The sequence below is a fragment of the Mus musculus genome, chromosome 16 (genome assembly GCF_000001635.26).
Source record: "Mus musculus strain C57BL/6J chromosome 16, GRCm38.p6 C57BL/6J".
NCBI classification, from domain to species: Eukaryota; Metazoa; Chordata; class Mammalia; order Rodentia; family Muridae; genus Mus; species Mus musculus.
In genome coordinates this window covers 76,723,023-76,795,111 of record NC_000082.6, presented here as the reverse complement: position 1 = coordinate 76,795,111, position 72,089 = coordinate 76,723,023, and the positions used below count along the sequence as shown (strand labels likewise).

The following is a 72,089-nucleotide window of genomic DNA, read 5'->3' as shown; positions in this document are numbered from 1 at the left end:
TGCAGCTAGAGTCAAGAGCTCAGGGGTACTGGTTAGTTCATAATGTTGTTCCACCTATAGGGTTGAAGATCCCTTTAGCTCCTTGGGTACTTTCTCTAGCTCCTCCATTGGGAGCCCTGTGATCCATCCATTAGCTGACTGTGAGCATCCACTTCTGTGTTTGCTAGGCCCCGGCATAGTCTCACAAGAGACAGCTACATCTGGGTCCTTTCAGTAAAATCTTGCTAGTGTATGCAATGGTGTCAGCATTTGGAAGCTGATTATGGGGTGGATCCCTGGATATGGCAGTCTCTACATGGTCCATCCTTTCATCTCAGCTCCATACTTTGTTTCTGTAACTCCTTCCATGGGTGTTTTGTTCCCACTTCTAAGGAGGGGCATAGTGTCCACACTTCAGTCTTCATTTTTCTTGAGTTTCATGTGTTTAGGAAATTGTATCTTATATCGTGGGTATCCTAGGTTTTGGGCTAGTATCCACTTATCAGTGAGTACATATTGTGTGAGTTCCTTTGTGATTGTGTTACCTCACTCAGGATGATGCTCTCCAGGTCCATCTATTTGGCTAGGAATTTCATAAATTCATTCTTTTTAATAGCTGAGTAGTACTCCATTGTGTAGATGTACCACATTTTCTGTATCCATTCCTCTGTTGAGGGGCATCTGGGTTCTTTCCAGTTTCTGGCTATTATAAATAAGGCTGCTATGAACATAGTGGAGCATGTGTCCTTCTTACCAGTTGGGGCTTCTTCTGGATATATGCCCAGGAGAGGTATTGCTGGATCCTCCGGTAGTACTATGTCCAATTTTCTGAGGAACCGCCAGACTGATTTCCAGAGTGGTTGTACAAGCCTGCAATCCCACCAACAATGGAGGAGTGTTCCTCTTTCTCCACATCCTCGCCAGCATCTGCTGTCACCTGAATTTTTGATCTTAGCCATTCTCACTGGTGTGAGGTGGAATCTCAGGGTTGTTTTGATTTGCATTTCCCTGATGATTAAGGATGTTGAACATTTTTTCAGGTGCTTCTCTGCCATTCGGTATTCCTCAGGTGAGAATTCTTTGTTCAGTTCTGAGCCCCATTTTTTAAGGGGGTTATTTGATTTTCTGAGGTCCACCTTCTTGAGTTCTTTATATATGTTGGATATTAGTCCCCTATCTGATTTAGGATAGGTAAAGATCCTTTCCCAGTCTGTTGGTGGTCTTTTTGTCTTATAGACAGTGTCTTTTGCCTTGCAGAAACTTTGGAGTTTCATTAGGTCCCATTTGTCAATTCTCGATCTTACAGCACAAGCCATTGCTGTTCTATTCAGGAATTTTTCCCCTGTGCCCATATCTTCAAGGCTTTTCCCCACTTTCTCCTCTATAAGTTTCAGTGTCTCTGGTTTTATGTGAAGTTCCTTGATCCACTTAGATTTGACCTTAGTACAAGGAGATAAGTATGGATCGATTCGCATTCTTCTACATGATAACAACCAGTTGTGCCAGCACCAATTGTTGAAAATGCTGTCTTTCTTCCACTGGATGGTTTTGGCTCCCTTGTCGAAGATCAAGTGACCATAGGTGTGTGGGTTCATTTCTGGGTCTTCAATTCTATTCCATTGGTCCACTTGTCTGTCTCTATACCAGTACCATGCAGTTTTTATCACAATTGCTCTGTAGTAAAGCTTTAGGTCAGGCATGGTGATTCCACCAGAGGTTCTTTTATCCTTGAGAAGAGTTTTTGCTATCCTCGGTTTTTTGTTATTCCAGATGAATTTGCAAATTGCTCCTTCTAATTCGTTGAAGAATTGAGTTGGAATTTTAATGGGGATTGCATTGAATCTGTAGATTGCTTTTGGCAAGATAGCCATTTTTACAATGTTGGTCCTGCCAATCCATGAGCATGGGAGATCTTTCCATCTTCTGAGATCTTCTTTAATTTCTTTCTTCAGGGACTTGAAGTTTTTATCATACAGATCTTTCACTTCCTTCGTTAGAGTCACGCCGAGATATTTTATATTATTTGTGGCTATTGAGAAGGGTGTTGTTTCCCTAATTTCTTTCTCAGCCTGTTTATTCTTTGTGTAGAGAAAGGCCATTGACTTGTTTGAGTTAATTTTATATCCAGCTACTTCACCGAAGCTGTTTATCAGGTTTAGGAGTTCTCTGTTGGAATTTTTAGGGTCACTTATATATACTATCATATCATCTGCAAAAAGTGATATTTTGACTTCCTCTTTTCCAATTTGTATCCCCTTGATCTCCTTTTGTTGTCGAATTGCTCTGGCTAATACTTCAAGTACTATGTTGAAAAGGTAGGGAGAAAGTGGGCAGCCTTGTCTAGTCCCTGATTTTAGTGGGATTGCTTCCAGCTTCTCTCCATTTACTTTGATGTTGGCTACTGGTTTGCTGTAGATTGCTTTTATCATGTTTAGGTATTGGCCTTGAATTCCTGATCTTTCCAGAACTTTTATCATGAATGGGTGTTGGATCTTGTCAAATGCTTTTTCTGCATCTAACGAGATGATCATGTGGTTTTTGTCTTTGAGTTTGTTTATATAATGGATTACATTGATGGATTTTCGTATATTAAACCATCCCTGCATCCCTGGAATAAAACCTACTTGGTCAGGATGGATGATTGCTTTAATGTGTTCTTGGATTCGGTTAGCGAGAATTTTATTAAGAATTTTTGCATCGATGTTCATAAGAGAAATTGGTCTGAAGTTCTCTATCTTTGTTGGATCTTTCTGTGGTTTAGGTATCAGAGTAATAGTGGCTTCATAAAATGAGTTGGGTAGAATACCTTCTACTTCTATCTTGTGAAAAAGTTTGTGCAGAACTGGAGTTAGATCTTCTTTGAAGGTCTGATAGAACTCTGCACTAAACCCGTCTGGTCCTGGGCTTTTTTTGGCTGGGAGACTATTAATAACTGCTTCTATTTCTTTAGGGGATATGGGACTGTTTAGAAGGTCAACTTGATCCTGATTCAACTTTGGTACCTGGTATCTGTCCAGAAATTTGTCCATTTCGTCCAGGTTTTCCAGTTTTGTTGAGTATAGCCTTTTGTAGAAGGATCTGATGGTGTTTTGGATTTCTTCAGGATCTGTTGTTATGTCTCCCTTTTCATTTCTGATTTTGTTAATTAGGATTTTGTCCCTGTGCCCTTTAGTGAGTCTAGCTAAGGGTTTATCTATCTTGTTGATTTTCTCAAAGAACCAACTCCTCGTTTGGTTAATTCTTTGAATAGTTCTTCTTGTTTCCACTTGGTTGATTTCACCCCTGAGTTTGATTATTTCCTGCCGTCTACTCCTCTTGGGTGAATTTGCTTCCTTTTTTTCTAGAGCTTTTAGATGTGTTGTCAAGCTGCTAGTATGTGCTCTCTCCCGTTTTTTCTTGAAGGCACTCATAGCTATGAGTTTCCCTCTTAGAAATGCTTTCATTGTGTCCCAAAGGTTTAGGTACGTTGTGGCTTCATTTTCATTAAACTCTAAAAAGTCTTTAATTTCTTTCTTTATTCCTTCCTTGACCAAGGTATCATTGAGAAGAGTGTTGTTCAGTTTCCATGTGAATGTTGGCTTTCTGTTATTTATTTTGTTATTGAAGATCAGCCTTAGTGCATGGTGATCTGATAGGATACATGGGACAATTTCAATATTTTTGAATCTGTTGAGGCCTGATTTGTGACCTATTATGTGGTCAATTTTGGAGAAGGTACCATGAGGTGCTGAGAAGAAGGTATATCCTTTTGTTTTAGGATAAAATGTTCTGTAGATATCTGTCAGATCCATTTGTTTCATCACTTCTGTTAGTTTCAGTGTGTCCCTGTTTAGTTTCTGTTTCCATGATCTGTCCATTGGTGAAAGTGGTGTGTTGAAGTCTCCCACTATTATTGTGTGAGGCGCAATGTGTGCTTTGAGCTTTACTAAAGTTTCTTTAGTGAATGTGGCTGCTCTTGTATTTGGAGCATAGATATTCAGAATTGAGAGTTCCTCTTGGAGGATTTTACCTTTGATGAGAATGAAGTGTCCCTCCTTGTCTTTTTTGATGACTTTGGGTTGGAAGTCAATCTTATCAGATATTAGGATGGCTACTCCTGCTTGTTTCTTCATACCATTTGCTTGGAAAATTGTTTTCCAGCCTTTCATTCTGAGGTAGTGTCTATCTTTTTCTCTGAGATGAGTTTCCTGTAAGCAGCAAAATGTTGGGTCTTGTTTGTGTAGCCAGTTTGTTAGTCTATGTCTTTTTATTGGCGAGTTGAGACCATTGATGTTAAGAGATATTAAGGAAAAGTAATTGTTGCTTCCTGTTATTTTAGTTGTTAAAGGTGGCATTCTGTTCTTGTGGCTGTCTTCTTTTAGGTTTGTTGAGGGATTACCTTCTTGTTTTTTCTAGGGCGTTGTTCCCGTTCTTGTATTGGTTTTTTTCTGTTATTATCCTTTGAAGGGCTGGATTCGTGGAGAGATAATGCGTGAATTTGGTTTTGTCGTGGAATACTTTGGTTTCTCCCTCTATGATAATTGAGAGTTTGGCTGGGTATAGTAGCCTGGGCTGCAGTTTGTGTTCTCTTAGTGTCTGTATAACATCTGTCCAGGCTCTTCTGGCTTTCATAGTCTCTGGTGAAAAATCTGGTGTAATTCTGATAGGCTTGCCTTTATATGTTACTTGACCTTTTTCCCTTACTGCTTTTAGTATTCTATCTTTATTTAGTGCATTTGATGTTCTGATTATTATGTGTCGGGAGGAATTTCTTTTCTGGTCCAGTCTATTTGGAGTTCTGTAGGCTTCTTGTATGTTCATATGCATCTCATTCTTTAGATTTGGGAAGTTTTCTTCAATAATTTTGTTGAAGATGTTTGCTGGACCTTTGAGTTGAAAATCTTCATTCTCATCCACTCCTATTATCCGTACGTTTGGTCTTCTTATTGTGTCCTGGATTTCCTGGATATTTTGAGTTAGGATCTTTTTGCATTTTCCATTTTCTTTGATTGTTGTGCCGATGTTCTCTATGGAATCTTCTGCACCTGAGATTCTCTCTTCCATCTCTTGTATTCTGTTGCTGATGCTCAAATCTATGGTTCCAGATTTCTTTCCTAGGGTTTCTATCTCTAGTGTTGCCTCGCTTTGAGTTTTCTTTATTGTGTCTACTTCCCTTTTTAGGTCTAGTATGGTTTTGTTCATTTCCATCACCTGTTTGTATGTTTTTTCCTCTTTTTCTGTAAGGACTTCTACCTGTTTGATTGTGTTTTCCTGTTTTTCTTTAAGGACTTGTAACTCTTTAGCAGTGTTCTCCTGTATTTCTTTAAGTGATTTATTAAAGTCCTTCTTAATGTCCTCTACCATCATCATGAGATATGCTTTTAAATCTAGGTCTAGGTTCTCAGGTGTGTTGGGGTTCCCTGGACTGGGCGAAGTGGGTGTGCTGGGTTCTGGTGATGGTGAGTGGTCTTGGTTCCTGTTAGTAAGATTCCTCCGTTTACCTTTCGCCATCTGGTAATCTCTGGAGTTAGTAGTTATAGTTGACTCTGTTTAGAGATTGTTCTTCTGGTGATTCTGTTACCGTCTATCAGCAGACCTGGGAGACAGATTCTCTCCTCTGAGTTTCAGTGCTCAGAGCACTCTCTGCTGGCAAGCTCTCTTACAGGGAAGGTGCGCAGATATCTTGTATTTGGACCTCCTCCTGGCCGAAGAAGAAGGCCCAAAACAGGACCTTTCTCAGACACTGTGTTGCTTTGGCAGTTCCCAGGTGGTACAGACTCTCACCTAAGCAGACTAAATTCCTAAGTTCCTTGGAGTCCCGGGACCAAGATGGCGACCGCTGCTGCTGTGGCTTAGGCCGCCTCCCCAGCCGGGTGGGCACCTGTCCTCCGGTCCGGAAGGTGGCCGGCTGTCCCCGGCCCACACAGGGTGCTGCCTCAGCCCCTCTGTGCTTCTGCCTGTTCCAGAAGCTGTCAGGTTCTCTGGCGCACCCTCTCACCTGTTCAGACTAATTTCCTAAGTTCGGCGGGTCCCGGACCAAGATGGCGACCGCTGCTGCTGTGGCTTAGGCCGCCTCCCCAGCCGGGCGGGCACCTGTCCTCCGGTCCGGACGGTCTTATTTTGAATGAATATTATCAGCTAAAGCTATAAGACAATCATAGTTTTGTTTTCATAGAGGTTTTGGTTGTTGAATAACCTAGCGGGGGCTTGTTAACAAGATAAGAAGTAGGGCTGGAGGGCTGGCTCATCAGTTAGGAATAATGGCTGCTTTTCCAGAGGACTTAGTTTCTTTCCCAGCACCTATATGGCAGCTGGCAGTCTTTGGTCCCAAGAAATCCAACTCTTTTGCACTCTAGGGACACCAGAGATATATGTGGCATACATAGGTACATGCAGGCAAAGTAGTCATATACATGGAATAATAGATGCAAACAATGTTTTAAGGACATTGAAATAAATCAAATGTATACTATTTTTCATCTAAGGAGCTCTTCTATTTGTTAAAGAGAAACGATTATTGTTCAGATTTTTTCTTTTGCACTTTCTTTTGGATTTGCCTTAGCAAGTCAGGCGCTTACATGGAGAATTGAATGCTGAACTTAAGCCTGATGAAAAGAACTCCAGTTAAAGGGAGGATATGCTTATAAACAAGAATGAGTTCTTGTTGATATCCAAATTGGCAAGTAGTCAAGTTCTAAAATGTTCAAAATATTGAAAAATGGGCAACCACAGTTTTGTAGTTTAGTAAGGCGACTAAAGCCTAAAGAAACAACTTTCTACTACCCAAGTTTGAGTGCCTTTTACGATAATAGATGTTATTAAACATAGACATATGCCTAATAGTTATTTTAAGTTCATAAGAATATTGAATATTTCTATATCCACAGAAGTATTGTTCTTTCTGTTTTCCATACAGAACTTAATAGCTGTAAGAATTCATAGGTGGCATTTAAAATTTAAAGTATAAAGGACTTTCTTTGCAATTGTATTTTACACACATTATACATACACATGAATTGCCCCATTCTGTCCTGTTACAAAAGGAATTCACTTTTTCCTTTTTTTTTTCTCCTTTCTGGGTGAAATGTGTGAAATGTGTAATTTCTTTTTCTGTTCTTGAACATGAAGACAGATAAATTGGAGACCTTGGTGTGCTCTAAATGTTTTCCTTGTCACTTGGTGAGGGAATGTAGACTGGCCATCTAAAACCATTACATATAAGCTAGGAATGTGTCCCATCCCCCATGCTTCGTGCCCCGGTGAAATAAAACATTTTTTATCATGATGTAAAGGCTTTAGTCTTATCCAAATAAATAAAAGATGTGAATTTTCATTCTTAATGTAATTTCTAATCGTCCTATTTTGGATAGTTAAGATGGATCAGTGAGTCAAGGTGAGGAGCACTCTGAACCCGGGGACAGCCTTTCTCTTGTCCAGTTGGAAGACCTGGGGACAGCCTTTCTCTTGTCCAGTTGGAAGGCCTGGGGACAGCCTTTCTCTTGTCCAGTTGGAAGACCCGGGGACAACCTTTCTCTTGTCCAGTTGGAAGACCTGGGGACAGCCTTTCTCTTCTCCAGTTGGAAGACCCGGGGACAACCTTTCTCTTGTCCAGTTGGAAGATGTACTACCAGCTTTTGGAGGTTGAGGCAAGAGATTTAATGAAACACGTAGTGAAGACGGTGTCTCCTAAATGAAAGCATTACCTAAACCTAAAGGTCAATGTTGATTTGGCTTAGAAACACAGGTCCACATGAAGCACTCATCAACGCAGTCACAAGAGAAAGTGACTGCTGAGACGATTGACTGATGCAAGTTCAGGTAAGAACATACTTCTCAAAATACATTTTCAGAGCATCAAATGTCAAAAACATACCCACCTTTCAATTGTCAAGATGCTGAAGTTAAATTCAACTCCTATAGAGCTGAGGAGTGGCCCCACTGACATCTGCCCATACTTGAAACCCATGAACTTGACCTTTTGTCTAGAGATACCTCTAGCAGAGATACCGTGTAGCAGAGATAAAGAAGTCAAGAGTCTTGGGAGGAAATCAACATGAATCATTCAAACTGCCCTTAAGTTCAATGGCAGAAATCGTACCGAGAAAATGAGAGAGGCCATGTGAAGCCAGAGGAAGAAATTGGAGTTATGAAATAACAATCCAAGGAACATGGAGAGCCACCAAGAGTTGAGCCCTGCAAGGAAAGATACCCCATGACTGTCTGTAGCTGGAACACATTGCTGCACACTGATTCACACATTGGCCTCAGAACCATGAAAGGATGGTGTTCCATTATCTGCAGACACCAGCTTGCAGTCTTTTGTCATAAGAGTCCTAGGAAACTAATGATCCACTGAAGTGGTCTGATTTAAAATATAAATATATGTGTATATAAGAAAAGAAGAAAGAAGTCCTCAGGGACTCAGTTCTGGAATAGCTGAAAAGAACAGAGTGGACCTGTCTGACTGTTTGTCTCTGCCAACAGAGGGAGCCAAAATGACCTCCAGGCCAAATCAGTCTCCTGGGGAGCCCTCTACTGGACATCGTGTTCAGCCAGCCTGAACTGGCTGAGAGGGATAAGCCTTTTATAGACAAGAACCCTAAAGCCAAAACCAGAACTGAAATACACTCAGAAGGTCAATGGCAGGAAGGTGATGCTTGCTAGGACATTTGCTCCAAGGCTGTCTTCTCACCCAGACGGGGAAGATCACGATAGGAAATAGAGCACACCAAGACACACATAATGCCACTATGTGAGAACTCCTGAAGTATTGCCCTCTCCTTTTGCTCATTGTTCAGAACCCCAGAAACCTGAATCTGCTTGCAAAGCCTGCTAAACCCAAGACTCACTGGCTCAGCAAATATCTATCAGGCTTACTGTTCCAGATTGTCCATCAAACCCCTACAAGGGTTACCTGACCTCAGGGTCTTATGAAAAGAACAAATGGATTTGTTGATAGTGATTGCCTCAAAGGTGGGTTGCCTCAAAGAGAGTTGTCGGCATTCTGTAGCATTAAGTGTAATTTCTTGAATGTGATAGATGATATATAAACAGTGTCGTTTGAATATGACTCTCTTGGAGTGAGAAGCTAATGGCTATCTTTAAGCAGTATATCAGAAGTAATGGTATTTTATAAAGTGTATTCTTTGCCCTAACAACTTGACTCTGGCATGCATACTTTCAAAATTCCTCACTTGAGTTGGAGAGCTGTTTCAGCAGGTAAGGGCAGAGGTCTTGCAGAGGACCTAGATTTAATTCATAACACTCCAAAAAGGGCTAACAAATATCTGTAACTCCAATTCAAGGGAATCTGATTACATTGGTGGGCACAGCATGCACATGGCACACAGATATAGATGCAAGTAAACTCTCATATCCATAAAACAAACAAACAAACAAACAAACAAACAAACCCTTCATTACTAATCAAGCCTTCTGTTTACATGCACTCATTCTAAATATAATTCTAAGTATGCCTAGTTTTCTTTTGTGTTTATGGTCAATTTGTTTTCTTCATCATTTCCTAAGAGTTCTGATTGAAGATAGGAGACACTCTGAATTACACACACTTCATTTAGTGGCATTAGGGTTATCATTTCTGGCTTTAAAGTAGTGTGGAAAAGGTGCTTTAAATTCCTTTTGTTAAGGATGAGTTATGCCACACTCAGGCAGTGAACTGCAAATGGACTCCTTTCACTGCTGCAGAACTTTGGGTACCATGTAACTTCTGACTCAAAAACACTGTGTTTTGAACAGAGACGTACTGGCCTTGCAAGAATATTTGTGATTCGAACAATACCATTACAGTTTAGTCTGTTCACTGCTAAGGAGTTTGTGTGGGATACAAAAATATTATTTAGTGGTTGAGGGTTACACAGGAACTCTCATATAGAAAAAAATTTTTACTAGTATTTTTGATATCTTCCTTGACATAAGAAATCTATTTCACAGAAGCTGGAAAGAACCCAGATGCCCCTCAACAGAGAAATGGATACAGAAAATGTGGTACATTTACACAATGGAGTACTACTCAGCCATTAAAAAGAATGAATTTATGAAATTCCTAGGCAAACGGATGGACCTGGAGGGCATCATCCTGAGTGAGGTAACCCAATCACAAAAGAACTCGCACAATATGTACTCACTGATAACTGGATATTAGCCCAGAAACTTAGAATACCCAAGATATAAGATACAATTTGCTAAACACATGAAACTCAAGAAGAACAAAGACCAAAGTGTGGACACTTTGCCCCTTCTTAGAATTGGGAACAAAACACCCATGGAAGGAGTTACAGAGACAAAGTTTGGAGCTGAGACGAAAGGATGGACCATCTAGAGACTGTCATATCCAGGGATCCATCCCATAATCAGCTTCCAAACGCTGACACCATTGCATACACTAGCAAGATTTTGCTGAAAGGACCCAGATATGGCTGTCTCTTGTGAGACTATGCCGGGGCCTGGCAAACACAGAAGTGCATGCTCACAGTCAGCTATTGGATGGATCACAGGGCCCCCAATGGAGGAGCTAGAGAACGTACCCAAGGAGCTGAAGGGATCTGCAATCCTATAGGTGGAACAACATTATGAACTAACCAATACCCCCACCCCGAGCTCGTGTCTCTAGCTGCATATGAATCAGAAGATGGCCTAGTCGGCCATCAGTGGAAAGAAAGGCCCATTGGTCGTGCAAACTTTATATGCCTCAATACAGGAGAATGCCTGGGCCAAGAAGTGGGAGTGGGTGGGTGGGGAGTGGGTGGGTGGGGAGTGGGTGGGTGGGGAGTGGGTGGGGGAGCATGTGGGGGACTTTTGCGATAGCATTGGAAATGTAAATGAAATAAATACCCAATTAAAAAATTTTTATTAAAACATAAAAAAAGAAATCTATTTCAAAATTTATACCTTGGAAAATCTCATCAGTGGAACTCCGTAAGCTATGATGATAACCCACCCAGCAAAACATAACCATAACTGCCATAGTGACATGGTTGAAATGGAGATCACCAATTATTTTCTGATTGTATTTAAGTCTCAGTCTACTGAAGGAAACACACACCTGGTAAATTCAGCCAAGAACCCATGGTTAGAGAGTTTACACACCATCGGGATAAAACTTCTGCTAACTGGATAGAGTGTCAAACTGCCATCTGAAGTTTTCTTTCTGTATTCATAAATTAGTGCAACTCTCAGATATCACCTGAGAAGTTTCTTTGTATAGTGGATAACAGTCAACTCAGAAGCTCACAACTGGTCAAAGTGTCTGTGGACTGTTCATCTACAAATGTGACATCGATCTCACTCTCAGGGACCATTGAGAAAGACAAGGTCAAAGATTGCAAGGGGCAGAAGACTCAGGGAATTGGAACAGAATAACAGAACCACTACACTCATGAACACATAAGAGCTATGGTTGTCCGTACAAGCCCTGCACAAAATCAATCCAGGTAGGAATTGGGAAAGGTACGATGATCCCTTACTTACAGATGACTCATTATTAAGAGTTGAAGGTGTCTGGAGTAGTTACAGTCAGGTTTATTTAGGGGTGTGGCCCTTGGTAGATTAAACATGCTTCATTGGATGGTCCCACACCACACTCATGAGTATATTGGTCAAATAAATCCCACTCAGTGAGAAAAAGAGAAGAGAACACAATGACACTGGAAGGGAAATTGAAGTAAGAGAAGATAGAGGGGAGGAATCATGGTGAATACGATGAAAATATAGTATATGTATGTAAGACATTCTCAAAGGATTAATGAAATATATTTAATTGAAAAATTAAAACCTTATTCCAATCTTCTGTGAAGTTATTTGCTCCAGAGTTTTTCTATGCCTTAGAGCCAAACACCTTAGGTTTGTTGTTCGTAGGGCGCTTTGCATTATTTGCAAAAACCGTGCCCATGTATTTAAATTATCCAGGAATTAACACTTATCTGCTACCTCTCCACTTCTTTTCCTGCTGTTTGCATTGAACTGAGTCCACTTCACTCTATTTAATGTCTATCCTTCTCCCTGTGTTAACTCCAGGAGGTGGGAAGGGAAAAGAACTGTGAGATGACTTAGGTAGCTTTACCACCAATTTAACGTAATGCACGCTGAAAGGGAACTAAATCCGTTGACTAACAACACAAAAAGCCATCTCTGGATGAATTTAGCCTGTGGCTCATCTGCTCCAGTACTTGACTGTAGTGAAAAAAATGCCCTAATGTGCAGTTTAGCTTTGGAAAGCTGCCTCTTGGGGTTAAGGGACTCTGCTGGCAGGCCCTAGTGCATTTTGTGGGCAAGCCGGGAGGCTGCTTCCCGGTAATACAATGGTGGGAAATCAACACTGTTGTCCCACATCAAGAATTCCTTCCAAGTCTCTAAAATGTGCTTCAAACTCATTTGCAGGACAAAAATAATAGCTGCTGAATCACAGAGTTCTGGTCAGACAACTCTGCCTCGTGTCTGCTGTGCAGTAATTCATAGTTCTGTTTACAGAGCCCATAGTTCTAATACAAATGAGTGTTACTCCAACTCATTAGAAAGGGAGAGAGATGGATTCTATTTGCAAATGTTAATTAGAAAAATCTGGAGTTCTAGGTCAGTCCTTGAACCTCCTTGTAGGACTGACAGGAGGGTCTTTGAAAAAATTATTTATATGGACAAGAAGAGGTCATAGAAATGAAGAAGTCTGATCAACCTCTCTCTCTCTCTCTCTCTCTCTCTCTCTGTGTGTGTGTGTGTGTGTGTGTGTGTGTGTGTGTGTGTGTGTAAGTCCACAATAAAACCCTTTATTTGATATGCTACTCAAAACAATGAAAAAGAACAGTTTGGATATCTCACAGTTTTAAACTTACTGGTAAAGATGAATATGGATCATAACAGCCATATAAATCATTACATATTGAGGCTGTAGTCTAGTGCACAGACAAGATCCTTCTCAACTAACACAGGTAGCTTTTATCTGTGCAACAGTGATGATCGGTGTACTATCTAGATCTTCACTTTAGTTTACTGGTCAACCAGACCTTTGAGAAATTGGAGGATTTCATGTGAAATCAACATAAGGTGACTATATCTAACACAATATTGAGGACATAATCATAGCAAAGACTTAGGTATCATTTATCTGAAATTCAACTTTAATGGGGTTTTCTGTATCTTTATTCCCTAAACTTAGCTGTCATCGTGTTCTACATATTCAGTCACCTTAATTCCAAACTTCCATTTCTGCGTCTTCTTGTCTACGTATGTGCATGTGTTTCATGCGTGCATCTGTACATGTATGTGTATGTTACAGATTTTTCTTTCATGTGCTTCATCCATACTCCAAACCATTCTGTCTAGTTGGTAATTTCCTTTCTCTCCATCTCTGGTGATTGTAGATCTGCTATTGTAAAAGTAACTTTTAAGGGCTGAATAACTCTCTTCTGTGTTTTGCCAAGCACAGAATCAAGGCTGGTGATAATTTGATTCACTGGTTCAGAGTACACTCTGATAACAATGATCAAAGCAGACTGGACTGCACCCTTGGCCTGACATGACAGTGGCATGAGAGATGGACGTTTGTCTTCCCGGCTGCCTGTAGGAGCAGGGAAGTTTTATGCATTTTGACTTCCACCGACTTTACAACAAATATCCACTCAGCATTAGTGTTCTACATATTGCAAGACTTACTAGTGGCTCAAGGCTTCAAATACACTAATCTTGACCTCATCGAGTGTATAATCTAGTAGGAGAAACTGGTAAGAAAACACCAGAAACAGTAAGGCTTTTAGTCATATTGCTTGGGGAGGTAGACACGGGCAGATTTCTGGGCCTCACTAGCCAGACCACAACATAAGTGGTGAGCCCCAGGCCCCTGTGAGAAAACCTGTCTCAAAACACCAAGGTTGACTAGTTCCTAGGAACAACCTCTGAGGGGAACATCTTGGTTCCATGTATATGTGTGCACATGCACACACACACACACACACACACACACACACACACACACACACACACTAAAAAGAAATAATGACTGATACCATTTTAGTATAGCTTCTTCAATACTTTTCTGTAGATTACTTTGCACAGTGTGTATGTGGAGGTGTCGAGGGGAGGATGGGGTGGGGTGAGTGGGAGGGGCTCTGTTTAAGATTTTCTTCCATGTGGGGCTCATCTGTACTGTGCCTAGCCATTCTGCCGAGTTGGTAATTTCTTTCTGTCTCTGCGGGTTCCATATTAAACAACCAAATGGGCTCGGGTGACGACTTACTGAGAGCAAAAATTAGCCTGAGTGCAGGTCTAAGGGACTCTTCTCTAAGAAAAGAACCTGAGCGTTTGCATGTGATTTCTATTTTGAGCCCTCAGAGGCCTTTCCCCACCTTGCTTCCTGGGTTCAGCTGCATTCCCGGTACTTGAGGTTACCTGAGAGACAACCTCACTGTAAGCAAGTGGCTTTTTCTAAATGTAGTTCCTGACTTTTGGAAACTAATGAGAATTTGGCCATGCCTGGCTATCAATAGCTTGTCAGTACTGAGCAGTGAGCAAAAGTGGCCTCAATTTTAATCATCTCCTTCGGCTCAGGAGGAGCTGGCCGGTTTATTCAAGGAGGACACGTGGCCGTTGGCATCCGATGTAGGCTACGTTTCTCCCACGGGAACCTTCCTTTAGGGTTGCCCAATAAAATATAGAACAAGCAATGGATAAGTGTTAATGCAAATTTATCTATTGCAACATTGCGGACATATTTAACTTAAAAATTGTGCTTTATTTATCTGAAAATCAAGTTTAATTGTGCATTCCATATTTTTAGTCCCCTAAACTTAGCAAAAATAGCTCTTTTTTTCTAGGTGTTCAGTGACTTCGATTAAACCTTCTGTTCTCTCCTCTTTCCTTCTCCTCTTTCCTCAGGCACATGCTGGCCAGCCTGGCTTAGTTAAGTCGAACTGGCTTCATCTCCTGCTTGCGTTTAGTCCAATGTTCTGTACAGTAAGGCATGTTTATGTGGTGTGAAAATTAATTTGAAATAAATGTCTTACGATAGAAATAGCACCCTATTCCATAGCAACTTAATTGACGCCAGCATATGTGTGTAGAGTGTATCTTCACGAGATTGTGGTATATTTGGATGACAGACTGAATATATGATAAGGGCCCTTTAAAATTATGTTGCTGAATGATATCAGAGCCCTTAGATTTTGTGGAGGTACTGTGTGATGTACACACAATGATAAAACTCCCCAACAGCACATTTCTCAGAATATACTTTCATTTCAAAGTGACCACAACCACACATACACATATTTTCACATATATAATGTAGCAGCTGAAAATAGAAATCCATTTCCCTGATTTTAATGCTATTATTTAAAATTTTTTAACAAGAAAATATTTAAAGTTTCCAGTAAGTGATTATGTTTCTGAATTATGGGGAAGATTACCTAAAATATAATTATTTTACTACTCCAAAGCTGTGGCCAATGACATTAATCTCTTAATTCTCTTCAAGCTGCCACTGACTGGGCCAGGAACATCAGGCTCCCCCATTTTTTTCTCCTCATGATAATGGTGATGATGGTGCATTTTAGAAACTTCTGTATTATTTTTGGATACTTTAGATTTTTTTCTTTGCTATTAATGTTATTTCTGATTTATTTTCATAAGACTTTTAAATAGTATATACTCTAGAGTTTACTTCATACTACAATTCTATCCATAAATCCACTATCTTAGGGCTTGTAGAAATCCCTTGAATGTTCTAAGCATCTGCTCAAGTATCTGAATAAATGTTAGAAGATAACTCAGACTTTCTGAAGATGAACTGAGGGCATGCAAATGAAGAATCGAGCCTTACACAACACCTACCTACAAATGTCATTATGGTGTTGTACTGCCTAGTTTTGTGTCAACTTGACACAGCTGGAGTTATCACAGAGAAAGGAGCTTCAGTTGAGAAAATGCCTCCATGAAATCCAACTGTAAGGCATTTTCTCAATTAGTGAACAAGGGGGAAAGGCCCCTTGTGGGTGGGGCCATCTCTGGGCTGGTAGTCTTGGTTCTATAAGAGAGCAGGCTGAGCAAGCCAGGGGAAGCAAGCCAGTAAAGAACATCCCTCCATGGCTTCTGCATCAGATCCTGCTTCCTGACCTGCTTGAGTTCCAGTCCTGACTTCCTTGGTGATAAACAGCAATGTGGAAATGTAAGCTGAATAACCCTTTCCTCCTCAACTTGCTTCTTGGTCTTGATGTTTGTGAAGGAATAGAAACCCTGACTAAGACAGGTGTGTAGTTGGATTAGTCATCAAATTATTTGACAATTGGTCTTAGCTTCTTGTAATAAAGTCTGGACTCAGTGTATTGGCCTTTTTCCTCTTTTCCTTTTCTTCTGGATCTCTTGGGTGTCTTAAATAATTCATCAATCCTCAGTAGTATATTATCTTTTTCATTTATTACTAAAAGCTCATAACCATATATGGAGAATGATTCCCCTCCCACTTTGGTCTCCATCTAACAGGTTAATTATCAAATGATAGACTTCATTTGCATCCCTAGATGTTTCCTTTGAAAATAATAGCTACTAACTTTTCCTTATTACTTTTAGCATAAATTATTTTTTAAATTCATTTAATGCCCTGCCAAGTATGGTTCTTCTGTGGAGAATGGGAAGCAATATAGTAAAAATCTTGTGTAGAGATTTTTGTCACCTTCTGTTTGAGATTTCATTTCTTCTAGTTATTACTGGGGATTAATTTTTCCCATTGCTTGTTTTTTGTTTGTTTGTTTGTTTTTTCTATTGTTTATAGTTTTATGGTTTCATGCATTAACAGAAGGGATTTTTAACCATCTCTTGATTCTTTTCAAGCTGCCCTGAAACCCCCTCAACCTCCTCTCTCACAACTCTCTCTCCCACTAGAACCTTTCTTTATGCCTGTGTCTTCTTTTTGTGTATGGCCCATTGGGTATAATTAAATACTTGGTACTGTAGCTTTACCAAAAACCAAACTTTAGTCAACTTTACAAATATTTTGTATATAAAATATTACTTATATCCAAGATAGAATGTTTGAATTAACTAAGGCCCCCTATGATTGTTAAATAAACAAAGCATCGCATAAACATAGACCAAGAAGTAGTAAAAATTATAATTTCCAATGCAGAAAAGCAAAATCCAAAACAAAAAAACTAAACAGTACCTTATTTTTTATTACTGTGATAAAATGTCATGAACAAAGTAATTTGGGGAAGAAACGAAGGAAGTCAAAACAAGGCATGAACTTGGAGGCAGGAATTGAAGTGGCCATGAACAAATGCTGCCCAGTGGCTTGTTCCTCATGGCTTGTTCAGCCTGAACTCATTTCCGGGGGGGGGGCAGGGGGGGAGAGGGCTGGGGTGGAGGTTGTTTTTGTTTTGGGGTTTGGGGGTCCTTGGGGGGTGATCCTGTTTTTGTTGCTGTCATTGGTTTAGTTTGGTTTGGTTTGGTTTGGTTTGGTTTTCTGAGACATGGTTTTTCTGTGTAGGTCTGGTTGTCCTTGAACTCACTCTGCAGACCAGGCTGGTTTCTAACCCAGAGGTATACCTGCCTCTGCCTCTCAAGTGCTGCAATCAAAGGTGTGCACTACTACCCTCCCAACCTCCCCCATTAACCTCACCCCCCCATTAAGCCTGCTTTCTTATACTAAAGACCACCTGCCCATGGGTGGCAACACATATCAGGTCCTCTCACATCAGTCATATAAGATAAATGTTCCTACATTCACATTATATAAGCACAAATATAAAAGCATTATTTTAAAAGTATTTTAAAAGAGAAAATAAATCTATCTATAGCAACAGTAGTTTGTCCACCCAATGTAGAAGTCAGTGCTAACAGAGATCAATGTTCCCTGGTACTAATGCTCTCACCTAGAATATTCTTTAAGTTTTAATTCATGGACTTTTAAATGTTATGTGAGCTTTGTTTCATGGTTAGATTGAAGATAGCACAACTCTAACATTTTAAAATAGGTACTTGTGTTAGTCTATATGTGTTCCTGTATATCTGAGCCTTAGTAGTTTATACACAAGACTTGATTACCTTGACACTCAAAAAGTTAAGAAGTCCTTAACCCAAGAGCCAGCATGCTTACTGGTTGGGGAGAGCCTGTTCCATTGGTACTGTCTTTCCTTTATGATATTCTCACATGGCCGAAGGGGAAAGGCTAAAAAGAAATAAGCATCGGTTCCTCCCATAAAGGAAAACGTAGATGATAAATAAACAATGAACTCCATTCATAAGATTATTGACCTTATAATATAGTCACCTCCTAAATGTTTCATCTCTTACTACTATGGCATTGAGGTTAAAGTTCCAATGTAACTGTTAGAAGCCATATACATATTTAAGCCGTAATGTGCTCTTTTACTCATATTAGGGAGTGTAGTGGGCACTTGTTTACATAAACAATGTCAGGTGGCAATCCATCTAGCATAATAGTTCAGCCATTCTGATGTGCTGCACGTAGAACAGCATGCTGCCAAACACAGGAGGAAGAGGAAAGTCAGGAGAGAACTGGCTCTAAAGAGAAGTCTTTCCCAATCCGGTGGTCCAGAGCAATCTGGAGAGTCTAGTGGGGGAAAAGGTTAGTAGGTATGTGTGTACTGTGCTACTAACTATGGGAAGTAAACCAAATAACCCTAGTTGACAGATAAGTTAAATGATCCATTAAGCAAAGTGGTATAGCTGTTATAAACCAAGCAAAATTGCTCTAGGATCCCTGGCTGAGTATCCCAGAGAAGGAACAGTGTTTGAATCACATCCTAAGCACGGCAAATTCTCCAGGGAGGGAGACAAAATATCTCCCAATTTAGGCAGCACTAGTATCAATAGGAACGATGCAGGGAGGATCCTATTTCTCTTGTGGCATACAAGCAGGAAGGCTGGTGAAGAAAATAGACCCTCACCTGTAAGTTGCCATGGTGATAGACCCTGGACTAATAAGATCTCAGGTCTGCCGCTTCTAGAGATGGTTCAGCATGTGAGATACCAACTGCTCTAACCATTGGCAATTCGGCAGCACTGACATTGGGAGGATTAGTTAAGCCTGACCTAGACAAGGCATCCTTCCTACTACCCAAAGACCTTGTACCTTTGGTCCTTCAGGCACATTTCACTAGCACATTACATGGGAGATTTTCCTTGTGGTCATGACAGCAGTGACCATGGCAACAGTGTTTTAACTCTTGAACATTGCCTCTGTGGATCCAAGGGTCATGACAGGAGAGTCTCGGCTCACTAGCCATGGCAGCCAGATTAACAAGTACCCCCTGAAATGTCAGAAAGATTAGGGAGAGAAACTAAAAATCACTTCTATCAGTTAAACTGGAAAGTGGTTCCAAAAAAAAAAAAAAAGACACTAATATAAATAGGTGACTATCTGTCCTCGCTGGTGGATGGAATTCACAACACTTAGGTTTTACTTAAATTTGCAATCTCACATACGTAGTCATTGATGTGACTAAGAAGCATTCACTGAACCTTTGCAAGGTGCGAGACATACTGCAATGTGCTGTGGACACATTCGAAACAAAATAGACACGTCCCTAATTTTCCTTTGTGGAATTTTGAGTATAGTTATTGCATCTCTTCAAAGAAACTTGAGTTGAAAACCATGTTTTTTTTTTTTTTTTAATCTGAAACATTTAACCCAATTATGTAAAAAACAAAACAAAACAAAACAAAACAAAAGTAGAGATATGTCTGTATAATAATTACATAAAAATAAAATCCTGGAAAATGAGCATAAAGGATAGACATAGAAATAATTTTGTGTATGCAGAAATAATGATTGTGGCTATTGAATTCTATCATTTGTCAGGAATATGTGTGTGTGTTTGTGTGTGTGTGTATGTATGTATGTATATACATATATATATGTATATTCCTGCTTGTATACCACAAGGGGGATAGTTATAGTTACATTTATGTGTGTGTGTGTATGTTTGTGTATGTGTGTTTACATAATATATATATATATATTCTATAAATTTTCTTTACTACAGAATGGTTTTTCTCCTCTGTATGAGGCTCTCATCCTTTCATTTGCATTCCATAATTTCAGCATTCAGTAATGAAAGTGTCTTATGTCTATACCATCTATATGAAATAAATCCATCCCACCAATCAGGTAGAAGGTAGATATTGCAGCTGTCCTATTATTCTCACAAATTGACACATATTTTTAATTCAGGAAAACAGAGGTGAAATAGTTACATATGTTCTGACATAATAAAAATCGCCACCATGTTGTCATGATTAAATATATTTCCTTAGAATATCAGCATTCCATCTGAAATGCAGCCTGGCCATTTGGATTTGGTATTATTGGTATTATGGACATGTCAACACCTGCCACGGTAGGCAGATGTAATGAGTCAAATAAGATAAATGGTTGTTAGTACTTAAGAATTGTTAATTTTCTTCTGTCCCATCAAAAAGAAAAATTGTGTGTCTGTAGGATATGGTTCAGGCTTCTGGACAAAACAGTTGCAATCTTTTAAGGAAAGTAAAATTAAATACTACAAGGATATAGTTGAAAAAATGCTGAAGGATGGAAGTGCTAAGGGTGTCCGGAAGAATAGGTTTTCCTTGTACCTCACCCCAAGCTAATGGTGGGTGCTTAACCTGTACTGGTTAACGTAGGAAATCCCAGGCAGGAGGAAGTGTGGATCTTGTTATGAACTTGAGTAATTTGCAGATAACTAAGTAGGCTCCATGAGATTCAAGTGAAATAAAATCATTCAAAGAGTAGATATTTTAGGGAAGCCTTAAAAGTTAAGGAAAGCTATTTCATGGGTAGCGCGGCATAAGCCGTAACATGCTTTTGTATAGGGAAACGTGTGCTTTAATCAGCAGCTGTAGACGAATTCATCTGACAGCTGTGCAAAGATTTGAGGTAAGAAGGACAAGACAGGGAGACCATTAAGACAGCTAGGCGCTGGTCAATGGTGAATCATTGCCCTATACATAAAACTATGGGTTACCCATAGGAGATTTATTGTGGTAAATGGATTAGAGTGCACGTTGGAAAAGCGTAATTAAATGAAAAGACTCCAGGAGACTGAGCAGCCTGGAGGAGAGTGATGGCTTGGGAAGTTTGAGTGAAGAAGGTAAAAACCAGAATGCTTACTGTTGTAAGATCCTGGCCAACACAATGTTTTGTGTTCAAACAAAAATTCTTTTGGAAACGTGCTTGCTTAATAAATGATAATTAGAGGGACTTAAGAGAAATTATTAACAGTGCCCTGACTCTCACTGACCTATAGCACACGGGTAAAATATACACATTATGAAGCAATGTTTAGAGAAAATGGAGTATTGAGGTCACTGTAAGTCCCTATATCCACAAACAGGTCATTATCAGAGATCATCTCTAGATCAAAATGTGAAAAATGTACCATGTTCAAATTAGCATGCAAAATAAAACATCATTGCCAAGTAAATTATGTGATTATGCCATGAATAATTCATCAGTGCTGGCAATACAATTAGCTGCTTATAATATAATGATGAAACTATTACATTCATGTACAGTAAGTCTGACCCAAATTGTTCTAATAGTAAGACCAGGTCCAAATGCAAAAGAAAGCCTCCACTGTCTCTAGTCCAGAGCCACACAATGGAATTTCTTGCTTGTAAGACAAAGATAGAGTAAGTAGGCAAAGCTCATTCATGGTTAAAATCAGTTACATAAAAATGAGATAATTTCATATATGTACATTTTATAAGATCCTGAGTAAAATTACTTATGCCAGTATTGTGATCTAGTAGATATGATACACACACACACACACATATCTTAGCCAACATTAAGATTTTTACATAAAAAGCATGTAGACAAAAACAGTATCTAGGAGTCTTATTTTTATATGTTTTATTTTGTGTACAGACCTTTAGCTTGCATGTATATCTGGGTATCTTGTGTGTGTGTCTGGTGGCTATGCAGGTCAGAAGAGAGTCTGGATCCTTGTCACTGGAGTCACAGAGAACTGCGTACCAGCATGCGGGTGCTATGAATATAGTGGAGGCCCTCAGCAAAAGCAACCAGTTCTCTTAAGCAACAAAACATTGCTCCAGCATCTATTCTTACTTCTCAATTTAATTTCATTTATTAGTCTATCTGGTGTGTGTGTGTGTGTGTGTGTGTGTGTGTGTGTGTGTGTGTGTACACGCATGTATACAATACGATGCACATGTGCAAGTGTGGGCACACATGTGAAAGTCCACGGATGACTTTCAGAAGTTGTTTTTTTCCACATCCTTGGGTTTCTAGCCCTTATTACCTGCTGTGCCATCTCACTGACCCAATAGCTGACTGTTGTGAATGAGAAGCTCTTTAGCTATAATGAATCATCGCTCAGCCTTTCTACAGAGCAAAATCACGAGGTTGGACACACATGAGATGCTCAATGCTGGGCCTGGATCAATAAGGACATGGTGTCTATGGTCAACTTGTAGAAAAAAAAATTTCTGGAGATTCTATTTCACTCAGCTTACTTCAATCATCTTCATGATGAAATTTGTTCTCTCTCTCTTGGACTGCGATTCTGTTGGCTTAAGGCTGAGTTTGCCCATTACTAGTCAGTATGGGGTTTTACTTGGTACTTAAATTCCATGGTCTTTAAGTGCTGCCAAATCTTACAACAAAGGACCCACCTGGGCACAACGGTTCCAGGTTACTGCTACTAAGTTTTTACTACCAATTAATGGGCAACAGTGACATATGACCAAACACAGTGTGCCCTTCTAAAAGCCGTGATCCTGTCACCTGGTTGCTGTCGTGTCAGCGAGCACCCTGCGGGCGAGAAGGCAATATGGTTGTGAAGTTTGAGTGAGATTCTGCTCTGTCAGCAGGATTTCTTTTTCATAGGGCATTCCCACAAGAGCAGTTCAGAGTCTGTCATCACATGTCTTGATTATATCACCTGCTATATGCATAAATGAATATTTCCTTCACATTCCATCAGTGTGTATGTATGACATCTATATGGCAGAATATGTTCATAGAAAAAAAAGCCTCATCTTATGATTTTCATATGTATAGGGCCTTTTAATGTATGTACCCTTCCACACAGAAAACCAACTTAAAAATGTTACTACCAGCTGTGGTAAAATACATTGCAATCCTGCAAAACCTGTTGATTGAGAAATATTTAAAACGCTGAATAAGATACAAAAGCCCATTCGAACACACCCGTGCTTACACTCCCGAGCCAGCAAGAGTGGCTAGATCAAGCACAAGCATGAATCCAGGACAAGGAGAGCTGGCAGAGCTGCGCATGTCTTCTAGAACCATGTGAAGAGGAGCTTTGAGTCCTACAGTCCACATAGAGTTTGAAAGTATAAAACTGTGGGCTTCTGAATATGAGCCAAACCGTGGGGTAAAGGTGGAATTCCAAAAAGACCCTCCATGAAATGCTTAGGAGCAAGATCAAGTAGCTGTCATACCAAGGATGGCATCGAGGGAAACGGACTCTTCCCTACGGGATATAGGGTGAAAGCAAAACAAACAAACAAACAAAAAAACAATAAACAAATTAATAATTCAATCTAGCAAGACGTGGTTCAATCCGTCCAAATCACAGATCCCTCTACACAGTCATAAAGGGCAATCTAAAAAGAAAACGACACTCTTTTTTTTTTTTTTAATACGGAGCATTAAAAAGAACAAAATACTTAGGAATACATTTAAGCAAAGAGACAACAAACATTGCATTACAAAAATGCCAATATAAAACCTAAACCCTCAGAGAAACCTACTTTGTTCCTGAATGAGAAGACACTGTTGGGAAGATGACATTGATACCCGAAGCCATCTATGGGTTCTATCAAATACTTGTGCTGGAATGTTTAAGGCAGCCTTCTTCCCAGTAGTTACAAAGGTGACAATCTAGCTCAGTGTCTATCACTTGCCTCACATGAATAAGGGTTTGACCTCTACTACCCCACCTGGAAGCAGAAATTAGATTGTAACAGCAAATGCTGTATGATTCCATTTATACGCCACACCCAGAACAGGCAACTCTATAGGTGTAGAAGGCACTTTAGTCGTTGACTGGGACTAGAAGAGCAGATAGTGGGAAGAAACTGCTTGCTACTCTGCAAAGGGCTTCCATTTGCAGTTAAGAAAGCATACTGGAAGTGTATTCAGATGGTGGTGACCCTTCTGTAAGGCTGATTTACAAAATTCCACTGAGTGTATTCTTAAGTGGTTCGTTTCCTAGTATAGAAAATCTACCTTGATTTGGAAAAAACACAAAACAGAACACAAAACAAACTCACAAGTCAAAAGCTCTTTCTCCAAAGAGATTTTCGAACACATATTGACCCTGATTTGGGTCTATACTCTGAATTTATTTTGCCAGCTGATTGGTTGTGCCAGCTGGTGGGTGGTATTCGCTGGAGAAGTACTCTCTCAGTCTAGGACTCAGAATAGCCCCACAGAAGTCTCAGCAAGCCTAACCTCGGAAGAACAAGAAAAGTATAAAATGCATCAGGAAATAAAACCACCAACTCCAATAGGAAGCACACACTCGCAAGGATTACAGATAGTAGAATTACTGAATTTAGCACGGATAAGAATGCCCCATATTTAGAGCTTCTTTTAAAAGAAAGGCAGCAAGTATGGGAGCAATGAATATGGACTGCAAAAATTGACCAGACAGAATTTATTTTAAATTTAAAATTTGCAAAAACAGTTGGTCTGGGAGTTCTATGTCAACTTGGCATAAGATTTAGGAGGAAGAAACCTCAACGGAGACTGTGCCACCAGCAGAGATTGGTCTGTGGGAAAGCCTCTGGAACTTTCTCCTGATTGGTGACAAATGTTAGTGGCTCCAACTCTATGGGCAATATCACTCCTGGGCGGGTGGTCCTAGATGCTGTAAGAATGGAGGCTGAGCAAGCCATGGGCAACAAGGTAGTAACACTTCTCTATGGCCTCTGCATGAATTTCTGCCTCCAGGTTTTTGACTTGAGTTCTGTCCTGACTTCCCTCAGGAGTGGAGTATCACCTGAAAGCTGTAAGCTAAACTAATCCCTTGACTTCCCAAGTTGCTTTTGGTCTTGGTGTTTTATCCTGACAACAGAAATCTTCATGAAAACAATACTTAAAATGGAAAGATGTGATTTTCGAAATTTAATTGTGAGTAGAAATTAAACACCATACCCAGCTAAAGAGACAACCCACAACTGGAAAATACAGTGGGGAAAAAAAATGACTCAGGATTCAATCCGAGTAGAGTTTAGGAAACATTAAACTTACAGGGCCTGGCTTATGTCTTATTACTATACCATAAGAAAATACAGATACTAGAGAAAGACATCATGTATGAGAATTTTTCAGATTGGAAGACAGTATAAGAAACAAGCTATGCAAGAAAAGCTGTGACTTTTATAGAAACCTGTGTTGTAGAAACTATGGCACACACCCTTTAAACCAGACAATGTTAAGTGAGAAATTAAGTCCTAATATCGAAGTCTGGATGACAGAAAGCCCTGATTGTCTTATCTGTCTATATTTATGCTTCTGTAGTAAAAAAAACATCGGTACCAGGAATTCTATTTTATTTTCTAGCTCTGAAGGTTGGAAAGTCCAAAGTAACATTGCTGGCTAATGCAGTTTCTGGAAGAAGGCTCTTTCCTAGCTTGCTGATGGTCACCTCCCTCCTATGCAGTGGAGGTGGGGCCAGGTCTCTAGTGAGAGGCAGAGGGGACAGAGGAATGATGAGCAAGACAATGGATCTTCCCTCATCTTCTGAGACTACGCTATTGCCAGCACCTCCCACTTTAACATTCACCTTGACCAGGTGTTAAACTTTGTCTGTTTCCCCCCCCCTCTGTTGTTAAATTCCAGAGTCTAGGTAAAATAGAGACTATTTTGGGTCACAGATCTGGAGACAGAAGAACAAGGGGTCTGAATACACTGGTAGTCATTTTACTGGCAGAGTCCTAAGGTGGTGTGTGGCATGGCATAGCAAGGAAGGAAGTTCACGCATGCATGAGTGAATCTCTCCTCCCCAACCTTGGTATGTATATGTGAGTGTGTGTGTGTGTGTGTGTGTGTGTGTCTGTCTGTCTGCCTGTCTGTCTGTCTAAGACTGTGTGTTTCCTTTTCTCCTTCCCTCCCTCTTCTTTAAAAGTCACCAATATTGAATTGCGACAGCTCCATCCTGACGATACGCTCTGTTCGTAGTCAATCCCCGAATTCTGCCTCCCAACAACATGCAATTAAGCTTCAATCATCTTAATACTTCACAAGAATAAAACCCATGTCGTGGATTTCAGAAACAACATGCTGTTCCGCACACCCTAGTGAACCTCGTCTCCAGGGGGCAGTCACACTCAGTGTAGGAGCTAAGGGCAAGACCATTCTGTCTATAGCACTTGTCTCTCCCAAAGCCGGTTTGTATACAGACCCTATGTTGAGTTCATCTTACTCCTTAATCAAAGAGGAAGTTTGATGTTGGGTATGCCTTTCTCTCCACTCCAAATTCTCCCTCAGAGGTGGCATCTTCTCTGTTCTGTGCCTCAGGAAGCCTCTGCAATCCTAAACCTGCTAGCAGGTTACTGATTACTTGTGGCCCCTGGGATAAACTGGCAGATGATCGATGAACTGAAGGCACAAGAAGCCATGATATGAATTTTCTGTTCCTCCCCTGTGTTAGCTCTGCATCTTGTGTGGCTGCTTTAAACCTCCAAAGCTGCACCTGGAAACTCTTTTCTCCATCACACTTCTAACGGTGTTCCGGTAATGTTCCCTCGCCCCTTCATCTAAGAGGTGGCCAATGTTGCCAGAGCCAGGGTAAGTCTTGAAACTGTGCCCGGGTCTCCATCAAGAGCGTTGCCGCCATTAACATTTCTTCATTTAAAGCTTACAAAGAGTGAATTCCATTTCTTTGAGTCCAGGGCCTTGGCTAGCTTTGCTTACTTTTCACTTTTAATTTCAATCTCAGTTGTGTGGAAACACCAGTCTCCATTTATATTTGGGGAGGGGGATAGTTCATAGATGATCATCAGAACTAGAAATGAAACATGAAAAAGAGAAGGAGAAAATTTGAGAAGAATTCGTTACAAATCTGCATAAAGACATTTTCCCTTACACCTTTAGAAACGCTCTCAATTGTCAAGGGATCTCTTACAGAGCACTACATAGACAAATACCCTTTGTCTTCTTGTGAATATGTTGAAAGGCATTACCCAAGGTCTCTCTCCATTGCTTTAATGGAAAGGTTATGTGGAGAGCATTCATTTTTTTCCCCCTCTGATTCACCTTCAGCTCCCCTACTTTGGAATGAGAAGTGGCCATTTTCAGGACTTGAGTTTAAAATAGGTCATTTCCCTCTTGCTTAGTCAGAGGAGCCTGGCTTCCTTAAATCGAGTGACTAGGTTTGTTCACGAAGTCCTTTTAAGCAATGTAACTGAGTTCCAAACTCAGCCTTATCCTTACTGCTTCAGAAACAAATCCTGAAGTTGAAAAGGTGGCAGGTCACAGTAGGTGCTGGGAAACACCATCAGAGAAGCAACTCCAATGGGCCACAGGCAGCTGAAGGTCCGGATGCTCTGATAGAACATCCAAGAAGGAAGAGCGGGAGACATGAGGTAATGGGACAGGAATAGGATTCACAGAGTAAAAGTTGTCCTCAAAACAGTATATCCGTGAATGTTTATTGACCGCAAAAGCATTCCCAAGTTGGATGTTTTGGGTCCCTTCATTCACAAGACTTGCCTTAGAAGAGATGACCACAAGGATATCAAAACCGACCCCTCATAGCAGGCCATGCCAGTGTCTGTCACAGTGTGTGTTGGTAAAGTATGGCTTGAAGATGAGACGAAAGCTCTTTTAGTAGGGAGAGGAGGAAGAAATGAAGAGGAGGAGAAAGAGGAAGAGGAGAAAGAAGGAGGGAGAAGGGAGCACAGAAGAGGGAGGAAGGAAAACTAGTTATGTTTCATAGCTATAATCTGTCCTGAGAAAATATTTCTAAACTCACCCTGCAAAAATGCTGTCTATAACACCATTGGCATCAAACGGGACTACTTCTTTTCTTCTTCTTCTTCTTCTTCTTCTTCTTCTTCTTCTTCTTCTTCTTCTTCTTCTTCTTCTTCTTCTTCTTCTTCTTCTTCTTTCCACTGTTACTTTTTTTTAAACAGGGGAATTCACAGCAGCTTGCTGTGGTATGCAGGGCAGGCAGCCAGGTATACCTAAGAGCAAGTGCTTGCTGCTTGCCTCGCTCTCACCCGGAATGAGGATACAGGAATGACAAAGGGAGATACTGGGGAATGTCAAGTCAAACAAATCATAGCTCTTCTCTGGTGGCTCCTTTGACCTTGTTCTGAGGTAAGGCACACAGGCAGGCGGGAGGGACATTCATGATAAGCAATGTTTGTCATCTGAGGCTTCTATCTGCTCCAAAAGGAAATCTAAATCTCCCTTATGGAGGCATTGACATTTAGCTTGGCACATTTTCAGATACTAGGGGAAAAAAAAAACATGACTTGACAAGAAAAAAAGTCAAGTGAATACACAGCAGAAGGAGGCCATTACTTCAATAGTTCAGAAGCTAATTTACATAGAAGCATGCAAACACACATTTCTAAACACTAGAATTTCTTTTTTTTCCCCTGCCACCAAGTCAAGTATGACAACTGTGGTTTTTACAAATCACAAATCAAGAAAAATTGGTTCCCCCTTGCCACATCCATAATCTTCCTTCCTTCCTTCCTTCCTTCCTCCCTCTCTCTCTCTCTCTCTCTCTCTCCCTCTCCCTCCCTCCCTCCCTCCCTCCCTCCCCCTTCCTTCCTTCCTTCCTTCCTTCCTTCCTTCCTTCCTTCCTTTCTTTCTTTCTTTCTGTATTTTCAGTCACGTGAAGTTTTTATTTAAACATCTCTGAGTTGTCCTGTCTTATATTAAGCTTTATCTCATGCTAAGATGAGGCAGGTAGTCTTCCAGAGAAGCATAGCATTCATTTCAGGGTGGTTATAAATCTTAAGTTTGGCACCTGCTCGTCTGATGAACCTCACCATACATGCTCCAAGTTTCAGTTAAATGCCTCCTGGGGTAGGGCAAAAAATTTGTAGATTAGGGGGATACTATTTTATATGACAAACGGATCCAGTTGTTTCCCCAAATTAAAACCTAAGGACTCCCGAGGGACTGTGTATACACACATGCTTTCAAAGATGGATAGAGTTTATTCTTTATATGCTTGCTGAAAAGTTTATTTTTGTCCCCCTGTGTGAAGGAGTACCTAATTCTGCCCCCTACCAAACACACACGCTTTGCTCTGTTCTTCTCCGGTCTGAACATCCTGTGACTTCAGTAGTCCTGACATTTTAAGGTAGTATTTGATCCTTCCAAATCTTTGAAGATCATTTTCTGCAGACTCTTTACCGTGCCACCTTTAAAGATAAAAGGCCAGTCTGTGAAGGAGATCAGGTCAAGAAAGTTCAGTTTTGTAATTCCATCAACAGGACACTTCCCACCCTGACTGCCTCCCACATCTCAGTTATTTGAGACAGATTTTTTTTTTCTTTTTAGAAGAAAAAGAGGCCGGGTGTCAAAAGTGCTCGCATTGCATGTCCAAATCACGAAGTCTCTTGAACTCCGACAGGTTAAGAAAAGACAGCCTGCCTTCATACCATCAGCTTTCCTTATTAACTTTGACCTCAGCCCTTTCTCAGTCAGCTGCTTACACATGCATTTCATACAGGAGAGTTGAAGGAAATTCCAGAAGAAAAGCAAGCAGCATAAAAATGACTTTTTACAGAAAGTTCAACAACCTCCGGAGAGATCGAACGTGGCCTGCTGAAGTAGCTGACTTCATTTATTAAATGCACTTCCCGATGTGTTAAGTAACTCTTTCTTCTAAGTGCACGGGGGTTTTTTTGTGGCTCTCCTCCCTTCTGCTCCCCTTCCCCTCTGCAGAATTTATGATCTTCTCCTGACAGGCTTCACATGCCTGGGGCCCATTGGGTAGGGCAGAGGTTTTGCCTCTTCTGAGTCCTGAAGTCATCCTGAGGAGGTGCTGTTACTTCACAGTGTCCCTGCAACACTGCAAAACAAACACACACAGAGTCATTTGGAACAGAAACTCTTTTTTGTCAAGGGCTGCTCTTCTTACAGAGTTTTCTTCTCTGAAAACATATTATTACTGTTATTGTTATTATTATTATTATTATTATCATTATTATTAGTAGTAGTAGTAGTAGCAGTAGTAGTAGTGGTAGTAGTTTTAGTTTTGCTGATTTGACTATGCCAACTGAAGATACTAACCAAATGATATGAAATAGGAAATATTATTGCTTTCAAAATGGTGTCAAAGACCAACAGAAAACCCTTCAAATCCATCTGCCACATGTCAGTTAGATGCTGTCCAGAAAACAGTCCAAGCATCACAATATCTTCCTTAGTTTCAAACTGCCAGTCCAACTCAGTTTAGATCCAGGCTGTGCTTTAGGTCTGAGGTACCAGGACTACCTCATTTCTTCCATAGATTCTTCTGGAGAAGAGCGAAGGACTGGACGCACTTGAACTCTGGAGATCACTGGATACCACCACTTGTTAGATTGTTGGCCAGGATTGGCACTGAATCTTCACACTCACCTTCCTCATGCCCCAAGCCTCCCACAGCTAAATCTAGACTTTTTGGCATCGAGTACAGGTCTGCAATTACCCTTATGACTTCAAAGCTCAGCTTCACAGGTAATTGGGGAATGTTAGCTATGTTCTTTATGCACAAGTTAACTCATTTACACGAGAACAATTAGTGTAACAGTGTCATGAGTCTGTGAGGATTCTATAGCTCACCCGAAGCTACTTAGGAACATATAAACATTCATGTATGCATAATTATCTATTAATGTCCTTTTATATTTTCATTATTTTTATTGTACAAATGAAAATGTTCTTTCTTCGTATCATATAGAATTGACACAGTGACATGAAAATGATGTAATTGGCTCATAAAACCTGGACCTGCCTACGATGTAAACTGAGGCCACTTTAGGGAAGCCAGAGGAAGATATCTTGCTGTGAAATGTGGTCTCCTGTCTGGGGATAAGTAGAAGATGCTGTAGAAGCAGAAGGTTCTGGCATTGTCTGGAAATGGTTCCTTCAGCCATATCAAGTGTGTGTATAAAACAGACCCCAGAAAAGCAGAGCTGCTAAAGAACTGTGTGTAAGCCAAGTGTCTCAATAATCTCCAGTGCCTGAGCTTCCTTCCTGTTGAGCTCGGTGACTGTACTCACTTAGGGACACCATCGCCGCCACCAAGAGAAAGGTCATGAAGCAGGGTTTCTATTAGCGCTGACATTTAACAAGGAGCGATTGATCTGAAAGCAGGCTTGATACTTAGATATAGTCTACCAGTGTTTTCCTAAAATTCCTTTAAAATGAGACTTAAGTCCACATGCTCTTTTTCTTGCCTCTGTGAATACTTTTTTTTTTTTTAAACTAGATCAAAAACTCCCAAAAGCTAGGTCAAGTACAATGCAGGATAATTCATGTCTTCAGTCCCTGTAAAAGGCAGAGAATCTGAGTATCTCCTAGTGAAAGGAGTAATCATAGTTCTTAATGGTATGAAGACACTAGTGACTGATCCCTAGCTATCCTGAGGCCTCATTGCTAACACATGAGCTCAGATGAAATCTAAAATTGCTATTACAGGCCCATTGCTGTGTATCATAATCATTTGAGATTAAAAAAATGCCATAGTTTTGAGTCTTTGGAAACTGCTGCACTTAAGTTCTAAACTGTTGCTTTTTAAAAAGGCTAATTTGGGGTTGGGTACATTGGTGTCTCTGTCTTATAAAACAGCAAGCTAAAAAAGAAAAAAAAGGAAAAAGAAAGAAAGAAGGAAAGAAAGAAAGAAAGTAGAAAAAGAAAAAAAAAACGAATGAAAAATGTCAGCAGAGACATTTTTTCTAGTCGATGTCAGCACAAAAGGGTGACTCAGTTGTTTCATCTCCCAACAGCTGCATGCTTTCATTGACATTTGGTGACCTTTCTTTGTGCACCCAGCCTAACCTCTTAGGTTATTTCCTGGCCTCCCTTCTGTGACCTATGACCGAGGCTGACCTTTAGCTGGAGAATGTGACATTTTGTTCTCCTCTAGCTGACATGTGATGCTCTCATTATTCAAAGGTATGTGAAAATAACGACCCAGAGTGACCTGTGAGTTTCCTTTCATTTATTGGTTGTTTTGGGTGCTTGTTCAGCATGTAGTGGCCTTGGTTGAAAGGGGGTGAGGCTGAGAAATGGAGGGGGAGAGGGTAGCCAATGTCTCTTTAAAAAAAAAAAAAAGTTCACAATTCTATCTGCTTTCCTGCCAGACGGGCCATTCGAATGTGCAAGAACACGTTAGTATTTCCTGTTTCTGGATTTAGGAACAGGGTTGGCCTTCAAACAACAGGTCTTCTTGGGGGAAACAAGCACTTCAATGCAGTGGGGAAAGCTATTTGTTTATTTATCTCCTTCCAACGAATGGTACCCCTACCTCCCTGCAGAGAATTTTTATGCATGAGTTTCCTGTAGATCCAGAAGGGATAATATACACACAAAGATAATGTCAAAACGAGTACTCAAGACACTTGTCATTTACATGCTAAATGTGTGACCCAGATGGAAACTGAAAGTGTCTTCTCTCTATAGAAAAGATTTTTGTTTTCATCATATATTCTAATAAATTTGATTATTCCTATGACAATTAGTTTAAGACCACATGTATATTGGTATGTAAGTGTACTCAACAGGTACAAAATATGGAAAAATAAAATTAAATCAAGGCACTGGTGAAATAACTGTCATAAATTACTTATGTATTTTAGAATCGACATGGAAGGTATTTACCTATAAGAATTAAATACTGAAAATAATATTTATCTCAAAATATCCCATGAAGTAATTTATGATTTCTGATATTACTTCATTTTTCAACAAGGTAAAGCATATTTCCACTTTAACAAACTTGTAGATCAGGAACCCAGTTCCTTTTATGAGGCATGTATCTGTTTCTGTTTTGCTCACAGTCAGTTCTCACTTCTCATATAAACATCCCTGGAACAGTTCCAACCAGTGCAGAAGATGGAGGACAGAAGTTTGGATTGCTTGACCAAAATGTAAACGTTGTTGTCTAGTCTGAGATTTCATCACTTTACAAAGCAAGATGCTGAGGTCACAGTGGAGTTACCAGTGGGCCTCTTAAGTACAGCATCAACTATGTCAGTTTCAGCAAGAACACTAGGCCCTCTTGGTGCAGGTTCATATAAAGTTCCTCCTTCTTTTTTTTTTTTTATTTATTACATATTTTCCTCAATTACATTTCCAATGCTATCCCAAAAGTCCCCCATACCCCTCCCACTTCCCTACCCACCCACTCCCCCTTTTTGGCCCTGGCGTTCCCCTGTACTGGGGCATATAAAGTTTGTGTGTCCAATGGGCCTCTCTTTCCAGTGATGGCCGACTAGGCCACCTTTTGATACATATGTAGCTAGAGTCAAGAGCTCCGGGGTACTGGTTAGTTCATATTGTTGTTCCACCTACAGGGTTGCAGATCCCTTTAGCTCCTTGGGTACTTTCTCTAGATCCTCCATTCTAAAGCCCCCATTTCTTCTCTACTTTCACCTCCGATTCTTGAAAAATGTAGTTTCACCATTATAGTGTTTTGTTGTTTTTTTGGTATAGTTAAAAAAATAAAAAACATCGTGGGTCCTGTGGATCTTTTCTCATGTGTGACTTAGATAATTGTTTAAACTTGTGTCAGGCTGATAATCCTCCAAATTTGCTTAAACAACCATTCTCTTACAACTTATAATATCTGTGATTAATTTCAAAGAGGCTAGGACAGATGTCAGTGCAGCATGAAATGTGTTGTTTATGTCCCAAGGAGCTGTGCCTGACTCCTCTGGAGTGCTACCTTCCTGGAGGAAGGTTGAGTTGACTTCTGATTTGTAAAATAATGCCATATAGGCTATAGGGTCAACAAATATTTAAATGGAAGCTTTATACAGGGAACTCCAGGAGTGATAAGATACTGTGTACTGCACCTGGCCTTCAAGGAAGTATGTTCTTTCTTGGATCATGCCAAAGTGCCGAACTCCTATAAGAAAGTTTTATATGTTTTAGAGTTTGACAAGATATGGTGGCTTGAGTCTGCAACATCAGATCTTGGGAGGCCAAAGTGAAAGGATACCTGAACTAGATAGCAGGGTTCTGTCTCAAAACAGAAGCTGTGTGGCTCCAGAAAAAAAAAAAAGAAAGGAAGGAAGGAAGAAAGGAAGGAAGGGAGGGAGGGAGGGAGGGAGGGAGGGAGGGAGGGAGGGAGGGAGGGAGGGAGAGAGAGAGAGAGAGAGAGAGAGAGAGAGAGAGAGAGAGAGAGAAAGAAAGAGAGAAAGAAAGGGCATCAACATAAATCTATGTTTTCATAATTTTATTAGCTCTGTCCAGTGAATGTTTGTTCACAGATAAGTTCTTGGCTTACAGATAAAATATATTTCAAGGGCCATTTTTATGCCTAATTGGTGTATAACATCCATTGAACATCAAAACAAACTTTACAAGTCATTAAATATAGGCCCATTAACTCCTGTAGCATGAAGGATACTGTCAAAGCTGGAGTCCTGGTACTCAAACAACAACACAAAGTCATAACTTAAGGTTTCCCTGCTTCAAATAAACTAAAGAGATAATGAAGTGTGAGATTCTGTCCACTTAATTAACATGACCAAGAATCACAACAGGAAAAAAAAATGTAGTATATGTTCAGAACAGCTATCCACATTTAGCATGAGTGTTTGCTTCTTGATGTTACTCTTCTCTTTAACACTAAAACATATTCTTTTGACAACAAACCAAAACCAAACCCAAAGCAAACTAAAGAAGCACTTTAGCCTGCTATGGGTATAGCCTTAATAAACAGAAGGCCTAAAACAAAAACAAAACAAAACAAAACAAAACAAAACAAAACAAAAGGTAATGCAGTTGGTGAGTTTGATGCAACTGACACCTGATGTTATTTTGGTTCATTCCACTTTCTAAAGGGAAGAGCAGTCTTTCTCTTCTATTTTTAGGTCTTTACATAGGAATGGCTATGATAGACCTGAAAGACATCTTGAGCTTCCTGGCTCGGAAATGCTTTGTGCTCCCATCCCCTCTAGTCATTTGTGCTTTATTTTTGGGAGCAGCAGTAGAAACCTGTTTTTGCACTTAGCTCATTCTCTTCTCTGTAAAGATACGTATTTCTCAGGCATTTAATCATGGTTAAAGACAAATGTTTTCACTCGTTAAAAAACCTTTTTCCATGACTATGATATAAGACTTTCTGCATGGGACCCTTTTCATGGACAAAGAGTCTTTATGTGATGACTAATAATGGAGTTATACCTGAAGGAGGAGTGAAAGCTTCTCCAGATCCCTGTAACCTCATGAGAAAGAGACCCTAGTTGATGCTTTTGGCATTCCCTGATTGTCACTTAAAGGTCTTCAAATATAAAGACCGTGTGTTCTATAGGTAGACTCCTAATAGCCATAAATCTATATCTCCTTGGCTAAGTAAGGCTTTTCTCCGTATGTTTTCTTAAGCACCAGTGACAAGCACATAAGAGTAAGGACCATTTTTGCTCGGCTTGCTCCTAATTTCCATGTCTTTATACAGCTATTGCCTAATTTACCCATGATTCTGCATCAGTCCAAATTCATAAGGAAAAAGCACTGTAAGTGGGGAAGCCAAAGTCTTCAGAGATCAAAAGGAACAGGGAATTTTAGTTTGTGCATGTGTTGAGTTATTGTGCATGGGTCCTTCCATTGCATATGACAAGATAATTTCCCCTATGATTCTCTATGGAATCAGGACATTGTCTGTTTGTCACCTCCATGGTGAGATCCATTATAATGCTTCCTAGTGTCACTAAATTCTCAGATGCTTCTCGAGAGACAGTCTAGGAATAGTTTTGCATTGTGACTGACTCTACTGTATGCACGTCTTTCTTCTCCTTGAAGGATCATTTACCCTAATTTTTAATATACAGACACTTAAAAATAGTTTTATCTTAGATCCATTAATTGCAAGGTCAATTATTTGTTTACTTCAGAGCAAGGGAAGAGATGATTAATAAAGGAAGCTGGAGAGGACTCTGAAGATGGGATTTCTATTCTGCCTTGTAAAAAGAAGACAAGGGTCTATCACATTCACCACAGCACTCCAGTGAACTATGTCACTGGGGAAAAAGAATAAGAATGAGTTTTATATATCAGACTTTTATCTTCTCAAGCCCAATTGATATATTTTACTGATATAATTGAACATGAATTCCTTTAGGTCAAGGACATATTTTAAAATATTATTTTTAAACTAATAATAAAGTCTTGGGTCTTAGATATAGCAAACCAATAAATTACCTTACAGGGCACACAAACGCAGTATCTATTTTTGAATGAAATTGAAACACCCTCCATATACATAAAATCTGCAACGAAATTTATTTCAGCAGGACACTAGTTAATTTATACTGTTAAGTTCAAAAAGGCAGAAGAAGATAACAACCCAATTTAGGCAAAGGTATAACACATGCACGCTGGAGAAAAATAAATGTCACAAAGAAACCGTATCTGGAATTCAGATCACATTCTGATGCACCCACGAACATTAAGAGCTGTGCAGGGTGCTATTGTGCTCCAATTAAATGTCCTTTGCTCACATCAATCAGCCCTGGCTTGAAAGTTAATCATATGATTTACAGGGCTGTTAGAGGAGGAGAAGGCGGGGCAGCCATGACAAGGAACTGGGACAGGTAATATAACATTCTAAGAAAACCATGTATTACAAAGTTTAGAGTGGGATGGAATAAAGGTAGGTTAAAGGAAAGTCATTCAAAAAACACAAGTGTTTTGGTTTTCTCTTTCATGCAGGAGAGAGAGACAGAGAGACAGAGAGACAGAGAGAGACAGAGAGAGAGACAGAGACAGAGAGAGACAGAGAGAGACAGAGAGAGACAGAGAGACAGAGACAGAGAGACAGAGAGAGACTGTGACCTGACACCATAGGTCTCCTAAGGTTGGGGCTGTTTGTCACAAGTTTGGCGCTGGACACAGCAGTGTTGCATTTGTTGTTGGTTAATCCAGACACCAGCAGATCAGTTTCCATTGTGGAAAATTGAGAGATGGTGGCATCCACTCACTCTAAGCACTATCTGTGGAAGCAACATAGAAGGCTGGAAAAGTCCCTTAAACATAGACCAGAAAGAGAAGCCTGATGTTGCCTGATTCTTTTCCAAAGGGAAAAAAATGTCAGCCTGAAGAGGAATATAAATTAGATGTCTTGAAGCAGAGTTACAGGTGTTCGTTGTTGTCCTCAAAGGCTTTTAATATGTATGCAGTATTGATGACCCAGTTTTATAAAATGATGATGGATTATAGTTGACTCTGCAAATATTGAAAAGGACACAGCAAACTTACTTATGTATGGGTTCCTGGAAAATTTAGGTTTTACAGTTGCTTTATGTCCTTTTATGAGAATGATAACTAGAGACAGCTATGCAAGCTGTTTGATAGACATTCAAGTCACTAGTAATGCCTTCTCCAAAAACATTCACGTTTCTCTTGGAGTTTTCTTTATACTCCACTTACGACTTGGTCTACTAGAGTACAGAGTAAGAAAATAACATGAAAAGAAACTCGGGAGACTTAGATGACCGTGTTTATTGGAATGATGCTGTCACAGTCTTAATGATGACTATCTGCTCACGCAATGATGCTCCATACTCTAGCACTGTGAGTCTTAAGATAATGTGCATAACAATAGATCATAAGGATGTCACTGGGGACAAAAAAACAGAAAGGGATACCTAGACCACGTGATGTAAATACGCATGTAATTATGCATGTTTTCATAATGCAGATGACCTAGATTTAAATTAAGTGACATTAGAAAATTGATCACTGATTAGATAAACTATTACAGTTAATAGGACCTGCTGTGCAAAGAAAAAATTTTTGAAATGCACGCTGCTTTGTAATAAAAATTCTTAGGAAAACCACAACTTTCTGCACGCTGAATAACCACTATTCAACATTATGTCTTGGTCAAGAAATACACTTAAACTCTACTGGATGTGTGCATGTGTTCATAGGACTAGGTATTGACTCTCGGGTCCTACATATCCTAGGTAAATGCCCTACCACTGAGATATAGCCTTCAAATTAAACAAGAAAAGGGAAAAGACAAAGTTTTGCTGCAGTGGCCACGCTATTCTACCCAGATCTGTATCTAGTCAGGTCTTCCACTTATTTTTCTCCTGCCTCAACCACTGTGATTACAGACCATGAGTCCTACCTGGTCCTGATTCCTTAAAGAACTCTGTGATATTTCTATACGAAAGAGGAAATTAGAAAATGTCCTTTTATTAGCAAGTGGCTGATGAGGGAATCTTGATCTACAGGACCCATCTTTGAGTGTACTGTGAACAACTTGAGTACAGAACCTGGGACATATTTGAAAACACTGGAATGCTTTTCTTGATGAAGGAGGAATGAGTCAATCCAAACAATAAGACGTTATATATCAGAAAGGGAAAAAAATCTTCTCAAGGAAAGATTGTGCAGAAAGTGTTTGCCACGGGCAATGGAATTTGACACGTCTCATTCTTTTCTGGTGGGATAGCAGCAAACTGAGAAACTACAGCACTTTGCTTCCTAGACGTAACTTGTTAGACTCTTGATTTCCCTGAAATAAGGATCCCCAGTAATGTCCAATTGAGAGATGATTGATAGTCATGTGACACTTTTTAACCATATCATGGCTTACTTCTTGCAATGACCAGCTGGGAGTCTGAAAATAAAAATTTTAAATCTCGTGTCCACCCCACTTCCTCTGAAACCCATAGGAAGGGTCCCCTACTCTTCTATGTGAGCTTGATCTCCCCTGCTCTCTCCACACTGCCTTCTGTGTATATATCTATGGTGTTTGTATTTCTTCTGATAAATGTCCTAAACATTACAATGCTCTCAGTGCTTCCCTTGAGCGTCACACCTGAAATGTTTCAGAGTGTCTGAGAATCATAAACATTTTGAAGGTTGAAAGACAGCACTTAAAGTGACTCTACTCTGAATTCAATGGCATGTTCACTGAAGTTTTATAGAAATGAGAGAGTTTGGAGATATCTTTTGCTGTGGTATACACTTGTCACAGGTCCTTGTCCTTGCATGCTCTAGACAAGCACTGCCTTGCTTATCTATACCTGCAACACCTGTCTCTGATTTTAATGCATTATTATTGTTATTATTATTATTTATTTTGATGCAAAGTTTACCTAAATTGCTAAGGCTGATCTCGAATTTATGATTCTCTTATGTCAGCCTCTCAGCTAATGGGTATGTACTGCCAATCTTAGTGAAGAAGTTGAGATGACGATTTTTTAAACCGATCCTCTTCCTTCTGATTTAGACTTTCTGCTCTCCTTTATAGGGGAACTCTTCATCCTTAGATATTCTTTATACGTCTGGAATTGAACAGATTCTCTTACTTCAGAAGTAAATTGTTCCTGTCTATCATTTTCTTGCTTTGGTTAGAGTTCCACGTAAATGTGGTCATAGTAACTCATTCTCTCTTTTCCTGCTAGCTTCTCTCAGGACTCCAGTGGGGGAAATCTGGAGAACTTAGGAGAGTCTAAAGTAATGGAGGAAAGGAGACTTGTGTGATCCCTAGATAAAGGTCACTGTTTCACAGACAGGCTGTCAAGGTGATGACCTCTTGCTGGTCAACCTAAATATCATGATAGTATTATAAGGAATGCATAAAGGCCAGACTCCCCTGAGAGCTGTTCTTCCTCCCCACCCTTCTCCTTACCCACCAAATGTAGTCAGGGAATAGAGGTTAAAGTTATGGCATTCTCTATCAGTAAAAATCAACAAACAAAAAAACCTCTGGATCGTCACAAATATATCTATATGAGTTCATCCTAACAGGTCAACAACCCAAGTTCAAACCTCTTTTTAAGGCCAGGTGAACTCGAAAAGATGCCTGTGCTTCTTTGGAGCCAAGATAAATAGCTTGTGCTGTGTAAATGTTTGCACTAGATTCTCTCACTAGCGTTTAAAGCAGCCCTGGGCCCCCAGCTGGCATGAGTACCAGGGTGGGAAGCAAGACTGAGCTATCTTTCTCAGGTCACTGAACTCTGTAATTACTGAAGGATCAACATCCATGCCAGCAATCATGACCTCTCTTGGGGTCCCATGGCCATGTGCTGTTTGACTGCCATTTCTTTTTGCCACCTGCTCTACACATAATCAACTGCTTTTTTTCGTGTGTGTGTGTGTGTGTGTGTGTGTGTGTGTGTGTGTGTGTGTGTGATTTCTCTCTTTCTCATAGTATCATTTTGTTCCAAATGTTAATATGCCAATAAAATCATTTTAAACCTACAAGCACCTCAAACATTTCAGAAGGTCAATATAAAACAGAATTTAGGAGCCCTGGAAAGTATATCATTTATCAAGAATCCTCAGGACAGCACACATCCTTAGCAAAGTAACCACAGCAGGAACTCTAAAGTATTGCTGCACAGTTGTACAAATTAATTTCTTTGCCTGGTAGACTTCAGGTTGATGCTTTCCCAGAGAAGATCATGTTGACAAAGGTGTATCTATAGTACTTGGGATCTTCACCTTAAGGGCTGATGTTGCCCTAATTAGATGTCGAAGATTTACCTGAATAAAAGTTTATAGTTGGGTTTCACTGACACTGGATAGAACTCAGCTGGATTAGTTCTTTAATAATTTTAAGCATCTAAAGTGGTCTTTAAAATAACTGCCTGTGAGTTATACACCATTCATTTGGTATAACTTTCTTCAAATTTCACAGCCTCTGTGGGAAACCAGCAAGCTGGATTCATCAACCCCACCTGAGTGGTGAAGGCGTACAATTTAAAGAGTTGCAAAACTCCTACTTTCCTTTCTCCCACACTGGGAAGCCATTGCTTCTCCTGGGCACGGCAATGTTTTCACATCACAGGGAACAGATCCTGTGAGTGCTATCAGGTATGCGTATCATTATACCCATAAAAGAGAAATACTCAGTGTGTGCTCACAAAGTCACTGAAATTCCCAATGTAATGGTACAAGAGGAAAGACCTGGGAAGAGCACAAGAGTGGTGCCATCAGCTGCGAGGCCTGCCTTGGTGTCCATCATCTTGTGACGTTGGACTTTCCACCTGTAATTTGAGGGGCATGTGAGGATTTCATCATAGTTTCTGTGTCTGTGATTGTTTTTAAGACAATCCCTTGCCAAAAAGAAAAAAAAAGTAGGATGCTTTTTCAAAGACTCATAGATTGAAGGTTTAGTCCCTAGCTGGTGGTATTACTTCCAGAATTTCTGGAAACTTTAGGTAGTAGCTGCAGCCATTCAGTATCTTTATCCCTGGATCCACTCTGACCCACATCGTTCTCACTCTTTGCTTCCTGTTTGAAAAAAGAAATGAAAGGCTTCTGGTAGTACTTCCTCTTGATGGAGGCTCAGCAAAGTCAAAATCTGTGGACTGAACTCTGTGAAACTATCAGCCAAGATATAACCTTTAATTTGATTGTTATGTATTTTTTTAAATCACGGTAAGGAAATTCTAATTCACAGTAATAAATAAATAAATAAATAAATAAATAAATAAATAAATTTAAAAATATGTCATGCATAGACATTAGTAACAGGCAATAATGTGAAGTGTTATTCTCAAAGATACTTGCAACCTAATTAGCTTTTGCAAAGGGAAGCTTGGTTTGATGTCAGTCAGAGTACAGTAAGGAAGAATATGATTTTGAAGTGGCAAGAAAGGCAAGGTGGTTACTTAGATGTGCTACCTAATTTATTTATTTATTTATTTATTTATTTATTTATTTATTTGGTTTTGGGGGACAGGGTTTCTCTGTGTAGTCCCAGATGTCCTGGAACTCACTCTGTACACGAGGCTGGCCTCGAACTCAGAAATCTGCCTGCCTCTGCCTCCCAAGTGCTGGGATTAAAGGTGTGCGCCACCACTGTCTAGCTACCCAAATTTACTTGCATGGAAAAGCACACTGCCAGGCTTCTCGGGTAGGTGGTAAGCAGACACCCCACAGTAAAAACATCCTCAGCATCAGATCAACTGTAGAGCATTGTCTCCCTCACCAATGGCCTCTCTCTCTGTTTCCAGGCCACCTGTATCCTAATGTGCGAAAGGTCCAAAAGGAGCAGTGGGTTCCTTGAATGGTAAGTCATTCCTCGGAGCTCTCTTCCTCAGTGGCTCAGGCCTGGATAATTGCAGGTCTACTTCTTCCTTGCCTATCGATGACAGGAGAGAACTGAGCAGAGGGGAGACCCCAGAGAGACGCAAGGTGCCAGCTGCTCCGTTTTCCAATACCTCATTTGACAAAGATGCATGAAGAACACATGTAAAATGGGCCCCGGCCAGAAACAAATAGGTCAAGAAAACAGTAGCACATGGGTGTTTGGGGAGGAAAGAACATAAATGTGGAGATCTCAAGAGATGTTGATGGTGTAATGGCTAGGATGCTTCTGGAAGGTCATAGGAAGCACAGTGCTGGCAATAGTCTCTGGTTCACTTCCTGTCACTGCAAGTGTCTTTTTGGAGCTCTGAGGGAAGAGGGGAGTGCTTACTTCTCTGAATGATGTACTACAGTTTCAGTCAAAACTTCTAAACTTAACCGTTAAATTACTACCAGATTTAAACTTTCCTTGTTTTTTCTTTTTCTTTTTTTTTTCAGACATAATCTCATGAAGCTCAAGCCAGCCTTCCTTCAACTTGTTATGCACCCTTCACTGTCTCTGAACTCTTGATGCTCCTGTTTCTATGTCCCAAGAGCAGGGGACAACAGGCACATGTTACTATAACCCCCAAAGGTTTTGTATAGTGAAATCTTAATGAAAATAAAGCCATAGTTGGTTTCCAGGCATGTATCATATGAAAAAAGAAGTTGTTTTCAAAGATCAATCAACAAAATACTTTGATTTCTTAGACTTTTACAAATGTTCTCGTACTCTTTATCTTACTTACTTTTCAAATTGATGACCAAACACCCAACAAAAGGCAATTTAAGGGTGGAACTGTTGCGGGAAATATTAAAAATGGATCCCACCAACTCTCTGGAGCTAGCAACCCCCGCCCTCAGCATCTGGCCCGCTTGTCCCAAGAGCCATTAGTTCCTTCTCTGCTATAATCCCCTGTAACTGGCTGTCCCACATTCCAGTAACCAAGTAGATCTGCCATCCTCGTGGTTTGATCACACATTATCCAGTGACCTGGTAAAATTAAGACTCTTAAGCTTATAACCAATTAGACTTATGTATCAAGATGCCAATAAATAATTTCAGAGCCAATTGATAATGATAAAGGTTTATGCCAATATTTCTAACCTTGTGAAATCGGGGTCTAGAAAACGCCACGCGGGTACACGGTTGCAGCCATCTCGGTTCTCCTCCTACTCCAAAATGCTCTCTGTCTCTCCACTCTTAGCTCCATCTCCCTTTTCCCTGTCCAATTACAGGCCTCCCACTGCCCTAATATGATTGGACAGGGAAATTCCTGCAACATGGAACCATTTGTTTCTGCCTTGAGCCAGGGGATATTCAGTCCATCATGGCAGGAGAGGCATGGAAGAAGGAATCTGAAGCCACAAGTCACACTGCATGTGTAGGCATGGAGCAGAGCTCTAATGTCTAGCTCATTCACCCTTTTAAAAGTTCATTTTAGGCCCCAGTGACATAGAACACTATTGCCCATATATAGGGTGGGTCTCCTCATCTTAAAATTAGCCCAATCTACATTCCCCTACACAGATATCCCAGAGATTTTTTTCCATGATGATGATACATTCCATTGACAATCAAGGCATCACACTACCTTTCCAGGTTTAAGAGCCAAAGAATGTAGAATGACAACACAAAAGAACACTAGACATCAATGTAGGTATATCTTGGATGATGGCAAGAAAATGTCATGCCTTTCCTGTAACCATGGTATCAGACATCACAAGAGACATAACAAGGCTTCATCAATGATGGAGTGTTTTCCCTGGGAAGCACTGGCAGTCAGCACAGGACTTTTCAGTGTGTCAATTCTTACTGTTTAACTGATGACACACTTGGAATGATTATACTAGTATCGTCCCCAAATGGTACTTTTGAGTTCACTTTAGGCCTTGGTAAAATGATTGCTAGTGAACATGATTAAAGTTTGAAGCGAAGTATATAGCATTTTAACACAATGTTTTCCAGCTAGAGGCAGTTTCAATATGGATCCAAAGTGTCAAATGGTAAGCAAAGGACCTACAACTTCTATCTTTGTGTATTTCTAATAAGGACAGCCAAATGCAGGGTGTTGCCATGCAAATTCTTACCATAGTGTTCACATCAGAGAATTAAGTGCAAAGACAAAACAGATCATACATGTGTCCAAAGAAGCCTCGTTTGAAAATGTGGTCAGCGAGACATGACCTCAACCTGAAACTCACCATCACCGGTTAGGCTCTGAAAAGGGGGCAACATATGCAACCACCCTGAACCCCTGAACTTCAGTTTCCACATCTGTATACAGGGGATAATAATTATCACCTTGAGGATCAGTATGAAGTTAACATTAGATCAGGTGTGCTATATGCAAATGTAATTGGTACCAAAAAAAACCAAAATAACCAAAACAAACAAACAAACAAACAAACAAAAAAGGACTGGACTGTGTATTGCTTGTTAGTAATCTTGGTTGAATTTTTATTCTTCTATAATATTCTGAATCTGTCTCTTGCCATGATAAATTAATAACTACACATCACACATTTCTCATCATAATGGCATAGGAGAAATTCAGCTTTCTCCATCTCATATCTTTGGACTCCTCGAGACAGCCTTCCTTTTTGTGCTTTGACACTGATACAATCCTATTCTCAATCTTTAAGATTCATGGCTTGTGGTTTGCATTTTTATATGTTGTGATTCATGCATCACTATATTTTCAAATACAAATGCCATTAGCATAAAATCTTCCTTTACCATTAAATTGTAGATCTATAATAATGTTTTTAGTTGTCAGTGTTTCTTACTGTCTGTTATAAATGTCACCATACTCTTAATGATCTGTTTTGTCTTTGCACTTAATTCTCTGATGTGAACACTATGGTAAGAATTTGCATGGCAACACCCTGCGTTTGGCTGTCCTTATTAGAAATACACAAAGATAGAAGTTGTAGGTCTGACAGGATGACGCTGTAGCATGTTGAGGCCCAAGATTTAATCCACAGCATCAAAGGAACACATGGACCCAAAGGCAACATTCATCTGGCTTTCATGACAATTTCCCACTGTGTCTCTTGAAATATTTCCTCATTAACATTACTGTAGAACACATGAAATGTTATCGTTAATGTGTATGATCACACAAAGATTGTTGATGCTAGAAGAATATAATGCAGGCAAAGTGAAGTGCTCCTACTCTCTTTTCAGAATCACTACCTACAAAATGAGTGGACCTTGGGTACAGTGGGGGAAAGGCCAGGAAACTAGGAAAGAGTCCTTGAGATGGGAGATAAGAAGGAGGTTTGATGGAAAGGAGCTGGGCCAGACATTAATGTTCATGCATCTTAAAGTGCAAGTGAAAAACACTGGATGCATCAGGGCACTGGAAACAGGGCAAGGAGGTAGGGAAAAAGGTGAGATTAAAGGAACAACATAACAAAGTGGTATACAAAAACTGGCTACTTTGTAAGTTAAGGTTTAAGTTAAATTAAATGAACAAGTAAATAAAATTATCCTCTGATTGATAACACATTATAAGTGTAGTAAGTGGCTCCAGGATGCCTCCTGGTGTTAGAGTTAGGCCTGGGTTGAAGGACAAGTTCACAAGAATGGCTGTATGTACCTGCAAGGTGGATTATATTTTAGGAGCATGGTGTTGTAAGGTGGTGAGAGAATGCATGCAGGGCATGGGGGTTCTTTCTCCTCGTGACACATAGGGATTGTTGAAGGCAGAAAATCATTAGTTCCACTTTCTCATCTTTATAGACAATTGTGCCACTGAACAGGTATAAGGAGAGAACACTGGTGATGAGCAGGTACAACAAGAAGACTCAAGAGAATGCCATTCCTAAGGACAGGGCATGCAAGAGAAATGGTATCCCACTGAACCCTCAAAGCCACATTTGAGGTTAGCCAAATCAAGCAGGATGGGGACCATGACTCAAATGGAAGTGCCAACCTGATCATAGCACACTTTACGTTTTTATCCTATCAGCATCATCACTCTTTACAAGTTCATATATGCCACAACTACATTTGTTTACCATGAACTGTCCTCAGAAGACCATCACAGGAATAAACAACAAAAGAAAAATCAGATACTTTGGATGATGTCACAAATAAACCTTTTCTGCTACAAATGAGACTCTCAAGAGAGTGAAATGAGAAATGATGAATCCCATGGTGTTTGCAAACCATACATATCTGAGATACTGATACCCAGCCTGTACAAAACTTCCGACAATTCAAAAACAAATAGCTGAAGGTTTTTTTTTTTTTAAGAAAAAAAAAGAAAAGATTTTGAGTAGGTGATTTTCAGAAGATGTGACATAGACAATTTGCATGTGGAGAAAACTATGGAACATGGTTAGTCCTTATGGAACTTATCACTAAAACCATTATAAAACACATGCTTACACTAGCAAGAGTTTGCTGAAAGGACCCTGATATAGCTGTCTCTTGTGAGACTAGGCCGTGGCCTAGCAAACACAGAAGTGGATGCTCACAGTCAGCTATTGGATGGATCACAGGGCCCCCAATGGAGGAGCTAGAGAAAGTACCCAAGGAGCTAAAGGGAACTGCAACCCTGTAGGTGCAACAACATTATGAACTAACCAATACCCCGGAGCTCTTGACTCTAGCTGCATATGTATCAAAAGATGGCCTACTAAGCCATCACTGGAAAGAGAGGCCCATTGGACATGCAAACTTTATATGCCCCAGTACAAGGGAACGCCAGGGCCAAAAAGTGGCAATGGGTGGGTAGGGGAGTGTGGAGGGAGAGGGTATGGGGGACTTTTGGGATAGCATTGGAAATGTAATTGAGGAAAATACGTAATAAAAAAATGAAAAGAAAAAAAAACACATGCTTATGTGTACTAAAATGGCTATTATGCAAACAAACACAATTGAAAAGACAAAACAAACAAAAAATCATGGAAGAAAAAAAACATAGCAAGTGGCAGTGAGGTTGCTATACATTCTAGACACTTCTATTTCTGACGAAAATAGGCCAACCATTTTGCAAAATAGTTTGGACCTTCCTCCTGAAACTAATTCTCCTTTGGACCAGCAGCAATTCTAATTCTAGATGTGTTCAAAAACAACCAAAAAACAAAAACAGATGTCCAACATAAACTTCTGTCACACTGTACATAGCATCCCAAAGGAGAAATAATATGAATGTTCATCAAATGGAAAAAAAAACATATTTACATAAGAGAATGAGTCTGTTACTAAGACTAAAGACTAAACACTGACTCAATCCTTACCAGAGTAAAATCTTAGATACACTTTATTGAGTGAAAGCAGCCTATCACCAAAAATGACATATTGTGTAGATTACATTGTAGAACACAAAATCTGACATGGGCCAATGACAGAACATAGCATGGAGCACAGAGTTTTGGCCAGTTTGGAAATGGGAGTATTAATTGGCAGATATTTTCTTCAGAGACTGATGAGATGTCCTGAACATAGATGTTTGTAGAGAAATTTTAATCCAGCATCATGACTGCTTTGGCAAGAGATTACATCTAAAAACTTTCTAGGTCTAGGTGATGGGGCTGGAATGCAGAGATGCCCTGGATTACAGTATGATCTGGCTGGAATTAACACATGCCTTAGTACACATTGTTAATCCAAAACAACGTAGGTAAAGTTGGTTTGTCAAAGGAAGTGGCGATGTTTAAAAGTGATGTCTATTTAGTGAGTGGAGTTAATGCAATTCAGGGCAGGTCAGCAGAGGCAGTTGAAGCCAGAGAATAAGAAGGAGCCAAAAGATTAGTACAAATTGCCAGTGAGTTTATGGCCAAGTGGAGCAATACAGTGAGAAGCCCAGAGGAGCCAGATTGAATCAGTCAGCTTGGAGAAGAATTTGAGCCAGAACACCTGAGTTGAACTACCACAGCCAGAGTTCAAGAAAGAGCTAGGAAGGGTGAGGGTATGCAGCAGCAAACCTCTAAGATGACAATTATATCTGAGGAAATAAAAGTTACATGTACAGATGTTGGCAATGTTTACAGAACTCTCAGAGTATATTAAAACCCTGGTGAATTTTGTGCTACATAAATTATATTTTAATGAAGAATGTATTTTAAAAAGAAAAGCCAAACCACGCTAGATCTAAAGGCATTGCAGCTGGAAGCTGATAGAAATGCCAGCACTCCATGTATCTCTGAGGCGATTTTGAAACTATAGAAAGTCTAAATAATATATGCACTCATGTCTTCAAATCATACTAATATATAAATTTAAGTACTATTCAATGTAGGTGACACTGGATTGAATAAGCAGAAAATGATGTGTCAGCATATTATCCCTAACAAAAGTACCTAACATTCTCTATTTCTCTATGTGTCACATGGAATTTTTATAGCCGCTTTTTAATTGTTCTTCTGATATTTAGTGTTGAGATACTATTAGCCTGGACAATACTTAAGTATAAAGGAAAGTAACTAGAAATAGAAAAGCAGAAAGTGTCTAATTTTATTTCTTGTTCTTCTAACTTATATTAACAGATATACCTTCATGGAAGTCTATAGGTAAAACTTTTTTCCGTACTATAAATATACTTCCCCCAGGTCAATGGAATGTTTGATCTAAGGCTTAGCAGTAGATAATCACTTCAGAATGATTTTTTTTTTTTTTTTGACACAGTATCTCACCTTCTAACCTAAGCTGACCTGGAACTCACCATGGCTACCTAATTTGGTGACTGACTTTAGCTTCAAACCTGTAAAGATTCTTTTTTTTTTTTTTTTGAGCTTCCAAAGTACTAGAATTACAGGCATGCACCACCATATCTGGCTTTGTCTCGTAAGGATTCTAATATACCAGTTTGTCACAGAAAACTATCTTGATTTTATGTTCAGTGCATTAAACAAAAACAACAACCTGGCCCTCGTATTTTTACTTTCCGGAACTTCCACTAAATCTCAAATATTCACACAATAAGAGCGCAAGATTTCAGTTTGGGTTATAAGTAAGGTTTCATTTTATCAACTCAAATATATAGCACAGGATCATAATCAAATCTGGAGAAACAGATCTACTGGGTGCCCCCACGTCAGAGCTCTGCCCCTACTCAGTGCTCCCACCCCAGTGCTCTTCCCCACTTTATCCTAGAAACCTGGAAGAGGGTTGGTATCTCATCCTATACTTCCGATTCATCACCTGTGATGTTCATCCGTATAGAGTATGGTTAAGGAGAGGGTGAATCAGTGACCCATCATGGACTCACTCTGCCAGGGGGACAAAGGAACAATAAAAATTAGGTCTATCCTCTGATCACTGGCCTATGCCTCCTGTGTGCTGTTGTATCCATGACAAAGAGGGGATGCCTAAATTTGCACACCCTCACCATCTTCTACAAAGGGGTTTGCCTCCAGGATGGGGTAGTTTCTGCCTTAAGAGAGACCTAAGCACTTTTAGAACAATTTATTTATTTGTGTGTGTATGAGTGCATAGGTGTGTGTGTGCTTGCATGTTTGCAAGGGTCTCTGAAGGTCAAAACGGTTTCGGTTCCCCTGTAGCTGGAGTTACAGGTGTTTGTGAGCTGTCATATGCATGCTGAGAGTTGGATGCATGACCTCTACAAGATCAGAAAAGTGCTCTACAGTCTCCCCAGTCCCTGCCATAAAAGAAAATGAGAAGGTCTGAACTTTTATACTATTGCTGTGCTTGAAATAAAAATCTTCTTGCAACTGTATTCTTGCTTCATGAAGACATTACTCTGTGTATTCTTGGAGAACTTAAACACATCTGTGAATTTTATTGTCATCTCTTTGCCATGTGGGTACAGGAGCCCTTTCTTCCAGTTTCCTCACTAGTTTAAATAGTAGCAACTTTAGTCTTTCCCCGCCATCTTGACATCTTGCCTACTGCCTGGCAATGGTCTGATTTTGTTTTTTGCAAATTCCAAATGCTTTAGACCAGTTCATTCGATGTTTTCCTGATAGGTTGTGTTCCCACTCTACATTTCTCTTCTCTTCCCTTTCCCCTCCCTGCTTCCTCACTCCTTGTTGACACCTTGTTAATCTAAGTTTGATTTTGAGTTATGTGCCTGGTTTAAAAGGACATGCTACAACTTTAACTCCCACTGCTGTCCCCCTGCTTCAGAGAAATTACTTCTTACAGCTTTTCATTTACCTCTGTATTTCTAAATAACACAAACTAACACTGCTATTTCTAGACTTTTGTCAGTTTCATAAGTTGTCTACTTACTTCCTTCAAGACAAGACTAATTTTAGTGTTTTTACATCAGTGCTAACACACATATTTATGTTTCCATAAAAATTCTGTAAGACTTTTTAAAAAAATCCATATTTGCATTTTTATATTTGTTGCATTTTTCTTCATATTTCTTCTTATATATTTCTAACATAAGAGTTAATTTATTTCTGGACTTTAAAATTACATTATTTATTTGCTTATATGTATCATTAATATACAAAAAACCTGTCTGATGGAATTCTCAGCCCCTATATATTCGAACATACTAATTTTATGTTTTGATGTAACTTGTCAATGAGACCTTTCCTACAGTTCTGCAATTGTCCATTCTATCTAAACTAGTTGCTTAGTTAACTCTCAGAAGTTATTTTTTTAGACTAACCTTGATTTCATCTTGGGACTTTCCTAGGTTTTCTGGCCATGGGATTTGACCTGCTTAATCACTATTCCTAGTTTGGTACTCACATGCAAATATCTTCCCAGAAAAATTGATATGTCCAGGGAGGGGAGGGAAGAGGCAGAGATGGGTAACTCCTTTGACATTTTTGTTGTTGTTACATGTCTGAAAATATCTTTATTTTGCTCTCAAAACTGATTGCTAATTTTGCTTGGTATAGAATCTATGTTGCTAGTTCTTTCCCTTCAACAATTTAAAGGCTTCATCTATTGGATTATAGTTTCTAGAGGCTCTTGGGGAGTCTCAAATCATAGTTTCTGCCGATGCTTCTTGGCAAGAGTTCATGGTACTGTTTGCCTTAGATTTTCCTAAGGGTGGTTCTTTTCATTCTCGGCAATGTACACAAAGGAATTATTTAGGATTTGTGCTCCAAATATTTACAAAGTTCTTCCACAAAACAGGAACTATCTTAGAACTGATACCTGGAGTTCTATGGAAATTTCTCTATTATTTCTTAATATGTCTGACCCTTCCATCTCTATTTGCTAAATACAGGTTATTCGTCCTTTCTGTGTATGGATACTCCGGGTTGGAGTCTCCAATTTTCTCAACTATTTAATAACTTATTTTTCAGTCTTCTTCCCAAGTATTGACCAAACCCATCTTCAAGTCTCATTTTTTAAAATGCAACTTTCCTCTACCTGATTAGTATTACGTAGAGAAATATGAATAATGAAATTTAAATGTTTTCTCCTTCTTTTCTTGCTCCCTTTGAAGTCATTTCTTCTGTGCATTAGGTCCCATATTTAATAACTATACTTTTCCTTAAATAACTGGTCATCTCATATTGATAGTCTAACAACTAACCACTTAGCTAAGAAATTGGCTACCGATGGCAAATGTTTCTCTATAAAGGATATATCTGATCCTTTCCTCTTCCTGCCAACAGGCATATTTATCTGACAGCTCCAGATCTGTATTTACTAGGAGAAGGACAAGGGATGACTGTGAATTGTCACCATTTAGAATGCCCCCGTGATCTCCCAGTGCCTTCATTTCCCATGCTGGTTTTTTATACCATCCATGATCAGAGTGTCTGGTGCTGTGCTGACTAGAGCATCATTGTATGGCAGTCTTGATGGTAACTTTGTCTCTCCCAGAGTCTGGGAAGTACAGCAGGCCAGCAATGTAGGAAAGAGGCATTGTGGAATATGCCTACTTTCTGCAGAGGTTTATTTGACCCATCTGGGTTCAGCCATCTTTTCATCTCTCTCTGAGCTTCCTAGTATGTCCAGCTTAGACCTTGTTCAGAGTTTTGTGCTCTACCTCTGTCTGTCAGGTGGGCGAGTTCCTAGAAGGCTCAAAACCACATGAGTTACCAGTAGTGACTCCTGTGGTATCTTGCTTGCTTCTTTCATCATTGTTAACAATCCATGTTCAATTTACTACTTCCATGCAGCCATTTTTTAATATACTGAAATGGTTTACTTTACCATACAAGGTCTTCCAGATATCCCAAATCAATGACCCTTAGCTTGCCATCAGTCTGTGGACTAAAGAGTGAAGTCATAGTTTCTAAGACAGCATGAGTAGAGAGAGCTACTGACAGAGGTGGCCTAGGTTGTAGGTACAGATGCATTCAAGAGTGACACTGGCTAGCTTGGGGCTAGGGGGCAGCTGGTGACTAATGATTCCTTTAGAACAAAGTTGATTCTGGCAGCCTAAAAGAAGGCAGGCCTTCTAGTAATTGGCAGAGCTTGATCAAAGGGAATTGTTAGAAGCCCAGAGTGGATCCTGAGGTAATATGGTCACTAGCTAACAGGGAGCCATAAACTCTTTCTGCTGCTTTCATGTGTCAGCTGTGTGACTCTCCACCTCTGAGGCCTCTGGAAACTTAACACTGCACGCAGAACCTCAACGTGAAGGGTGATCTTGATTGTCAACTTGCTAAGAACTAAAAATCACCTAGAAGACACAGCTCAGGCTTATCTGAGGACACCTGTATTGGTCTGACTGAGGAGACATGACACACTGTGGATGTGGAATCATTTTCCCACAGGTTAGGATCCAAATCTGAATAAAAATGAAGGGAGGGAGGCAAGAAATAGCATTCTCTCTCTCTCTCTCTCTCTCTCTCTCTCTCTCTCTCTCTCTCTCTCTCTCTCTCCCTAACTGCAGACACAATGCGACCAGATTCCTCATACTCACACTGTCATGTCTTCCCTGATCAGGTGATGGATTGTAGCCCTTCAAATAGTGAACCATAATAAATTCTTTTTTTCCCTAAGCAGCTTCTGTCAGGTATTTTATTATGACAAGAAATGTAATACACTTAATTTCATCAACTGTAAAATGGGACCATTAGTCATCACTTCCTCCCCAGGTTTGTTGTGAAGCTTGAATCTATTAGTATCCTGTAGAGTTTAATACAGTATCAAATGCATGGAACAACTGAGGGCACCATTGTGCATCCACTAAGGACTCAGGAACCCCCCCTTTAGCTAGGTGAATCAAATACATCATCTAGGACCATCTGGCTCTTTGAAAATTATCTTTAGTTTCTGGGCTTCACCAAAAAAATAACCAAAGAACTGTTTGAATGCCAGGTTTTCGTTAGGATAATTAGCCACACGACTCTGCAGTCAAAGAGACAAACACCTCCAAATCTCTTCCAATAGTACCGCTAGGTAGAAAAATGATGACTGATTAACCAAGAGCTATGCTTTCTTTGGTCCAATAACAGTTCTGCCCTAGGCATGTCGGCCCAGTCTTCCAGGGACTCTGACTGATCAGCAAGGAACCAAAAGGCTGGTAATTTCTAATTTATAAACACTGCTTGACGTAGGCAGTTGGGCATTCTGCCACCCCACTATGGCCTGAAATGGCCCAAACACTTTGCAGTCTGCTGAAAGCAATTTCAGATGCCTTAATAACTCTTTACCTACCTCTCCACTGGGGTCCACAGATACCATTGGATGAAAAGGCCATCAAATGGCCTCAGGACGAGAGGTTCAGGTTACAACTTCATGGGGTTTCCAGCTGAACAATGAGTATATTGTGAGAGTCCCATCTGTCAAAGTCATCAAGAGATAAAGAGGGAAATAATACAATTAAACCTTTAAGACACATTCATTTATCTTTGGGTTTTCAAAACCGATCTCAATTTGGCAAGGTTTTCTTTGGCAAAGAAGCTGGAGATTGGCATGCTTTGATACAAACTGAGGTCTTACGGAAAACGAATCTTTGTATACAAAATGAGAACAAAATGAAGCAACTGGTATTATAGATGTTGGGGGGGAACCTGGTTACAAAAATGTGATTCTTAGTAAGACAGATAATTAACTAGCTTAAGTTAAGGACTGAGTGTGTGCTTCCCACACTAATCGGTGCATTTCCCATTTGTGTCAACTGATTGGTGGAGGACTCTTAGGGATCCAACTGACTCCATTACACACACACACACACACACACACACACACGCAACATGCATGCAGGTGCACATGTACGTGCATGCACAGGAATGTCTGTAGATACATATGTGTGTGCAAGTTCACTTGTACATGTGTGCATGAGCACTGAGGTCAGCAGTCAGCCTCAGATCTTCCTCAGAAAGAGTCCATTCTCTTTTTAAACCAGGGTCCCTCACTAATCTGGGTTTCCTATTTGGCTCAGCTGGTTGGCCAAGGAATCTTTGGGATTCAGCTGACTCCACCTTTCACAAAACCGAGATCACAAGAATGCCCAGTTTTATAAATATGGGATTAGGTCTTCATGCTTGTATAATAAGCCCTTTAGTGATTTTATCTCTCCAGATCCTAAACACTGCTTTTGTTTGTTTATTTTATCTCTTAACAATGAAACCATTCACCTTACAATAGCACAGAAGACCACATATGGCAAAAGGAAAGAGCTGGAATTGTCCTTTATGGTGAAGGGACATTGACCTCCCTTGTTGCTGTGACTTCATTCTGATGGATCCTGTTCACATCAGCAGGCTCTATCTGCTCTGAGGAACTCATGACTCCAGAACTCTCTCCCTCAGATTCATTGGCAACCACTATCACTTTCTCTGCTCAAGCTGCCTTGGGATATTTCTCTATCTGTTTCATATTTTGTCTATGGACACTTCAAAGCCATCTCTCACCTTCAGCCACACACAGCAGCCATGGGTAGACTACAAAGTTACTTTATGTCAATGAGGGCTTTCTTCCCAGGCTCCTCAGGCTAGGATGCCGCATTCAATGAGCTGTCTTTGGACCCAGCCTAGCTCTCACACTGTGGGGCCAAATGATATTGGTTCTGATTTCTCCATATCTGGTTGTCAGTACAGTGGCAGAAATCGTTATGCTTCCAGAAGGGGAATTTTTTTCTCCCCCACTTTCTTACATCAACCTGAGCAAGACACCATTTCAGGGTACAACAGATTTTTCCCACACTGATAGATTCATTATTGGATATTCTGGGCACCTACAACCTTGTCTGGGTCTAGAGGGCATGAAAGGAAAAGCAGACACACAGACATCCCTTATCAGCTCTAAATGCCATTAGGCTGCTGTTCTTCCTCCACCACAATGACTTAGGTCCAGGGCTCTGCATAAGGACAAAACCTAAAGGCTTTTCTCACAAACACAGCCTTATGACACCTCCAGACCTAAATAAGACTTCACAACAGAAGCAACCCAACTCAATGTGTTTTTAAGAACTCGAGTGAAATTCCTAAACCCTTCTTCATCTGGTCAACATAATGCCATAATATGGGAAGTGATTACACCTATGGGTCGTATGGAACTCTATTGATGATGACAATTAATTTGTTTGTTATTTTTTCTTACTTTATTTTTCCAGATGCTAACCACACATGTCACACCCTGATATCTTAATTGTATTAACAATTAGAACAGACCTGGTCTTCCTAAAATGAATAATAGAGATACCAAGCCTCTGGCTATGACAGAGACATTTTTTCTCAGTACTGATCTTGAGAAATCAGCATGGGAAAAGCCGATTCCCCAATTTTTTTTCAGCTGAACTGACAATAATCAACACCATGTTAGACCACTTAGACTGCCCTCCACCCCAAAATAACCGAAATAGCACACTCAAGAGGCAAGGTATTTCACATCTCTTAGGAGAATTGGAAGCAGAAAAGTAGGAGAATATCCTAATCTGCCAAGATTGGAACACCTGGGCAATGTACTTGGTTCTGCTCCACAAATTCTCTGTTCTAGTTATTGCCAAATGAACTGATCCAGTGATGGGAATGAGGATCAGTCTATGTCCTGAGATGGTACCCAGTCCAGTCACTTGACACAGTGCAAAGACCATAGAATTGAACTGTGGGTATCATCACCTCCAGTATTTGCACACAACCTCAGGCTTTGCTATGTGATCTGTCACTCCCCGGCCTGTATGGGCTCTTTTGGTTCACAAACTAACTTTATATCCTTTTTGGAGGTTTAGATTTCTACATGAATCTCTTCAATGTTTCCTAACCTCAAGAGCCTGCTAGACCCTTGAGATCTCGGGAAAGACGGTGGCTTTTTTTTCCTTCTATCCTTCTTTCCTTCCTTCTTTCTTTCCTTCCTTCATTTCCTTTTCTTTTATCCTTTCTTTCTTAAAACTAATCTGTTGAGTTTTTTTTGAGATTTTTCAACTTTCTTTCTTTCTTTTCTTTCTCTCTTTCATTTTCCTTCCTTCCTTCCTTCCTTCCTTCCTTCCTTCCTTCCTTCCTTCCTTCCTTCCTTCCTTTTTTGTCTGCTTACATGTTTATTTACACCGTATAAGTACAAAGCCCACATAGGCCAGAAGAGGGCATCAGTTTCCCTAGGAACAAGAGTGACATCAGTTATGAGCCATCTTGTGGTGCTGGGTTTCAAACCAAAGGTCTCTGGAAGAGCAGTCAGTGCTCCAAACCACTAAGCCATCTCCATTCCCAGGAGGGATGTTTCTTAGCAAAGCCTGGATCCCAGCACACCTGTAATGACCCTGGTGTTCCCATCATGGCCATATCAGCTTTCGTGATACAGATTTCTTCTTCTTTCTCTCCCCCTGTTAGTGAAGGGTTACGCATGAACTACCAAAGGAAATATTTCAGTCCAAACTATTTGAAGTCAGAATTGTTTGGTTTTTATATGCAGAACAAGCTGCCTCCCTGAAGCCTTTCCTGCCTATCAGATGTTATTAGTTATGGAAAATGACTCTCTTTACAGAAACACATAATATTTTTGCTTTTTTTATTCTTCATTAAAACATTCATATTTGAAATGAATACATACAATTTTAACAGTTCTGTTTACTCTCCCATTTTATATAATTGCTTGTGTGTGTATGTTGCACATCCTTGTGAATGCACGTGTTTACTTGTGTGTGTGTGTTGTGAGCATATATCGAAACATTATACTTATGCTTTTAGGTTTTAATGGTTGAAAATGTAGATATAGATATGGGCTTTAAAATTTCCTTTAGTTTTGCTTAACTTAGGCCACTTCTATTTTTTAATCTGGAAAAAAATCAATATTCATTTTCCTGTTCCATGTTAAATAGTTCAGATAAAATACAAAAGCAGGAAAATACACCTGGTACGATGTGAAAGCTACTATTCCTGACAACATTTCATCTTTTTTGAGGCCCATATTGGCTTTTCTCCCGGCCCATCCATTCTCTAATGTAAGTGTTATAAATTGCTCTAAAGTGCCATAAAGCATAATAAACATAAATCAATATTCCTTGGTTAAAAACTTGGAATTGCTGATGGGGGCTCAGTTGATCAGAGGCATTCTGTATCTATCATGTCCCTCCGATATTTCTTCTTACCAGCAGCCATTTCTGGTCTCAGGAATAAGTCTTTGTTCTTCTCTCTGATCTGAGTTCCCTGGACACTCACAGTGACACACCACGATAGATGTGAAGATCTCTTCCAGCAATCTTAGAAAGGCCCCATTCTTTTTACTTTTGGCCTCTGAACCTGGCAACTTTGGAAGAAAGGAGTGACATTCTCAGACAGAGTTAGACCACAGACCAGCAGTATGTCAAGCTGGCCTGCCAGTTTGTCATGGGAAAAAGAAAAAGTATTCTTTTTTTTTTCTTTTTTTTTTTTTTGGTCTAAGATTCAATGAATTGAGCAAAATTCCACCTCTTGCCTTCTGCTTTTTTGCAAATGTGGCAAGTGATCTGAATGAAGCACCTGCAGGCAGCTTAATGGCAAAGCCCACCTGTCTGGATTCTGCCATCTTTGGCATATGATCATTTGTCGTACCGATGGAGAGAAAGCCACATCACTCTCCTAAAATGACAGCTTACTCCTTCTGCCAGCTCATGCTATTTATGTGGCATTCGTGTTATTTATTCTCATCTCAGAAGGAATGATTGAATAGCTCCGTGTGCTTTCCCCCACAAGGAGTGGTAGAGCCATATCATGTTATATTTGCAAGCTCCAGTGATCCTTGATTAAGCTTTTCACAGACAGCTTTTAGGGAACTCATGAACTCTTGGTAGGGCAATACATAAAGTGATTTTGGGAAGACTGACCCATTGTCCACCTTTCATGCTAACTGGGATAGAGCAAGGACAGGGCAGACTGCCTTCTCTCTAAATCTTCACCAGGCTCTAACTCAAAACAGACTCTGAGAAGATCCAGTGGCCCAGTGTGTTCTTGGGAATGGAAGGGGAAATGTTAAACTCTGTTTCTTTCAATTATATTACCCTCACCAGACCAGTCTGATGCACTGCTGTTAACTGCCTGTTTATTTAAACTCCTTCAATTGTGGATGCTCTCACATCAGTAGAAAAGGTAGGGCAAGTTACATTTAAACAAATGTAACTGTGCTCAACTATGCTTATAATCAGGGTAATTTCAATGGAAAGGCAGCAAGTGATGTCTCTTCATAATCATACTAGCAAAACAATCTCAGAGTTCTCTTGAAAAAAATTGAGCAGAGAGAAACTTTCACAACCTGTTGGAGTGTGTGACTACTCTTATTTCAGCCAACCTAATCTGGGGGAATTAAACCTGTAGTCAAAATTATGCACATGTCACAGACCATATGAAGCTCAAGAAGAAGGAAGACAAAAGTATGGATGCTTCTTAGAAGGGGAAACAAAATACTCACAGGAGGAAAAGTATGAAAGCAAAGTGTGGAGCAGAGACTGAATGAAAGACCGAGACTGCCCTACCTGGGGATCCATCCCATATACAGTCGCCAAACCCAGATGATATTGCAGATGCCGGGAAGTGCTTGCTGACAGGAGCCTGATATAGCTGTCTCCTGAGGGGCTCTGCCAGAGACTGACAAATACAGAGGCTGATGCTTGCAGCCAACCATTGACTGAGCATAGGGTCCCCGATGGAGGAATTGGATAAGGTACTGAAGGAGTTAAGAGGGTTTGCAGCCCCATGGAGGGAGCAATAGTGCCAACTGGCCAAACCCCTCAGAGATCCCGGGGATTAGACCACCAACCAAAGAGTTCACATGGAGCGACCCATGGCTCCCGCCGCACATGTGGCAGAGGATGGCCTTGTTGGACATCAGTGGGAGGAGCGACCCTTGGGCCTAAGGGGGTTTGATGCCCCAGTTTAGGGGAATGCCGGGGCCAGAAGATGGGAATGGGCAGGTGGGTGGGGAAGCACCCTCATAAAGGCAGGGGGAGGGGGATGGGATAAGGGGTTTCTGGATGGGAGACCTGGAAAGGGGATGACATTTGAAATGTAAATAAAGGAAATATCCAATAAAAAATTATGCACATAGATGAAAATATATAAATGTACCTTTTTGAGAACTTTGTAAGTACAAAATACTCAAAACAATCTACAGAGTAGCATTCACTACACTAGTAACATAGCAGCTCTATATGCTATAAATATCTCTACATATATGTATGTGTATGTATATGTATACATATATTTAAATGTAAAAATGAAAACATGGGGCAATGTATATTTATTAATATACACGTTTAAAAAGAGAAATAAGAAAGTGTACGTGGGAATAGGTGAGGGAAACGCTGTGTAGGACGGAGAGAGATAAGTTACTTTGTAGTGGATGCTCATTTGCTTGTAAAGTATGGAAATGTGTAGTCTGTTAAAATAACACTTCTAATTAGAGGCCAAATGCTTGTTATAAAACATTTTTCTTGTAGTGAAATGCATGTAAGAAAAATGCTGATTTTGCTATTCTTTCCTTTGCGTGTATGTATCTATGTGTGTTCCTGCTTATCTGCATGTATGTGCATGTGTGTGTGTGTATGTGCAACAGCAGTTGATGTACTATGTTTTTTTTAAATTCCTTCCCCCCTTGTTTTCTGAGACAGACTCTGTTACTAAACTTGGAGTTTATTGACTGGCAAGTCTGCCTTGTCAGAGAGTCCCAGGGGTCCCCTTTCCTGAATCACCCAAGCTCGATGTTTGTAGGTATATCTCATTGAACCCAGTTTTTGTTTTGTTTTAAACATGGGTTCTGGAGTTCTGTACTCAGATCTTGGATCAGCCCCAGCTTTCCTTCCAAGTCCAAGTCAGCCGCATTTATTGAATTCATACTGCTGTGTAATCATACCACAAATCCCTAAAACTTTTGTGTTACCCTACACAGAAACTGCCTGTCCTTTAAGCAACAATGTTCTGTCTTCCTTTTCATCTCCTAGTAATTCCCAGTGTGCTTTCCAAGTCTATGACTCTGCTTAGTCTAGATAACTTGTGTCAACTGAATTATATAGGGGTTACTCACTTTGCATCTGGCTAAGTTCACTTGCCAGGTCTTCAAGATGCATCCGGATTGTAGCCTGTTTCAGAACTTCATCTCGTCTTGTGAATAAGAAATCCAGTGTTGATTTGTGTATAGAATCTTTTTATCTGTACACCTGTTTAGGAACCTTTTGGTTTTCAGGTTTTTCCCTAGAGTGGCTATTATTTCCTGAACACTAGCATAGAAATATGCGCATAGCCTTCTTTTTAATTACTTGGGCATATTAGTGGGTCATAAGGTGCCTCCATATTGTACATTTTGAGGAAATATGATGCTGCCTTCTATGATGGCTGGGCCGATTTGTGAATATTGCCATCCTAAGGAGACACATCCTAGGGAGAGCTTTATTAGGTTGATCGGTTTCAAGCAAGTCTTTCCAAAATGGTCAATAAACTGTAGTGGCTCTGACAGTTATCATTTCCAGTGTTTTATTAAGTTAGCAAGTTTTTTGACATTCCGCAGTCATAAAGTTACTGAGAAGCCTGGACCAAGTAAACCATATCCTCTGAATGTACATGAACGATGCTCAAAATGACAGCTAACAGTGTTGCATCTACCATAGGCTATTCTCCTTATGGTGTGATTGTTTTTCTCTAAAGTTCTTTTATCTGTGCTAGGGATACAATGCTAGGCCTCATTTATGCCAGGCAAGTATTTTATCACTGGGCTATATACCTCAAGACTCTGAGGTTGGGTATTTTACCTCTAGTTTATAGATGAAGTCCAGGGTCTTCTAGAATAAAGGGCATAGTCTGTGAAAAACTGTTAATAAATGGTAATGCTGAGATTTGAGCCCATCACATGGACGTTTGGACATGTGTTCTTCTCACCTTGGCAAACTATAAGGCGATGTCTTTCTTTTTGATTTTCTGTAATGGAATCTGTGCTATTTCCTAATGCACTCTAATACAGTATTTCATGGATACAATGCCAAAGAACATGGGCTTTCTCATTAGTCTGGACTCCAAGGCTGGCACTTTCTATGGATCCTTTCTATGGCAACTGCGTATGTCCCTACTCACACATCGCAGTTACAAATACACACACATCCCAGAGGCAGGTCCTCCACAGAATAGAGTGAGCTACAGTGAGGAAGACATGCACTGCCTGTCCAGACAGTCTTAACTGGAAGTTGGTAATAGGAGAAAAACATGCTTATCAGTGGAAAGACTGTCTACATGTGATCTCACAAATACAATGAATATTAGACCTTCTTGTCCTGGTGGAGGCACAGTGTCTTCTTTGCTTCAACATTGACAGTTTTTAAATTTTCACTGTTTATTGACAAGTACTAGCTGGACATAACATTAGGACTCATGTGACATTTTCATGCAAGTATCTAATTTCCTTTGACTGTGTTCATGTCCCACCGCTTTCTACCCCTCCTCAGCCAATTAATGCCATTCATTCTATAGTCTCGTTTCTATTCCATCTCATACTCACACAAGGTTTCAAATATCTATATAAAATCCAGTATTTACAAAATGAGGGGGGAAAGAGATGCATTGTTTGTCTGCGTTATTATTTGTTTCTCTAAGCATAAGTTTTGTTCAATATTATCTCTAATCGCATACATTTTTGCAAAATACGTAATTATATTCTTTATGACTCTGTTAGACATATAAAATAGTGTGTGTGTGTATGTGTGTGTATGTATGTATATCTCTCTGTGTGTCTTTCTCTCTGTCTCTCTGTCTCTCTCTGTCTCTGTCTCTCTGTCTCTGTCTCTGTCTCTCTCTCTCTCTGTCTCTCTCTCTCTCTCTCTCTCTCTCTCTCTCTCTCTCTCTCTGTATGCCAGATTATTTTATCCATTCATTCCATTCCCACTTTGATGGACACCGAGGCTGATTCTATAGCATGGCTACTGTAAATGGGAAGGCAATAAAACACCCTGTGCAAATGGCTGTGTGGTATATTGCCATACTTTCGTCTGTATGCCTAGACATGTCATAGCTGGCTGGCTCAAATGGTACTTCTGCTTTCAGTTTTCTTAGCAGCCTCCATCCTATGGTTTCCATAGTGGCAGGACTAATTTACAGTCTCACCAGCAGTGTATATGCCTTCTTTCACTCTGCTTCCGAGACTGAGTTTGTTGTGTTCTCTCGGTAATAGCTGTTCCCGCTAGGGTGGGATAGAACCCCACGTGCTGTCTTCATTTGCCCTTCTCTGATGCCTACGGATGGGGAACGGGTTTCTCTAGGTTTATGCTCCTTCTGGCAACTTTTCATCTTATCGGCATCTATATTGATTGAATTGTTTAGGATATTTCTTTTTCTTTCGTATTCTCTATATAGTCTAGGTATTAGTACTCTGTCAGCTTGTCAGATGGGGGGGCTCCCAAAGATTTCCTCTCATTTCGCTAATTGCTTCCTTTGCTGTGGAAAGCCTCTCAATTTTAATGTAACCAACCCCATTTATTGTCTTTAGCTCCTGAACAAATGAATTCATTTACAGAAAATGTTTTTGTTTATACCTTGAAATATTTTCCTTGTGAACTCCTATAGCAGTTTCCAGGGTTCAGTCCTTAAATTGAACTGTTTCTATTTAAATTAAATTTACTAGCTTTATTTACTCTTTAAATTTTTCATATGTAAATTCTAAATGAAATAGCATTCATGGTTTTGGGTTATTTGAGTTGGCTTTAGTAAATAACAACAGATATGCATCCAGTTTCATCTTTGTGTAGATACACAAATACATAACATCATTTTTGAATGCTGTTAGGCTTTTCTCCAATGTCTATTTCAGGCATATTTGTCAAAAGCACATGACTGTAGCTCTATGGGAGTATCTCCTCTCTCCTGTTGATCCACACGGCTGTTTTTATGCCTACGTTTTGGGTTTTCTATTACTATTGTTTTCTAGGGTAAGTTGAGTTCAGATATGGTGAAACCTCGACTATTGTTTTTCGTCAGAATGGTGGGTTAACTGAGGCCTTCCATGCTTTTATATGAAATTTAAGCTTTGTTTTCTGTCTCTGTTCTATTAATGAATCAAGACTCTCAAATGGAATAGTTTAAAACAACAACAACTAGAGATCCATGTGCTGTGATTGAGATAATCCACCATGTTAGAGCTGTGTCTCTTAGATCAGTGTTATAACATAGACTTTGTCTTTATTTCGCTCAATATATTATAAAAATTCATATATATTAAAACAGTACATGTGGTAGTTTGAATATGTGTGGTCCATGGGAAGTGGCACTATTAAGAGGTGATGGCCTTGTTAGAGGAAGTGTGTCACTGTGGAGGTGGGACTTGGAGATCTCATATATGCTCAAGTCTGACCAGTGGGACGAGTCTTCTCCTGGCTGCTTTTGGATCATGATGTAGAACTCTTGGCTTCTCCAGCACCATATCTGCCTGCACAATGTCATGCTTCTTACCATGGTGACAATGGACTGAGCCTCTGAAACTGTAAGCCAGTGCCAGTGAAATGTTTTTCCTTGTAAGAGTTGCCTTGGTCACTTTGTTTCTTCACAGCAATAAAACCCAAACTAAGACACTACTCATTAAGAAAAAACTGGTTTTTGGTAAGCTTCGTATATTTGTTTCAATGGGAAGGAAATGTGATCTGGAGACGATTGGAAAGATCTAGGATATATAATCAACCTTGATTCCTCTTTCCTGTGACCTGTGTCAGTCACAATGCTCCAAAAAGTTGAGATTTCTACATGACCGTGTTCAAGATTGCTTTTTAAATAGTTTAATATATTTTAAATACCAAAATGACTTGAAATTTTTTTTATTGCAACCTTTAAATATAGAAAAGAAAATCCTCTTAACTCTGCCTACTCCCACTTTCCATGGGCATTTTCTGCTACCAAGTTAGTGTGCTTCTTCCAAGGTATTTTATAAACATTTTAAGTCATATTAGTTCACTGTGAGCCAGATTTTCAATCAACGAACACCGTACATAATTTAAAAAATTGAGGAAAGTTCACAAGGACACAGTATGAAGAGACTAAGTCACAGTGTACTTAACAGAGTCAAGATGACCTCTGTCAGAAATGTTGTTGAGGGGGTCACTTGATATTGTACTTGATTGTAGGGACAAGACTACAATAATAGCTCATTTGAATTTTGCAGATGAGAGGAGTGGATTCCAGAGAGGGTAAACAATTACTCCAAGGTCCCCAAGATGATCTGGAGAAAAGCTCAGATTCAAACCCAGGACCGATTCTCTGAGCACAGGATCACAATGGCATCACGCGGTCCTGGCCTAAGAGAACAACAGCTTTTCTATAGTTTGCCACACACCTCAGGGTTTTACAAGGATAGACTTAGTTATATTTTTGCAACACAGTGAAACCAGGTAGCGATTTGCCCTATGTTTGTGATAGGGAAACCTAGGCCCGGGTGCAGAGCTGACCGTGGAAGGTAAACAGTCTAGGTCTACGGATTGAAATGTCATGCTGAGTCCCGTTGCTATGTACATAGAGGCACATCCCATGCTAAAACACCATTCAAGTCTTACTTGTGTTTGCTTCCAGTCTTCAATAGCATTAACGACTGCTTAGTTATAGCGTAAATAAGATAACAAATTGAGAATGTCACACTGAGTGAAATCTTAAGTATATAAAATGTGTGTGGCAAGAATGTTTCAAAAGAAATTCATTTATCTTGGTCCTGATTGCTATGAGGTATTTTTTCTCACTATTTAAAAAAGGTTACACAAGTATTTGTGTTCTTTTATCTAAATGAAGTATTTTGGGGGGAAGGACATGAAAGAGAAGTAGTCAGACCCTGATTGAGGTGGGGATGAGTGGGGCATACATATTTTGGAGTGGAGGTGAGGAAGTCGCTCTACTCCTGAGAGATGGCTGCGACCGGGTCTTGGGTTTGTTGCATCAGGGAGACCAATTTGTACATTCACCCTGAGAAGCATCTTACCAGGACATAGAGGGAGACACACAAATAGTATCATACCCTCACACTGGTCCTCTAAATAAAAGTGATTAATAACTGAGTCCACATAACTTCTTCCATATTTGAAGTTTCATTTCCATAGTTGAAAAGTCTCATACTTGATGTAACCAGTGTGCGTGGCGAAAGGGGGGGGGGGGAATCCCTTTCTAGAATGTTCTAGATTGCAAAAGAATCCCAAGGAACTTATTGGAAGATATCCTCTATGCTCAACTTCCAGCCAATATAGGTAATACTAGTGACAGAGATTTCCCTCCAACCCCGCTGGTGGGGATTAACATTAGTCAAGGTTGAAGGCAAAGGGTTGCAGCTTTCCACCGAGACAAAGGGCAGAGGCAAACCCCAACAGTTGGTTTAAGATGCAAGAACTGCGGGTGGATTTCCCGTGTGTTCTCAAGTTTTCTGTGATTCTCTCATTTTTTTTTTTTTTTTTTTTTTTTTTTTGTTACTTACAGAATCAGAAAACCAATTACTTTATTTAAAACCCCTATTAGCTGTATCTCTTCCCCGTCCATCTGGCTTAGTTCATGCTTTATTTTCATCCGGACAATTTTATACTGCACATGTTTGTTACAAGTAGGACAGCAATGGTTTTTTTTCCTCCAGAATCTAATCCTAGAATTTGCATTTAGATATATGTAAATTAAAACAATTTAGGCCAACAACATGCTATATCCTACTTTGAAAGAATCTTTGAAGTGCTGAGGAAAACTGGGACTTAATCAGTGTGTTCCTTGCCATGCGCTAAGTCTCAGATCAGAAACAAAAATGGTGACAGGGTCCAGACCCCTGAAGGAATGAAGGAACCAGCACTTTGACGAGTGCTCCTCAGCGGTGATTTTTTTTTTTAGGGTCCCTCTCAAACTTTTTTAAGAAATGAAATGTGGGTCAAATGTTGAGTCCTAAGAGAAAAATCTACAGGCTACTTGCAAAGTAAGAGTATTGCTTTTCAGTGTGTGAGTGAGTCAGTCTGGTTTACAGTTGTAGTCACGTCCATCGAATCTGAAGTGATATCAAAAGAGAAGCATGGTGTTAGTATTTATACCACAGTGAGGCATAATACTGCAACTTTACCTCAAAAGTAGTGCTCTTAAAAGCTCATCTCAGCACATCTCTATCCTTACCAGACTCCTAACGCTCTACCCTCCCAAGCCAGTGTCTGGGAGCTCCTCTATTTGCCACATGCATCCAAGACTCCGTGAGGGCTTCCGGCCGTGGGACACCGATTCCATCTTTTATGTCCTATAATCTCACCTATAACCTTCGTTTGTAGTCTTTACACTAAGTTTTCTTTACAGAGCACCATTTTTCCATTAAACATGCTGCCAAGCTTCTGAGCTTATTATTTCATTATAAGTTAGGTTAATAAATCGAAACTAGGGTGCCTGAAGTTCTGGCTTCTGAACATGTCAGGGCTGTTGCCCACCCCACCCCACCCCCGTCCTCCCCCAGCCTGCCCTCCTTGAGCTGTCAAGAGTAGCACTAGACCTGCACAATATTTCAACCTATTTCCACCATCCAGCCATAGGGATTCACAATACCTAACAACCTCCCTGTGGATATAGAAGCAGTTAATAGTTGGCTGGGAAAGGATTTCTTTCTTCAGTGGTGTAGCCACCCTTATGTCCCCCACTCATACTAAAGTCACCAAACTACACTTGGGTAGGATACTTTCTTTGTTTCTGTCATTGATACCCAGTCTACAGTGAGTAGGTGTTTATTCTCATGTCTTTCCACAATACCTAACACTCAGCATGACTTAGGTCTTTGACCCTAATTGCCAATTTCTATGACTTTGTCAAGCGAGCTGTAGAGATACGGTTCACACATAATTTGTACTTAAAGCTGCTGACTTTATTCATCTTCTTTGTTCCTTCCCTCCTACAATACCCACCCCTTAGTCATCATCTCTTCCCAATTCTTCTCTCCCAGTAAAGGGAGAGTTCCTCTTTTTACTCTCTTTCCTTACCAGCTTGCTGTCTTTCCATTTTCATCACCCATAACATGGAGCTTGTATACTTAACTGGGGGTTATGTTGGTTTTATCTCAGTTATACAAAGATGAATAAATTGAGACATTTTCTCCTAAGGAGTCTGTGCTTCTGTGGCATATGAATTTTCTAGGACTCCCATAACAGAATATAATAACATGTCTGAGAAAACAGCATGTACTTATTGTCACATGCGTTTGATGATGTTCAAGGTTAGGAAACAAAATCAAGAAATCAGCAGAGGGCTCTTGGGCTTCATCAGAAAGTTTCCTTTTGCAGTTGATGGTAATTAATACTGAGACCCACCACTGGTCAAAAGGCAGAGAAGAAATGGCTCTGGAGCCTTCAGCCTTAACTCTGGCATCTACATCGTTGCTTACTCAGCATGTCTCAGGAAACATTGTGGAAGAGGCACTGGATAGAATGTAAGAGTCAGAGATTTTGGAGGAGTGGTTTGAAACAGTGTTCTCAGGACACTTTATGGTGGTTGCACTCAAACCTTCGCTGCACCACTAATCACCATCACACAATTATACCTATCATCATTTCATCATGAGATTGGATGAGCCCATTAGATCCCACCCCTGCCTGATACTGAATGATAGTTGGAGGAAAGGGGAGGGTACCATTTTCTGCAGTGCTGTAGTCTTAGTGAATTGCCCACACTCCAGTACATTGCCTTGTACCCATACTCAGACAAGCAACCCTAATCAAACTCAGTGCATCATACACACACACACACACACACACACACACACACACACACACACGGAAAAACACAAACACATGAACCCATTGATCCATAGACACACAGATACACACACAGAGACACATATGCACACAAAGGGATACATATAGACACATACATGCAGACACACATGGACACACAATGGAGATACACACATGGAGATACCCACAGGGACACATGTACAAACACACATGGACACACACAAAGACACAGGGACACACACAAACACACAGGGACACACACATGGAAACACACAGAGACACACAGACACACACTCAAACATGAAAGAAGGGGAACTTATTGGCAAGAAGGGCTTTAGTTGGAGTGGAAGGGAGGATAAGACAGAGGAAGGGCAGCATAAAAAAATTCATTATACCCCTGAATGAATCTGTTGAAGAATAAAAATTGAATAGAAAAAGATATCAGCCAAGCTGGCCACCTCTGAGAACTGTGTTCACATCCTCAGCCACAAACATAAAGCAGAGCAAGTGACCTGGTGGAGCCATAAACTCTTAGCCTGCTCATCCTTTCTCAGTCATGGCTGCAGAGTAGCATCATGTCCAAAAGCCCCACCAACCACGGACCAAATGTCTAAGTCGCCAAGCCTCTGGGAGACAGTTTGATCTTGGCATCCACAAACAACAGTGCCAGGAATTTTTTCTTGCTAAACAGAGGAGGAGGCCTGCTGCTGGCCAGCACCCAAAAGCCCTGTCTAGCTAGAGATCTTTCAGATTTAACCACAAAGGAAATGGACTCCCCCTGGCATATGTTATCCATCTAATATCTGGGTGTCAGAGTCTACTGCACCTATCAGATTTATTAGATAAAATCACCTGAGGGCGGAAGTACCCGAAAAGTATGAGTAATTAAAACACTGAGCAGCAATATTATTAAAGGTATATTAAAATCAATGACATCCATTTGAAAAGATATATTTCATACCCTGTCCTCCACAGTGGGAAACATGGCTGGGCAGAAACAGGTCAAGCAGAGCATACTGTTAATGAAGGTCCTCGTGGAAAAGGCTGCCCGACACAAAATGAGTTAAAATCTTTATTGTGTCTTGACAGTGCACATGAATCTATGATGATGATAAATGTTCTCATTTAGGACTTTTCCTTTCCCTGAGACATTTCACACGTTCTCTCCAATTTGCTTTGAATTTCTCAAAAGACATATGTTCTCAGAAGAGAGGCTCTGCTTGCTTTTCATTAAGTTAGATCTTATCAGGGTGTTTGCATGTGGCATCACGTCCAAACTATTAATCTCGTGGCAGGATATTAAAGGGGGGAGGGGAATCTCTTAACAGGTCGAGGGCCATTACACTTGAGAAAGCGTCCGCAGCACCCAGCCGTGAGAACCAGCCTAGGACCTGCAACTGTGGTGATTAATGTGACACTCCTGAATGGAGCACTCTAGGCCGGGAGGTTGCTCTCCTTAGGAGGGTGGGCAGTGGACAGTGCAAGCTGAAATGACTTGTGTGCCACTGGGTTGGAACTTGGTGCTGCTAGCTTGTTGACTTACAGGCTCCTGGTGGGACACCAGGGAACTTCTGTTAATTCTCAGCGACATAAAGACTTCTCTGGAATAGAGGCTCAAACTGATGGGCAACAACATAGAGCTAGGTAAAAACCAAAAACCAAACAATTATATACCCACACTAAAACAGTTCCGTAAGTGTACATACACACCACACACACACACACACACACACACACACACACACACCAGTATACTTCAATTCATATGTACACACATTCCAACAGATGGTAAGAAACTAGAATAAAAGAAAGCCTTAGAAATTAGTAGATTCGGTACCCTCTGGACTTTAATACTATAGAAGGTTTTTGACATTTGTTCTAAGAGCACTGGGAAATCTCTGACAGGTTTTAAGCAAGGAAATATATATTGTTGTCCTTTACGATGTTTGAAGGATTAGATCTAGGACATTCCCCCGATAAATCTTTTATGTAAAATTGCTTGACATTTTCATATAATATATGCACATTGCTATCTATAAATTATCTCTGGCTTGTTTTTAATACAAAAGCAATATAAATATCATGTAAATAGTTATTAAACTATATTGTTTAATGAATAATAATAAAACATTATACATATTTTATATCGGGTTTTTTTCAAGTGTTTTTGAATGCACTTGGTTTGATGTGTAAGTTTAATTTTAATGTCACTTGCTTTTCTCACTGATTATTTCAAGGTTAAGTGATAGAAGGCTACCCAAAAAACCCAGTGGACCTCCTTGTAGATAAGAAAGGTACAGAGACCCCAGTGACATTGAAAGCAATTACTAGAGATGTTGATGAAGATGCTGTTGTTAGAAACTTCAGTTATCTGACTATATAAACAACTAGATGATAAGGAATTTACAGAGACATGAAGAGATAGAGTAGCCCAGACATGGTGAGATAGAACATGAGTTGGCTAGTGGTTGTACTGAGTTTGCAATAGTTTGAGAAATAGCTCAGAATTTTCCTTAAAATTCTTCTAGCTTTTCCTATGAAGTAAATGTCAAATGTTTTACTTCTATTTCCAAAAATAAAGATAGAACAGGTTGCCAAGGGAAATGCCCGAGCCATTCATAGAGCATCTCCAAAAGGAGGATGTATGGAATGGCATGAAATGTTAATTCTTCTCTTGCTTAACAAACTCTCCTGGAACCTCCCTGGGAGTCACGTTCCTCCAGTGACGAAGAAAGATTGTGAACATAATAACATGGGCAGAAAGGCAGGGACATGCCAGCCGTACTCCCCAAGGCCAAAGAGCCAGTCCCTCCTGTGCCTATGAGATTTGTACTTCATGTGATGGGAGTGGTTGATCAGGTAAGGATTTCCCCTTACTCCTTTCTCAGAAAATAGATGGCTGTAGCAAGTGGGATGAATCAAAGTGGAAGTGAACTTCAAATCAGCAGTTCCCTTAAGTTGAAAGCTGGATACTGACCACAGGTTTGTATTCTTTGCGCCTCCATGGACTGAGAGTCACAGGTATGCAGCTGGAAGGATCAAATGGAGCACTTTAAGTCGTCTTATTAGCTAGAGAAAGAAAAGATAAATCCGTAGGAACACTTCGGGCTTGAGTAAGGCTGGATTGACAGCAGGTTTGTGTGAATACTTCCATTTTAATTTTTATTGCAGTTTTTGCATTTATCTGTATGTATACGTACACATCAGCCACTTATGGGCAGATACATCAATGGGAAAAGGAAGTCTTTGCCAGTCCCAGTGTCGGCAAATTATCTATAAATTCTTGAACACGTGCAGGTCTTATGAGGCCCTCTTCCTTCCATGATGAAAATGTAACTAGACCCAGTGTGTGTAGTTTTCCAGGTAACCTCAGCTGCTGTCCATCCAAAAGGCAGTGGCCATGCTATTCGCAGAGCACAGTGTTCCGTAACACTGATTCTGTTCTCTCATTAAAAATGGAAAACATTACATATGGCTTCCATAAAGAGACTATGGATATGGAGTAAAATGAAAAAATGTTAAAATAGTGTTTAATGCTTGCAGTAATTCTATATAAAACACTACAGGTTTTATTATGGTTTGTTAATATTTCATTCTTATTAAGGATAAAATTGATATAAGTCCACTAGAGATTGTTTAGAAATTACTAAAACAAATAAAAATTACTATAACATATACATCTATATTACACACATATATAAACAAAAGGACTTTCACACAAAAGAAATCTTCTATTTAAAACAAAAAAATATTACATCGCTTGGTTTCATGTTAACATGTAGTAAGTCTTATTGGTAAAAGAATAAAACAGAATGCTTTTTTCTTTCATCTATAAGAATGGATACAAGAAC

The 72,089-nt window shown here is 40.0% G+C and overlaps 1 long non-coding RNA gene across 1 annotated transcript; it reads left to right on the top strand.

Annotated features, from left to right (window-relative positions):
• Positions 1-16,019: 16,019 nt before the first annotated feature.
• Positions 16,020-43,319, top strand: Gm30790 (predicted gene, 30790). Its single transcript, NR_155453.1, has 4 exons — positions 16,020-16,129; positions 40,812-40,987; positions 42,133-42,188; positions 42,704-43,319. It is a non-coding gene; the product is annotated as a predicted gene, 30790 (long non-coding RNA).
• Positions 43,320-72,089: the final 28,770 nt, after the last annotated feature.